The 72,089-nt window shown below is 37.7% G+C and overlaps 3 protein-coding genes and 3 pseudogenes across 3 annotated transcripts; all 6 read left to right on the plus strand.

The window, feature by feature from the left end:
• Positions 1-8,170: 8,170 nt before the first annotated feature.
• Positions 8,171-9,100, plus strand: LOC138430548 (olfactory receptor 5H1-like; annotated as a pseudogene).
• Positions 9,101-20,289: 11,189 nt separating this feature from the next.
• On the plus strand, positions 20,290-28,649 carry LOC138418822 (olfactory receptor 5K1-like). Its single transcript, XM_069550697.1, has 2 exons — positions 20,290-21,206; positions 27,787-28,649. Exons 1-2 carry the CDS (start codon positions 20,290-20,292, stop codon positions 27,812-27,814), a joined length of 945 nt encoding a protein of 314 aa, XP_069406798.1. The 3' UTR covers positions 27,815-28,649.
• Positions 28,650-33,992: 5,343 nt separating this feature from the next.
• On the plus strand, positions 33,993-41,833 carry LOC138440879 (olfactory receptor 5H1-like; annotated as a pseudogene).
• Positions 41,834-54,844: 13,011 nt separating this feature from the next.
• Positions 54,845-55,828, plus strand: LOC138440939 (olfactory receptor 5H8-like). Its single transcript, XM_069591132.1, has one exon. It carries the CDS (start codon positions 54,845-54,847, stop codon positions 55,826-55,828), a length of 984 nt encoding a protein of 327 aa, XP_069447233.1.
• A 4,737-nt stretch (positions 55,829-60,565) lies between these two features.
• On the plus strand, positions 60,566-61,504 carry LOC138430564 (olfactory receptor 5H8-like). Its single transcript, XM_069572670.1, has one exon. It carries the CDS (start codon positions 60,575-60,577, stop codon positions 61,502-61,504), a length of 930 nt encoding a protein of 309 aa, XP_069428771.1. The 5' UTR covers positions 60,566-60,574.
• A 1,920-nt stretch (positions 61,505-63,424) lies between these two features.
• Positions 63,425-68,096, plus strand: LOC138440968 (olfactory receptor 5H8-like; annotated as a pseudogene).
• The last annotated feature ends 3,993 nt before the right edge of the window (positions 68,097-72,089 follow it).

Here is a 72,089-nt window from a genome sequence, read left to right on the forward strand (position 1 = left end):
GTGTTGTGCTTCTCTAATTATCTAGGCTCTCTGATAAACTGATAGTCCTTCCAATAGTGAGGGTCCTGTGGACTGCACCTGTCCATTTCCATATGCTTCACCTGTTATAAATGAAGATGCTCAGGTCCTAGCCCTGGTCTACTGAAACAGAATTTGCATTTTATCTAGACCTCCAGGAGACTCACAGGCATTAAAGTTTGAGAAGTACTGATACAGGTCACCTCTCATTGTGGTCTTTTGTTTTTCCTTTACTCCTTCCCCAGACCTTTGCTTAAAAAGCTTTCTCACCATATTTCAGCTTAAAGTTGGGAGTTAAACATGTATCTGTAACATGAGCTACAGTTTGTTTGAGGAGAATAAATTCACTTGGGGTCATGTCTTGACAGGAATCTTAGATTCTAAGACCATACTGATCAAAGCACTCAGAGCGTCAACATTTATTGACAAACCGGAGTTTGCATACACATGTCAGAAGTGTCATCTGCGGTTGAAAGTGGACATAAAATGTAATTTCTATTGTTAAAACCAGAACAGTCTATTATGACTGGTGTTCATGATTTCAGAGACTGTGATGCCCCGTGGAACAACCTGGATTTCTCATACATGAACAAATCCACAATGTCCAGGAGAACAGTTTAGCTTTGGCCAAAAGTTAATCAATGGGTACTATCAGGGGAATTTTAGTCTTTCATTCCTTCTGCTTCTGGCAGAAGCACACAGTTGTACAATTGGTTAACTCATGTGTTCAAAACAAATTTATATAAAGTTATGTAAATAACATTTTCCTGAGCTTATATAATGAAGCTTCTAAAATGCAACAGTGTTCAAAGAACTGTCACCTGTATTATTGTCATTGCAGTGCTCTTAGAATATTTTCTACTTCAGAAAGCCCAAACCCTGAAAGGATCTCAACAATTTCTAACAGATATAGGTAAGAGAGAGTGATTTTTCTAATATTCATTATTTTTTTATGGAAGGTTAAAATACTGTTAGGTCCATACAATTTCTGTCCTTTATCGAGCCCATCTTTGCATGAAATGTTCCCTTGATATCTCTAATTTTCTTGAAGAGATCTCTAGTCTTTCCCATTCTGTTGTATTCCTCTATTTATTTGCATTGATCGCTGAGGATGGCTTTCTTATCTCTCCTTGCTATTCTTTGGAACTCTGCATTCATACGCTTATATCTTTCCTTTTCTCCTTTGCTTTTTGCTTCTCTTCTTTTCACAGCTATTTGTAAGGCCTCCCCAGACAGCCATTTTGCTTTTTTGCATTTCTTTTCCATGGGGATGGTCTTGATCCATCTCCTGTACAATGTCACGACCTCCGTCCATAGTTCATCAGGCGCTCTATCTATCAGATCTAGTCTATTTCTCCCTTCCACTGTATAATCATAAGGGATTTGATTTAGGTCATTTCTGAATGGTCTAGTGGCTTTCCCTACTTTCTTCAATTTAAGTCTGAATTTGGCAATAAGGAGTTCATGATCTGAGCCACAGTCAGCTCCTGATCTTGTTTTTGCTGACTGCATAGAGTTTCTCCATCTTTGGAAGCAAAGAATATAATCAGTCCAATTTTGGTGTTGGCCATCTGGTGATGTTCATGTGTAGAGTCTTCTCTTGTGCTGTTGGAAGAAGGTGTTTGCTATGACCAGTGCATTCTCTTGGCAAAACTCTATTAACAAAAGCAGAAGATATTAAGAAGAGGTGACAAGAATACACAGAAGAACTGTACAAAAAAGATCTTCATGACCAAGATAATCATGATGGTATTATCACTCAACTAGAGCCAAACATCCTGGAATGTGAAGTCAAGTGGGCCTTAGAAAGCATCACTACGAATAAAGCTAGTGGAGGTGACGGAATTCCAGTTGAGCTATTTCAAATCCTGAGAGATGATTCTGTGAAAGTGCTGCACTCAATATGCCAACATATTGGAAAGCTCAGCAGTGGCCACAGGACTGGAAAAGGTCAGTTTTCATTCCAATCCCAAAGAAAGGCATTGCCAAAGAATGCTCAAACTACCACACAATTGCACTCATCTCACATGCTAGTAAAGTAATGCTCAAAATTCTCCAAGCCAGGCTTCAGCAATACGTGAACCATGAACTTCCAGATGTTCAAGCTGGTTTTAGAAAAGGCAGAAGAATCAGAGATCAAATTGCCAACATTTGCTGGATCATCAAAAAAGTGAGTGAGTTCCAGAAAAGTATCTATTTCTGCTTTATTGACTATGCCAAAGCCTTTAACTGTGTGGATCACAATAAACTGTGGAAAATTCTGAAAGAGATGGGAATACCAGACCACCTGACCTGCCTCTTGAGAAGCTTGTATGCAGGTCAGGAAGCAACAGATAGAACTGGACATGGAATAACGAACTGGTTCCAAATAGGAAAAGGAGTATGTCAAGGCTGTATATTGTCATCCTGCTTATGTAACTTTTATGCAGAGTACATCATGAGAAACTCTGGGCTGGAAGAAGCACAAGCTAGAAACAAGATTGTCGGGAGAAATATCAATAACCTCAGATATGCAGATGACACCACCCTTATGGCAGAAAGTGGAGAGGAACTAAAAAGCCTCTTGATGAAAGTGAAAGAAGAGAGTGAAAAAGTTGGCTTAAAGCTCAACATTCAGAAAATGAAGATCATGGCATCTGGTCCCATCATTTCATGGCAAATAGATGGGGAAAGAGTGGAAACAGTGTCAGACTTTATTTTTTGGGGCTCCAAAATCACTGCAGATGGTGATTGCAGCCATGAAATTAAAAGACACTTACTCCTTGGAAGGAAAGTTATGACCATCCTAGATAGCATATTGAAAAGCAGAGACATTACTTTGCCAACAAAGGTCCATCTAGTCAAGGCTATGGTTTTTCCTGTGGTCATGTATGGATGTGAGAGTTGGACTGTGAAGAGAGCTGAGTGTGGAAGAATTGATGCTTTTGAAGTGTGGTGTTGGAGAAGACTCTTGAGAGTCCCTTGGACTGCAAGGAGATCCAGCCAGTCCATTCTGAAGGAGATCAGCCCTGGGATTACTTTGGAGGGAATGATGCTGAAGCTGAAACTGCAGTACTTTGGCCACCTCATGCGAAGAGTTGACTCATTGGAAAAGACTTTGATGCTGGGAGGGATTGGGGGCAGGAGGAGAAGGGGACAACAGAGGATGAGATGGCTGGATGGCATCACTGACTCGATGGGTGTGAGTTTGAGTGAACTCCGGGAGTTGGTGATGGACAGGGAGGCCTGGCGTGCTGTGATTCATGGGTCGCAGAGTCGGGCACGACTGAGAGACTGAGCTGAACTGAACGTTTGTTTGTCTCAATGAATTACACTGAAAACTTTCTCTGTTAATGCAAAGAAGGAAAATCTGATCATTGTACCACCATTTCAAAATCCCATAATAGTTTTCCTTTAAATTGGGATATAGAACAAGGTCTCTGACCTGCTCTTCAGGGTCCTGTGTTACCCACATAAGCTGGGCTCCCTGATCCCATTTGGCTCCTCGTTGCATCCCTCTTTTCAGCTATAAAAATTTTTACTTGATTTACAAAATGTCAAATTATCAGTTGAAAAATGGAAAAATATAGTGAATAATCTGTATATTTTATTTTTGAGAGTAAAATCTGGATGAGCAAAATAACTCTAAGAACATAATATACTCTTTAATTCTCTGGTTAACATAATTATAGTGACTCTATAGGACAAGTTTTGGTGAACTAGAACTTCAAACAAATGAGCAATAGTTTAAGGATTTAGGTCATAATGTTTTCTGGATAAGAAATCTTTCTGATAACTGTGTTCAAAATATTTATTTACTTTAATTACCCACATTTTCTGATTAAATTTTGTTAAATCACTTAAATAGTAATCTCTATTCTTTCACTCACTTCTGACAATAATTTTGTAATATATACCTGTATACACACAGACAGAAAAATGCAGAAAATATTTCTCCAGTGCTTTTCTCAGATTTATGACTTAATAAGTACCCACATATCAAATAGAGAATTTTTTAACTTTTAGTGATTTGGGATTGAGTGGAAGGATGTTTACTCGAAATAAATGTACACTTAACAACTCAGTTGTTAGCACAGGATATTTATATTGCCTTTATTCAGTTCCAGTCTTTGCTCAATTTTATTTCACTAATAAAACCTGTGGAGAAGCAAATGCTGTGCATGTAAACCAAAAGGATTTCTAGAGAAAGTCAGCTCTAATCACAATAATAACAAAGTAAAAGCATCTTTTAAAAGTGAAGATAACTTTGAGGCAATGCTGATATATTTATAAATTAAAAGTAAAATTACAGTGAAAGTCTCTAATTCATACACAAATTCCGTAGGAAAATAAACTTGGAATTTTGAGTAAAAGAAAAATGAAATGTTTCCCTGTGCTGACAATCTTTGTTGAAACCAGAATTGATAGATATTTACCCCTTCAAACCACTGAGACTTTCCTCTTATCTTCAGCTGTTCTGTGATACTTCCTGTCTTCATTGCTTGTCTTTCCTACAATTACTATGTTCCTTAGTCTCTTCCTGTTTTTTGCTGTTCCTTGTTTTCATCCACTCAAATTCCCCATTCCACTTCTCTATCCACTCTCTTCTCAATTCCCTCCTCTCTCTTTTGAAAACTTGCATAATATTGTTCTATAAGGAAAAAATGCATCTGCCCGTGGGTGGTAAAAAAATGTCAACTGTTGTCCACATCTTAAATACTTTATTTCATTCTCCTCACTGCTCTGCCACTTGCTTCCCATTCCCTTCTCATTATTCTCTGATCTCAACTTTATCCTCAAATGGAGACTGCTCTCACTTAAAAACTCTTGATTCTCACACTCAGTGACTTCTGTTCACTCCTTATCCTCCAAGAGCAGTTATTTTACTTTAGACACCATACTTTCCTTTGTCCTTTTTGAGTATTTTCCTCTCTTTAAGTTCCCAACACTCAGCTTTCCAATTCCCACCTTCTCTGTTCACTCTGTTCAGTATCCTCTTCTTCTCTTTCCTTTCCTCCTTCTGTGTGAGCCAGAGCTCTTGGTTGCAAGATGAAATGAGTTAACTGAATGAAAACTGGCTGAAATGCAGAAATGTTAGGGGAATTGGAGAAATCTACTGGAGAAATTGGCAAGATACAAAGAAAGAAGTCAGACAGTCAACAGCCAAAAACATGTCCCAGCTCTAGCTCAGTAAGATCACTTGTCATTGCTGCTGAACTTGAATTCCACAGCTCACTATTGATGCCACTGCTATGTGCACAGGATTCATGTTCTGGTTCCTCAGCTGATTATACAACCAAAGCAACCAAAATTCTCTTTGTCCCACGTTTAACCTCTGTCTCCCCTCTCCAAATCCCAAATCCAGGGTAAATGAGTTTCCACCCCCCCTAGCTATACCAAGTCCCCTCCCTCTAGGTGCCATGGATGGGAAAGTTAGTTTCCAGAAACTTTGGCTTCTAGAAAGGATGAGAAAGGATGAGAGCTTTAGTCTGCCACCACAACTTATTTGGTAGAAAGGAGAATCAATGTCATCCATCCAATAAATTATGTATATTCATCTTTAATCTCTTTATATAACTTCAAGTTCATTCCTTCAATTTTTTACTTTATGCATGCTGTTCAACATATCAGCCATAGTAACTGCTTTCATTCACCTCAATGACATCCAAGTCATTATTTCTATTAAACACTTGTAGAATCACACTGCTGAGTTTATCTCACTCAGATGTTCAGAAGATGCCCCTTGCAAAAACTAGCTACTTCATCCGAGTCTTCAGTCTCAGGTTTTAATGAACTCCTAATCAGTCACGAAGTGACTCCCTTATTAACCACTCCTTCACATTTAATCTGTCACCAAGTCTCACTGATCCTATATTCTGATTTATTTTTAATAATTTTATTCATTTATTTATGGCTGTCCTGCTTCTTTGTTGATGCGTGGGCTTTTCTCTAGTTGCAGAGAGCAGAGGCTCCTCTGTAGTTGCAGTGTGCAGGCTTCTCATTGAGGGGGCTTCAGTAGCTGTGGCGCCTGGCCTCAGTAGCTGTAGTTCCCAGGCTCTAGAACACAGGCCCAACAGTGGTGGATCATGGGCTTAGTCACTTGGTCACACATGGTATCTTCCTGGCCCAGAGACTGAACCAAGGTCTTCTGCATTGGCAGTGGATTCTTTACCACTGAGCCACCAGGGAAGCCCTGGTTTATTTTGATCTGTGTCTCTGTCAGATGTTCAAGCTGGATTTAGAAAAGGCAGAGGAACCAGAGATCAAATTGACAACACCCATTGGCTCATCGAAAAAGCAAGAGAGTTCCAGAAAAACATCTATTTCTGCTTTATTGACTATGCCAAAGCCTTTGATTGTATGGGTCACAATAAACTGTGGAAAATTCTTCAAGAGATGGGAATACCAGACCACCTTCCTTGCCTCCTCAGAAATCTGTATGCAGGTCAAGAAGCAATGGTTAGAACTGGACATGGAACAACAGACTGGTTCCAAATCGAGAAAGGAGTGTGTTGATGCTGTATATTGTCACCCTGATTATTTAACATATATGCAGAGTACATCATGAGAAATGCTGAACTGGATGAAGCACAAGCTGGAGTGCTTGTTCAAGATTACTGGGAGAAATATCAATAACCTCAGATATGCAGATGACCACATGCTTTTAGCAGAAAGCGAAGAAGAACTAAAGAGCCTCCTGATTAAAGTGAAAGAGGAGAGTGAAAAAGTTGGCTTAAAACTCAACATTCAGAAAATGAAGATAATGGCATCCAGTCCCATCACTCTTGGCAAATAGATGGGGAAACAGTGGAAACAGTGACAGACTATTTTTTAGAGCTCCAAAATCACTGCAGATGGCAATTGCAGCCACGAAATAAAAAGGCACTTGCTCCTTGGAAGAAAAGTTATGACCAATCGAGACTGCATATTAAAAAGCAGAGACATTATTTTGCCAACAAAAGTCTGTCTAGTCAGAGTTATGGTTTTTTCTAGTAGTCATGTATGGATATGAGAGTTGGACTGTAAAGAAGGCTGAACACCAAAGAACTGGTGCTTTTGAACTGTGGTGTTGTACAAGACTCTTGAGAGCCACATGGACAACAAGGAGATCCAACCAGTTCATCCTAAGGGAAATCAGTCCTGAATATTTATGGGAAGGACTGATGCTGAAGCTGAAACTCCAATACTTTGGCCACATGATGTGAAAATTTGACTCCTTTGCAAAGACCCTGATGCTGGGAAAGATTGAGGGTGTGAGGAGAAGGGGACAACAGAGGATGAGATGGTTGGATGGTCTCACCAACTCAATGGACATGAGTTGAGTAAGCTCTGGGAGTTGGTGATGGACAGGGAGGCCTGGCATGCTGCAGTGCATTGGGTTGCAAAGAGTTGAACACGACTGGGCAACTGAACTGAACTGAACTGACATCTCCGTCTTCTCCCTCATCACCCCAATCACATCACACATGAACAAGAACTTCACATACTTTTAACCACTCCTGAAAAGTGCATGTTATTTGACCACACTCATGATCTTTTGGATCAATTTCTAAAATAGTATCTCAGATAATATTCTACATGAAAAACTACCCCAAACAATTTGGACATGTAATCTAGTTTGGTAATAACTGGACAAGAGTCATAGCTTACTAAAGAGCATTTATGACACAAGATTCTTCTTCCTACATTCTGTTTTCTACAATCAAATATTTAGTTTCAAAAATAACCATTAATGACATGCCACATCTTAAAAGTTTTTAGTGCTTGCCTAATGCTTGATGAATAAAATTGAAGATTATTCATATGATATTCAGTTTACTTGATAACCTAGGCCTTTCTAACATTTTTAAAACCTGCATTCATCTCAAACACACAGAATTTCCATATCTCATTCAATAGTTTCACCATAAATTTGTTCATGTTCAGAATTTCCTTTTTTTAAATAGGTTTATTCTTGTGCATATTTTGAACTGAAATAATCACATTTTCCAAATATAACAATTTTCCCCAATACTTTTCTCATATTAAAGTAAGAGTAAATAAAATCATATTCAGGCTAGTTTATGGTTTTATTTATACCAGCCTAACTAAATGTTTTTTTTTAATCTTCTGATATATATTCTTTTCACATTTACTGCATTGTTTTTCGAGGCCATCTATTAAGGATACAGAAATGAAAAAAGCAACATTGCTGACGGAGTTTTTTCTCACAGGACTTAAGTATCAACCACGGTGGCAAATCTCCTTGTTCTCGTTTTTCTTGGTGATATACCTCATCACCATTGTGGGAAACCTTGGTCTGATTGTTCTCTTCTGCAATGACCCTCACCTTCATATTCTCATCTTAATCCTTGGAAGATTGGCATTTGTTGATGCCTGGATATCCTCCATAGTGACTCCAAAGATGCTGGTCAACTTCTGTGGCAAGAGCAAAATTATCTCTCTCACTGAATGCAAGTTACACATTTTTTTCCCTTGCAATCAGTGTAACCACAGAATGCTTTTTGCTGGCAACAATGGCATATGATTGCTATGTGGCCATAGGCAAACCAGTGACACTATCCAGTGATTTTGACAGATAGACTGCGCATCTGGCTACTAGCTTTGTCATTTTTAGGTGGCCTTTCTCATGCCACACTTCATAACACTTTTTTATTCAAATTAACCTTTTGTGATTCCATCATAGTATAGCGCTTTTACTGTGATATTATACCATTGTTTAAGATGTCCTGTACTGACCCTTCCATTAATTTTCTGATAGTATTTGTTTTCTCTGGATCAATACAGGTGTTCACCTTTCTCATGTTCTTGTGTCTTATTCACTTGTTCTCTTCACAATTTTAAAAAGAAGTCTGTTGAAGGCCTGAGGAAGACCTTCTCCACCTGTGGCGCCCACCCGCTGTCTGTCTCTTTACATTATGTGCCTCTTTTCATGCATGTGTGCCGTGGATCTGCACAGGCAGATGATCAGGCTATGATGGGCTCTCTATTTTACCTTGTCATAATTCCTTTGTTAAATCTAATTATCTACAGCTTGAGAAATAAGAAAGCCATAGATTCACTGACAAAAATGTTAAAAAGAAATGAGTAGATATCATACTAATAAACGTTCTTTTTTCATTAAAACAACACAAAATATTACAGGTTAGATGTTGCGACATGCTGATTAGTGTTCAAAGCTTTTACATTTATAATTGTCCTATTATTTTAATGACTTAAGATGTTAGTGCTTAACAATACTTTAAAGCATTTGTTCATCTTATTCTAAAATATATAAGGTATTTAATCAATTGTTTATGTCATAGAAAAGTAAAGTAGAAAACAAACGGAAATATTTCATATGTTTGCATGTTCTTCAATGTGTGACTTTATAAATTCGAGCTATACTAAGCTAGTGGAGTTCCTCTGAATAGTTTATCATGTATTTGATACTCACACAGCTGTAGAGCCTCGTATCACATGCAACTCCACAAGAAGGCAGGTTTGTCTTTGAATGAACAGAAGTATTCCCAGAATTCTGCCTGCCATCAAAAGGTATTACTTTCTAATTTATCTGACTGATCATTAATCTTTAGTAGGGATGAACTCTCATATCACATAAAGAAATAGAAATTAGAAAATAATGAGGAAAAATGGCATTAGAAGATATTAAGTCAGAGCTACAGTGTAAAAGATGCCCTTAGCTAGTGTGCTTTTTTAGAGAAAGGCAAAGAGGCAAGTTGTCTCTCACTGTCTGTGACACTTTCTAAGGACCTTTCTAGCTTTGTTTGTATTTGAAGGTCAATCTGAAAAACTTCACTGATTTAGAAAACTAACAGATTACAATGATTTAAGTTGGGTAGGCATAGAAGAGAAGAAAAAAAAGGAAAGAAAATGGTCAATTTTTCTAGAATTAAAAATCGGCAAAAGATTAAGATTTTAAGAACAGTAATATACTGTTAACAGTTAACAATAACAGTAGTTGTTATTGGAGTGTGTTGTTGACAATGAGGAGCTTTAAATGTATATTTGTTGTTGTCATTGTTCAGGCGCTAAGTTGTGTCTGAATCTTCGTGACCCCATGGACTGAAGCACAACCAGGCTCCCCTGTCCTTCACTATCTTCTAGGCATGTTCACTGAGTTGGTGATGCTACCTAATCATCTCATCCTCTGCTGCCCTCTTCTCCTTTTGCCTTCAATCTTTCCCAGCATCGGGGTCTTTTCCAATGAGTCAGGTCTTTGCATCAAGTGGCTGAAATACTGGAACTTCAGCTTCAGTATTACTCCTTCCAATGAATATTCAGGATTGATTTCCCTTAGGATTGACTGGTTTGATCTCCATGCAGTCCAAGGGACTCTCAAGAGTCTTCTCCAGCACTACAATTCAAAGGCATCAATTCTTTGGTGCTCAGCTTCTTTATGGCCCAACTCTCACATCCAGACAGGACTACTGGAAAAACCATAGCTTTGGTTATACGGACCTCTGTCAGCAAAGTGATGTCTCTGCTTTTAAATATGTTGTCTAGGTTTGTCATAGCTTTCCTTACAAGGAGCAAGCATCTTTTAATTTCATGGCTTCAGTAATCATGTGCAGTGATTTTGGAGCCCAAGAAAATAAAATCTGTCACTGCTTTTACTTCTTCCCTTCTATTTGCCATGAAGTGATTGCAATTATCTTAGTTTTCAGAATTTTGAGTTTTAAGCCAGCTTTTTCACTCTTCTCTTTTAGCCTCATCAAGAGGCTTTTCAGTCCCTTTTTAGTTTCTGCCATTAGAGTGGTATGATCTACATATCTGAGGTTGTTGGTATTTCTCCCAGCAATCTTGATCCCAGCTTGTGAGTCATCCAGTCTGGCATTTCACATGATGTACTCTGGCTTCTCTGATGGCTCAGATGGTAAAGAAACTGCCTGCAATGCAAGACACCCAAGTTCTATCCCTGGGCTGGGAAGATCCCCTGGAGAAGGGGATGGCTACTGGCTCCAGTATTCATGTCTGGAGAATTCCATGGACAGAGGGGCCTGGTGGGCTACAGTCCGCAGGGTCGCAAAGAGCTGGACATGACTGAGCAATTAACACACATTCTGTGTATAGGTTAAATAAACAAGGTGACAATATATGGTCTTGTTGCACTCCTTTCCCAGTTGTGAACCAGTCAGTCGTTCCATGTAAGGTTCTAACCATTGCTTTTTGACATGCATACAGGTTTCTCAGAAGACAGGTAAGGTGGTCTGGTATTCCCATGTCTTTAAGAATTTTCCACAGTTTGTTGTGATTCACACAGTCAAAGCCTTTCATGTAGTCAATGAAGCAGAAGTAGATGTTTTTCTGGAATTCCTTGCTTTCTCTATGATCCAATGAATGTCAAAGATAAAACAACTTTGAGATGATACAAGGTTATATAGCTCAGTGGGCGGATGGGAAGGACATGGAAATAAACAAGAGTTTGGATGTTTGTGCCTTCAAGTCCTTAAATGTCCATTTTATCACACTACATACTCTAAGAATAATAAGTGATTCATCTTCAGCTCCACCCATCTCTTCATCTCACCACTGATTCTATGTATATTCTTTCTGATACCACTGAGACCCTCACCTTCATAACTACATATCTTTTTGATTTACAAAACTCAAGTTACTTTTCCTCCCATTTTGTGGATCCTCTCTTATTTCCCAAACACAGCTGCCAAATTATTCTTTGTATGTAGAACTAGGAGCAAATCATATATTAGACATTATAAATGCTTTCAGAATATGAATTTTTTTAACTTCTGAGAAGATATTAATACCATTTAAATGACACAACAGACTGGTTCCAAATAGGAAAAGGAGTATGTCAGTACGTCAAGGCTGTATATTGTCACCCTGCTTATTTAACTTCTATGCAGAGTACATCATGAGAAATGCTGGACTGGAAGAAACACAAGCTGGAATCAAGATTGCCAGGAGAAATATCAGTAACCTCAGATATGCAGATGACACCACCCTTATGGCAGAAAGTCAAGAGGAACTAAAAAGCCTCTTGATGAAAGTGAAAGTGGAGAGTGAAAAAGTTGGCTTAAAGCTCAACATTCAGAAAATGAAGATCATGGCATCCAGTCCCATCACTTCATGGAAAATAGATGGGGAAAGAGTGGAAACAGTGTCAGACTTTATTTTTGGGGGCTCCAAAATCACTGCAGATGGTGACTGCAGCCATGAAATTAAGAGACACTTACTCCTTGGAAGAAAAGTTATGACCAACCTAGATAGTATATTCAAAAGCAGAGACATTACTTTGCCAACTAAGGTCTGTCTAGTCAAGGCTATGGTTTTTCCTGTGGTCATGTATGGATGTGAGAGTTGGACTGTGAAGAAGGCTGAGTGCCAAAGAATTGATGCTTTTGAACTGTGGTGTTGGAGAAGACTCTTGAGAGTCCCTTGGACAGCAAGGAGATCCAACCAGTCCATTCTGAAGGAGATCAGCCCTGGGATTTCTTTGGAAGGACTGATGCTAAAGCTGAAACTCCAGTACTTTGGCCACCTTATACAAAGAGTTGACTCATTGGAAAAGACTGTGATGCTGGGAGGGATTGGGGGCAGGAGGAGAAGGGGACGACAGAGGATGAGATGGCTGGATGGCATCATGGACTCAATGGACGTGAGTCTGAGTCAACTCCGGGAGATGGTGATGGACAGGGAGGCCTGGTGTGCTGTGATTTATGGGGTCGCAAAGAGTTGGACACGACTGAGTGACTGAACTGAACTGAACTATTTGAATGAAATGACTAACAGTATTGTCATGATATTTCCTTCTACTTTTCGATATAAAGCAAGAAACTTGCTAAACGTACTGTGAGTATTTGTGTTAACATAGGGTTGTGTGGTTAACATAACCAATATGATACAAATATATAATCTATATATATAGATATCTATCTATCTAAATGTATATCATATAAAGAGTTTTATTATAAGATATTGGCACATATAATTATAGAGACTGAGAGTCTGCCCTCTGCAAGCAGGAGACCCAAGGAAATAGATGTTCATAGTTCAAAGGCCTGAGACAGTAGAATCAATAGTATACATTTCCATCTGAGTCTGAAATCTTAAGAACCAAAACCATCAAAGACATGGGAAGATCAATGTCTGAGACAAGCAGAGAGAAAATTCAACGATCCACTGCTTTGTTGTTGTTGTTGTTAAATTAGGGAGAGGCATCTGCTTTACTCAGTCTACTGCTGCTGCTACTAAGTCGCTTCAGTCGTGTCTGACTCTGTGCAGCCCCATAGACGGCAGCCCACAAGGCTCCTCCATCCATGGGATTTTCCAGGCAAGAACTCTGGAGTGGGGTGCCACTGCTTTCTCTACTCAGTCTACTAACTCCAAACTAATCAGGTCTGGAACCACCCTCACAGACACACATCCATAGGTAATATTTTCAAGATATCTGGATATCCCATGGCCCAGAGAAGCTGATACATAAAGTGAGCCATCACAAGTTTTTGTTATCAATTTGACACCTATACATTATTCCTTACTGTATTTAATCTTCAAATAAAGACAACAAGGTCATAATTCTGCCTAACATGATACAACTATGCTGTATACAACTGAAAATGCACTAAGCCTTTCCTCAGATGAGAAGGTCAAATCCTTAAGTGATGTTTACTCTCACTTAATATCTGGGAACTTAATACTATGATGTCTAATTAACAATGCTTAATTACAGTGATATATAGTCAATACATCTTATGTTGTATGACAAGGAATAGGGAATAATAGTGGAAAGAAAACAAATATATTATCTGTATATGTATAAACACACACACACACACACACACACACGTATTCTTACCAAAACAGGAAGAAAATACATACAGCAGCATTACTGTCTTCATATCTGTAACTGATGACATGGCATTTAAAACTTTATACACTTACATATTCTTCCACTACCAGTCATATTCCCATTGACTTCAGGAAGTACTGAAGCTAATTATTGCTATTTACCTGGTGGGGTGACACAAATCTAATGACCCAAGGTAGCCTGAGTCATTAGAACTCCTGCCCAAATGGTTTGTTAAAGTTTGCCACTGAGCTTAATCATAGGGAAGAGCCTCTAAGAGAGGTGCTATAAAGTTTTTTATAAGAGCAACAATAATTTAAAAAGAAATTTCAATATCTAATATGATCTAAAATCTTAAATTAAAATTTAGTATCATTTCTATCATTTAGTCTTATTGTTTTAATTTCCATTTTTATGTTTTATAATATGCATAATATTTTAGCAGTGTGGTACATCTATCTAATTTATAAATAAAATGTGTATATTTAGAAACATACCAAATGACTTTACTGACATGAATGTACACCAAAAATGGTTTGGAATCTCTCATATTGTATAGCAACCAGCAGTTGGAAGATAGGTGAAATACATAAGGAGATGAGACAATCTGGGGGAAATTCTAGAATGAAAGAATGAGATCAAGTATAGAACTCAGGGGAACATTAGTATAATTAAGGAAAAAGAAAGAAACACAACTCAGCATAAAAGACTCAGATGGAACAATCAGGAAGATTGAAGCAGTGAGTGTTATCACAGAAGCTAAAAGTGAAGATTTTCAGTAGAGTCAAAGTCTACAGTTTGGTTAGAAAGATAATTAGATGTTCTTTGGAGCAGGCATTCAGAGTTAGTTGTGACTTTAAGAAGAAATAGGATTTGATAAATTGGAAAGGACAGAAAAAAATCAATGGAAAGGAACCAAAACAGAACAACTTCCAATCTAATTCTCCATTCACTTTATATTACCTGTTCTCTTTATATTATGTATAAGTAAACTTCTACCACTCTAGTTTGCTATTACTCTTTTATTTAGGTCTTGCTCTTTCAAGTTTCTAGGCTTTTATCATTTGATTCCGTCATGCTAATTCTTTCCTCATGTGCTTTGCTTATAAAATCCTAATTTATCTTCAAGGTTCATCAGGAATGACAATTCCACTTAGAAACCTTTTTTTTAAATTCATCCAGGTCACAATTAACTTTGTTCACTATATTTTAATATAACTTATTTATACTTTTTTATATCACAGCCTAAATTGCTTGGTAGTTAGCAATGTAAGTGTCTCTGTCATCACTAGGAGATTCTAATCAGAAGCATTTGTAAAACTTGAGAATGTCTTATCCCCCTACGCTCACATTTTGTGCTCACTTTACCCACCATCTTTTCCAACACCATGTCTATTGCAGCACTTGATTAAGGTTAAACTGAACTGAAATTTTAAAATAAAAAAGCACATACTGAGGATCTAGCTCAGTTTGTGAATGCAGGTTCCAAATACATATGACACGGTCAGTGACTTGCTGACTTAAGCATATATAGTCAAGACTTAAAATCAAGACACATACAAGTCATACTTGATCAAGTAGCAAATGCAATATAAAAACAAGTATCATGTATACTTTGGTCACTTGATGTGAAGAGCCAACTCATTAGAAAAGACTCTGATGCTGGGAAAGACTGAAGGCAGGAAGAGAAGCAGATGACAGAGGATGAGATGGTTGGTTGGCATCACCAACTCAATGGACATGAGTTGAGCAAGCTCTGGGAGATGGTAAAGGACAAGGAAGCCTGGCATGCTGCACTTCATGGGGGTGGCAAAGAGCGGAAATGACTGAGAGACTGAACAGCAATAATCTTGTATATTAGGAAATGAAAAAATAAATTTAAGGACCTAGGAAAGTCCTTAAGGGGAGATTTGATTTGAGATGAGGATGGTGTAGTTCTTGGAGGAGAGAGGAAGACAATGTTTTAGATGAGGGAAACATAAGCAAATTAATTAAACAGGTGCACAGAAAGTGAAGAGAGTCACATGGCCAAGTGCTCTGAGGTGAGAGGAATAAAGAAAGGTGACAGGCAAAATACAGACAGACTGTGTAGCATCTGAAAAGACCAAAAAAAAAAAAAAAAAAAAAAGGTCTTGTGTGAAAAACCCATGAAAGACCTTGCAAATTCTTGAGTAGGAGAGTATAATTTTTTCATTCACTGGACAAATATTTGTTGAGCACTACAAAATGTCACATATTGTTTAAAGTGTTAGAAATATACAGGGGTGAACATAACAGAGAAATCCCTTTCCTCTTAAGTCTATATGCTAATGGTGATTGGGTGGAAGGAGTGACTGACTGACTCCTTGTGATACAATAACAAATAAATATGTAGCATATCGAAGGTGATTAATGGAATGAAGGTTCTTGAGAGTCCCTTGGACTGCAAGGAGATCAAACGAGTCAATCCTAAAGGAAATCAACCCTGAATACTCATTGGTAGGACTGATGCTGGAGCTGAAGCTCCAATACTTTGGCCACCTGATGTGAAGAACTGACTCATTGAAAAAGACCCTGATGTTGGGAAAAATTGAAGGCAGGAGAAGGGGATGAGAGAGGATGAGATGGCTGGATGGCATCACGGACTCAATGGACATGAGTTTGAGCAAACTCTGGGAAATAGTTAAGGACCGGGAAGGCTGGTATGCTGCAGTCCATGGGGCTCACAAAGAGTCGGACACAATTTAGTGACTGAACAACAAAGTGGAAGGAAGGGGAAAAATAAGGTAAGAAAGATAATAGCAGCTGAGGGAAACTGAAAAGGTAGGAGAAACATCTCAGTAATTCATATGTAGGGATAAATAATGATATTACAGTTTTCAAAGAGGTTTTTAAAAGATACTGGGACAAATGTAAGTAACAGAGTAAAGTTAATGACCCTGGCTGAACCTATCACATCTTTTAGTCTCCTTTCAAAATTCTAATAATCTTTCATAAGGCATATTAATTGTTTCAGTAAAAGGTAAAATTAATGAGACTATTTTCAGTTCATTTAAAATTTATGCAGATAATAAACAGCATCTAATAAGAATATATATAATAATTAGCAAGGTGACCATCAAACAACTTTAGTCTTACAAGGCATGTTTTTATGTGCTTCAACCTCATAGTCTTACAAGGCATCATTTTATGTGTAGGGGATTGAATCTCCCCACAGAAATACTCTCATGTCTGTGCAAGGAAATCCCTTAGGATTTGATGGAAAATTTTAACTTCGCATTGTAAGGAACATAATTATTGACTCTGACCTATTTGCAGTTTCCTGATTTTCATTCTTTTAATCCCAAATGTTTTAGAGGCCAAAGTTTATATTCTGAAATTCTGTAAGACCTAAGACCAAGAAGGAAACATGAGGTCCTACAAAACATTCTTAGTGAAATTTAGGTAAGGGAGATATTCTAATTTATTTTTACTTTTAGTATTAACATCCATTTATATATTTATCTGCAATTATTAAGCATTTTTAGTTGTTATTAGGTTTCAACTATGCCATTATCTTTCTAGCTCTTTTCAGAACTGAATTGTGGAAAATTCAGGATGAGATTCAAACTGTTATTCACAATGACCTTTTCAGATTAAGGTAGAACTTCAAAATATACAGGTAAAGACAAAAAAGAACTCTATTAAATAATTCAGGCACTTACATTGAACATTTCTAACTCTGCTGAATAATTAAGTGGAGTATTTTTAGTACTTTAAAACAAACAACCAAAATTTTCAGTTGGTGTTTTTACTTTGATGTTTTGATTATGGAAAAATAAAACTATTTTGGCCAAAGAATTTATATTAGTAAACTTAACAGTTAACAGTCTTAGTGGATCACTAAATGATAGCTTTTTAAGAAGAAAACAAAATTTGTCCTCAAAAATTACATTAAGTTTTAAAGGGTTTTTGCTTCCAAGTTTATGAAAAACTGAAGTATAAAAGCAAGATTACTCTCATTTATTAGCTTTTATTCCACTGTGATATACTTTGGAAAATCTTACACAATTTTTTCAGAGTCCAAAATATAGTAGGTGAGCAGATTCAAATGAAAGGATACCTTCTTTTAAATTAAATATACATATGGCATTTATCATAAAACCATTATTTAACATATATAAGATGCTAATTTGATACATTTGTATATGGTAATACGATTGTCACTGTAACATTTAGGACTCTATCATGTCACATAATTGTCATTTCTGTGGTGGGAAAAATTAAGATCTAGTCTCAGTACTTTCAATGATTATGGTAAATATTTTTGTCTACATTCACTATACTGTGCATTAGATTCCAGGACTTATTTATCTATTAGTCACAAATTTGTACCCTTAAACAACATTACTCCTATTCTCTTATTCCTTATCCCCTAGTAATACCATTTTACTCTGTTTTCATAAGTATTGCTTTTTTAGATCCACATGTGAATTATACCATGCAGTATTTGTCTTTCTCTCTCTCTCTCTCTTTTTTTTTTTAACTTTATTTTACTTTACAATACTATATTGGTTTTGCCATACATTGACATGAATCCACCACGGGTGTATACAAGCTCCCGATCCTGAATCCCCCTCCCACCTCCCACCCCATATCATCTCTCTGAATCATCCCCGTGCACCAGCCCCAAGCATCCTGTATCCAGTATTTGTCTTTCTCAATTACTTAGCAAGCATAACGTCCTCCAGGTCCATTCATGTTTTCACAAATGGCAGAGTATCATTCTTCCTCATGGCTGAATAATATTCAATTGTGTGTGTGTGTTTGTGTATATGTATATATATATGTATGTATGTATGTATGCATGTATACATACATACACACCACACTATCCACCTTGTCTTCTTTATCCACCCATCCTATGATGGACACTAGGTGTCTTGTCTATTGTGGATAATGTTGCAATAAATATTACAGTGCAGATATCCCTTTTATAACTTGTTTTCATTTCCTTTTGATTATACACCCAGATGTGGCACTTAGGGATCATATGACAGTTTTATTTTTAATTTTTTGAGGAAAATCAATCTTATTTGTAATAGCTGAACCAATTTACATTCCCACCAATAGTGCATAAGAGTTCTCTTTTCTTTATATCTTTGCCAATACTTGTTATTTTTTGCCTTCTTGATGACAGGCATTCTGAGAGGTATAGGGTAATATCTTGTGTTTTTGACTTGCATTTTCCTAATGATTAGTGATACTAAATACCCTTTCATGTGCTGTTGATTATTTGAATGTCTTCTGGAAGAATACCCTTTTAGTTCCTCTGCCCACTTTTAAATCAGATTTACTTTTACCATTGAGTTGTATGAGTTCCTTATATATTTTGGATATTAATCCCCAATTTTTGAATGATGAGGTTTGAAAATTTTTCTTTGTAGACTCTTCTTCAAAATTAATAGACTCAACTTGCAGGAGAGGTCACTAAGGATCACTGATAGGATTCTGAAAACAACTTGACCCCTTCCAGGTCACTGGGATGGAGGCAGGGCTGAAATCAATACTGTTTTCTCTTTGTAGCACAGTACAGCTGTCATAAGAAGTACAAGTCACAGTTAACTTCAAAATATCTATAATTTAATAAGCTAATTGTGCCTTCAAATAAAAAAGGTAGATTATACATAAGGTATTCTAGATTGTGTTGCATATATAAGACATGCTTGAGAGCAGACAAAATGGAGATCAGTGTGATCTGGGACATTTAGCTTAAACTTTCTTAAATAGCCTTACATGTAAATTATGCTTCATGTAAAAAGAGTAAATGATTTAGATATATGGGCAAAAGCACCAGAAATAATCATGGACAGAGTCAGTATTTATGGAAATAGGTATGACACTAGGAAAAGGAATAAAAGACATGCTAATCAATGGATATTTAATTCCTTAGCTACCAAAGATTACTGTTTTTAAAACTGAGTAGGGAATAGTCCTCCCCTTAATCTTAGTAATCTTTGTGCAACTCCTAAGGCAAACCTTTAAGCTGTCTACTGTATTTTGTTTTCAAACAGGCATTCCACTGGGAGATTATATGAAAACTTTTGCTCAATGAAAAAAATATATATAAAGAAAAATTGATTTTAAAATTATTCTAAAAAATTTTAAATACTGACACTGAACTTATTTGAGGACACTGAACCAAATATGGATATCTTAAATTTGTACACTGTACTTGTGCAATTTCATAAAGACAAACTTTTCCCACTGTAAGCATCCTCCCTGGAATTATCAAAACAGTCTCATGAACCTGAGTTTTAGATTTGAGGTCATAGAAGCTGACATGTTAAGGGAACATATGTCCCTTAGAAGTCTGTGTGCCTGTATCACAGAGACAGTAGGAGAATCTGAAGAAGAAGCTCCTCTCCTTGTTGTAAAAATAAAAAATTTGAAGATAAAATAATACATGCTCTAAATTAGAATCTTATATTTCCATAATTCTTATCTCAACAAACAAGGTAGAGATGGCTGAGGATAACTGCTCCTTGGCAACTGAATTTATCCTCATAGGATTTACAGAACACCCAGATCTGAGGATTCTTCTGTTTCTGGTGTTCTTTATCATCTATCTGATCACCATGGTGGGGAATCTTGGCCTGGTGGCATTGATAGTAACAGAGCAACGTCTTCACACACCAATGTACATCTTCCTGGGTAATCTTGCTCTAATGGATTCCTGTTGTTCCTGTGCCATTACCCCCAAAATGTTGGAGAACTTCTTTTCTAAGGACAAAATGATTTCTCTCTATGAATGCATGGCACAATTTTATTTTCTCTGTCTTGCTGAAAGTGCAGACTCCTTTCTCCTGGCAGCAATGGCTTATGATCGCTTTGTGGCCATCTGCAAACCATTGCAGTACCACATCATGATGTCACAGAAACTCTGCATTAAGATGACCACAGGGGCGTACGTACCTGGAAACCTGCATTCTATGATTCACGTAGGGTTTCTGTTTAGGTTAACTTTCCGTGGGTCTCATCAAATCAATCACTTTTTTTGTGATGTTCTTCCATTATACAGACTCTCCTGTGTGGACCCTTATATCAATGAATTAATGATATTTATCTTTGGAGGATCAGTTCAAATATTCACTATTACCATAGTAATAATTTCTTACCTTTATATCATTTTCACAATTTTCAAGATGAAATCTAAAGAAGGAAGAAAGAAAGCTTTATCTACTTGTGCATCCCACTTTCTGTCTGTCTCAATATTCTATGGTTCTCTTCTCTTTACATACATTCGACCGAATTCAGTTAATGAAGAAGATAAAGATTTACCTGTTGCTATTTTTTATACTCTAGTTATTCCTTTATTAAACCCTTTTATTTATAGTTTAAGAAATAAGGAAGTAATAAATGTTATGAAAAAAATTATGAACATATCATAACATTCTGAAACAATTACCATGCCATGTGGACAGCCGATTGCAATTTGAGAAAACTTTTTTCAAAATCAAAGAATATTGAGAAAAATGGGAAATGACAACTTTCAATATAAAATATCAAACTATTAACACATGACTAGTTTCTGAGCTGAATAAACAAGTTCAGAAAAGAGACTTTCTGCTAAAATGTACTCCAAAATATGTTACTAGTTTTCATCAGGGATAAACTAAATAATTAATCTTGAGTAACATAAGAGTACTCTTGAGTAACACAAAACTGTGTTCCACTATGGTTAGTTCCAACAGTTACTATTAGTTTCAGAGTATAATAGTTACAATTTTCAACAAATCCTAGAACTAGAAGTTATATACAACAGTTGCCTTCATATTGCCTTAATATTGCTGGTAAATTTCTGCAATTGGAAGCCATAATCTAACAAACTCCTCATACCTCAAGTTCTCAAAAAATAATTCCTTCTTAGGCAATACCGTGTGACAGAAGTAAGCTATATATTTCCATTTGAATATAAATTTTGAGTTTGAGATATTCTATTTGAATATGAATTCACATAAAATATTTATTTCCTAATCAACACTTTCCTCTTTATTGTTAGTCAATTTTCTATCAACTTTCCTGAAATAGAGTATTTTCATTTATTGTTGATTTATCAATCTGTAGTTGAATATGTTGCTACTTATATTGATGCCCTTATGTATTTGATATTTTCATGCTGTTTACTTTTGACTGGCAGCCCATCATATATGACAGTCTAATTACTAAATATATTAATTAAATAAATGTTTTTTCCTCTCATATTACTATTTGACTTGCTTATTATGAATATCTCTATCCTGGGCTGATTCCAATTAAGAGTATTAATGCATGGATAGCATTAACAAAAACCTGGAGATGCTGATCACGCATAATTGAGACAGAAAATATTAATAATTCTACATTTATAAACAAAAGCATGTATTGATCCTTACATGTACTATTATGAAAGAAATAATTTACTGAGAACCTACCAACTGCTAGGCACTAAACCAAAACTTTCATATATGTTACCTACCAAATAGTTAGACAAGATTTTTCATGTCTTTCCACAGTAAAAATTCCACACATTGACAAGTCAAGAAAAGGGTTTATTACCAAAATGCCAAACCTAGAAATAATAAGCAGATTAACTGATGCATGTCATTCTTTGATCATTCTTTCATTTCCCTTTTTGCCCTCAATCCATTTTCCCACTTCCTTTCCTGTATTTATTTTATAATTAAGGACCACTGTCAAATTCAGACTCCTTCCCTTTCAAATGTCTTCTATCTACATTTGGACAATGAGGAGCAGTGTAACTAAAGACGGGGGAAAACCCATAATGTTTCTCCCCTCTTCCACTGCTAAAGAGAGTGTCTCTAAGCACAAGTTGCATCTAATCACTGAGTCTACCTACTGTAAGAAAGTTGCTCATGTGTGTGAAATCATAGATTATGTTAACTAACCACTCACCCTTGTAGAAACTCCTCACTAATAGTAATATCTGAGCTGCCTTACTATTCTGTTTGACTTTTTGATTTAACAATACTTTTGAACTGTTTACTAAATTAAATTTCTCTCCTTAACTAGTGGGCAAAGTCTTTGTTTTCCTGCATTGTTCCTCTTACAATGACTATATAAATTTTAAAACCTTTACATAATAATAAAACAGCAGAGTTAATAGCCAGATAAAATACAAAAAAATTGAAGATATTTATGAAAGAAAGAAAATGGTTAACACATATATAAGAAACTACTATAATTCATAAAAGACATGCAAACATCTGAGTGAAAGGAAGGGGCAATGGACATTCAACAGAAAAAATTGCAAATCTAATAATCTTAAGAAATATATTTCACTTATTTCAATTTAAATATGTGAAATTAATTATTTTTGGCTTTATTTATTTTACTTCTATTGTATGAGGGGAAGATCTATCAGTTTGGGAAACATTTAAAAGGATATGACACAAAATAGAAAGCCCAGAGATAAATCCACACACCTATGGACACCTTATCGTTGACAAAGGAGGAAAGAATATACAATGGAGTAAAGACAATCTCTTTAACAAGTGGTGCTGGGAAAACTGGTCAACCACTTGTAAAAGAATGAAACTAGAACACTTTCTAACACCATACACAAAAATAAACTCAAAATGGATTAAAGATCTAAACATAAGACCAGAAACTATAAAACTCCTAGAGGAGAACATAGGCAAAACACTCTCCGACATACATCACAGCAGGATCCTCTATGACCCACCCCCCACAATACAGGAAATAAAAGCAAAAATAAACAAATGGGATCTAATTAAACTTAAAAGCTTCTGCACAACTAAAGGAACTATAAGCAAGGTGAAAAGACAGCCTTTGGAATGGGAGAAAATAATAACAAATGAAGCAACTGACAAACAACTAATCTCAAAAATATACAAGCAACTCATGCAGCTCAATTCCAGAAAAATAAATGACCCAATAGAAAAATGGGCCAAAGAACTAAATAGACATTTCTCCAAAGAAGACATACAGATGGCTAACAAACACATGAAAAGATGCTCAACATCACTCATTATCAGAGAAATGCAAATCAAAACCACAGTGAGGTACCATTTCATGTCAGTCAGAATGGTTGCGATCCTGGAGGGAGGGAAACATGGCGGAGGAATAGGACGGGAAGATCACGTTCTCCCTCACAAATTCCTCAAAAGAACATTTCAACGCCGAGCAAACTCCACAAAACAACTTCTGTAGGCTGGCAGAGGACATCAGGCAACCAGAAAAGCAGACCATTCTCTTCAAAACAGGTAGGAAAAAATATAAACGACGAAAAAGGAGACAAAGGAGGTGGGGAGGGAGCTCCGTCCCGGGAAGGGAAGCCCGTCCCGGGAAGGGAATTTTAAGAAGAGAGGTTTCCAAACACCAGGAAACACTCTCCCTGCCGAGTCTGTGGCGAGCCTTGGAAACACAGAGGGCAACATAACGGGAAGGAAAAATAGATAAATAATTAAAACCAACAGATTACAAGCCCAACAGTAACTCCCCCAGCGGAAAAGCAGCACAGACGCCTGCATCCGCCATTGGGAAGTGGGGGCAGGGCAGGGACGCGCGGGAGGCGCGGGCTGCAGAGCTTTGTAAGAATCGGGCAGGAATGCCCCACGCGCAACCAGAACGATCTAACCTGGGCTAGCAAACCAGACTGTGGGATAGCTACCATGCGAAAAGCTCGAACATAAGACGCCGCCAGGACTGAGCACAGAACAAAGGACGGAGCGGAAAAAGCCGGCTGCAGACCATTCCCCGCCGGGGACAGGCAGCCAGAGCCGTAAGGACTGGAAAGGGGCAATTGCAGACCCGGAGAGACTTTACTTACCTAACTGCAAGCAGGCTCCTTTGCTAAGACTTCTGGGGGTGCTGGACAGTCACAGTCTGCTTCACGGGGTGCGCCAGCGGTCCACCCAGAAAGCTGAGCAGCAGCAGCAGAAAAGGTGACAAGCCGCGGCGATTGCGCTCGCCAAACTCCTGAGCTACTCGGACCTGGGAAGGGCACAAAGCGCAGTCCCAGCCGCATTTGTGCCTCTGAGGGCTGCCTGAGGGCCGAACCTGAGCGGCTTGGACCGGGGAAGTGCACGCAGCCTAGGGCCGGCCCCAGACGGTTCCCGGCTGAGCATCGTAGAGCCGGAGCGGTTTGTGCGCCGCGAGAAAGGACAGGTCAAGCGGGGCAGAGATACTGTGTACACACGACAGTGCTATTTGTATGCAGCATCCCCCCTCCCCACAGCGCGACTGAACTAGTGAGCCTAAAAACCAGCAAACAGAAGAAATTAAACAGAGGAAACCACCTTGGAAGTGAGCCCACACGGCCCATAACATCAGAGAAGAGCCAGATATATTTTTAATTTTTTAATATTTTTAAAATCATTCTTTTTTTTTTTTGCCTTTTGCTTTTTTTTTATTTTTTTCCGAGCTTTTTTTTAATTGTTAAGTCTTCTATTTCTCCTCTAATTTTTATTTCTATAACCTAGTATTACTATTTTTAAAAAAAAAAAAAGACTTTTTTTTTTTTTTTTTTTTTAAGGCAAACACCATATATACTCTTTGGATGGTTGTTGGTGTTTTGGTCTTTTTTGTTTGTTTGTTTGTTTGTTTTTTAATAATTCTTTTTTTTTCTTTCTTCCTTTTTCCTTCTGCTTTTCTTTAATATTGTATCTTTGAAAATCCAACCTCTACTCCAGATTTTTAATCTTTGTTGTCAATTTTGTACATTTAAAAACCCAAACTTCACTACCCAAGTTTACCTGAGAGTGAGATTACTGGCTTGTCCACTCTCTCCTCCTCTGGCCTCTCCTTTTTCTCCACCAGGTGGCCTCTGTCTCTTTTCTCCCCCATCTCTTCTCTATCCAACTCTGTGAATCTCTGTGTGTTCCAGACGGTAGAGAACACCTAAGGAACTGGTTACTGGCAGGATTTGTCTCTCTCCTACTCATTCCTCTCTCTTATCCTCCTGGTCACCTCTGTCTACTTCCTCCCTCTCCTCTTCCCCGTATAACTCTGTAAATACCTCTGAGCAGTCCAGACTATAGAGCGCACATAAGGAAGAGACTACTGGCTAGCTTGCTCTCTCCTCTCTTGATCTCACCGCATCTCATTCCAGTTACCTCTAACTACCCCCTCCATCTTCTCTTCTCCTTGTAACTCAGTGAACCTCTCTGAGTGTCCCTCAAGGTGGAGAAACTTTTCATCTTTAACCTAGATGTTTTATCATCGGTGCTGTATAGATGGAGAAGTCTAGAGGCTACTGTAAAAATAAAACTGAAAACCAGAAGCAGGAAGCTTAAACCCAAAGCCTGAAAACATTAGAGAACTCTTGAATTCAGGGAACATTAAGCAATAGGAGCTCATCAAATGCCTTCATACCTACACTGAAACCAAGCTCCACCCAAGGGCCAACAAGTTCCAAAACAAGACATACCACGCAAATTCTCCAGCAACACAGGAACACTCCCCTGAGCCTCAATATACAGGCAGCTCAAAATTATCCCAAAACCTTTGATGTCTCATAACCCATTAAGGGTCACTCCACTGCACTCCAGAGAGAAGAAACCCAGCTCCACCCACCAAAACTCCAACACAAGCCTCCCTAACCAGGAAACCTTGACAAGCCACTGATAGAACCCCACCCAAAGTGAGGAAGCTCCATAATAAAGAGAACTCCACAAATTATCAGAATATAAAAAGGCCACCCCAAACGCAGCAATATAACCAAGATGAAGAGACAGAGGAATACTCAGCAGGTAAAGGAACAGGAGAGTTGCCCACCAAACCAAACAAAAGAGGAAGAAGTAGGGAATCTACCGGAGAAGGAATTCCGAATACTGATAGTGAAAATGATCCAAAATCTTGAAATCAAAATGGAAACACAGATAAATAGCCTAGAGACAAGGATTGAGAAGATGCAAGAAAGGTTTAACAAGGACCTAGAAGAAATAAAAAAGAGTCAAAATATAATGAATAACACAATAAATGAGATCAGAAACACTCTGGAGGCAACAAATAGTAGAATAACGGAGGCAGAAGATAGGATTAGTGAAATAGAAGATAGAATGGTAGAAATAAATGAATCAGAGAGGAAACAAGAAAAACGAATTAAAAGAAACGAGGACAATCTCAGAGACCTCCAGGACAATATGAAACGCTCCAACATTCGAATTATAGGAGTCCCAGAAGAAGAAGACAGAAAGAAAGATCATGAGAAAATCCTTGAGGAGATAATAGTTGAAAACTTCCCTAAAATGGGGAAGGAAATAATCACCCAAGTCCAAGAAACACAGAGAGTCCCAAATAGGATAAACCCAAGGCGAAACACCCCAAGACACATATTAATCAAATTAACAAAGATCAAACACAAAGAACAAATATTAAAAGCAGCAAGGGAAAAACAACAAATAACACACAAGGGGATTCCCATAAGGATAACAGCTGATCTGTCAATAGAAACTCTTCAGGCCAGGAGGGAATGGCAAGACATACTTAAAGTGATGAAAGACAATAACCTACAGCCCAGATTACTGTACCCAGCAAGGATCTCATTCAAATACGAAGGAGAAATCAAAAGCTTTACAGACAAGCAAAAGCTGAGAGAATTCAGCACCACCAAACCAGCTCTCCAACAAATTCTAAAGGATATCCTCTAGACAGGAAACACGAAAAGGGTGTATAAACCCGAACCCAAAACAATAAAGTAAATGGCAACGGGATCATACTTATCAATAATTACCTTAAACGTAAATGGGTTGAACGCCCCAACCAAAAGACAAAGACTGGCCGAATGGATACAAAAACAAGACCCCTCTATATGCTGCTTACAAGAGACCCACCTCAAAACAAGGGACACATACAGACTGAAAGTGAAGGGCTGGAAAAAGATATACCACGCAAATAGAGACCAAAAGAAAGCAGGAGTGGCAATACTCATATCCGATAAAATAGACTTTAAAACAAAGGCTGTGAAAAGAGACAAAGAAGGCCACTACATAATGATCAAAGGAACAATCCAAGAAGAAGATATAACAATTATAAATATATATGCACCCAATATAGGAGCACCACAATATGTAAGACAAATGCTAACAAGTATGAAAGGGGAAATCAACAATAACACAATAATAGTGGGAGACTTTAATACCCCACTCACACCTATGGACAGATCAACTAAACAGAAAATTAACAAAGAAACGCAAACTTTAAATGATACATTAGATCAGTTAGACCTAATTGATATCTATAGGACATTTCACCCCAAAACAACGAATTTCACCTTTTTTTCAAGTGCTCATGGAACCTTCTCCAGGATAGACCACATCCTGGGCCATAAATCTAAACTTGATAAATTCAAAAAAATCGAAATCATTCCAAGCATCTTTTCTGACCATAATGCATTAAGATTAGATCTCAATTACAGGAGAAAAACTATTAAAAATTCCAACATATGGAGGTTGAACAACACACTTCTGAATAACCAACAAATCACAGAAGAAATCAAAAAAGAAATCAAAATATGCATAGAAACTAATGAAAATGAAAACACAACAACCCAAAACCTGTGGGACACTATAAAAGCAGTGCTAAGAGGAAAGTTCATAGCAATACAGGCATACCTCAAGAAGCAAGAAAAAAGTCAAATAAACAACCTAACTCTACAACTAAAGCAACTAGAAAAGGAAGAGTTGGAGAACCCCAGAGTTAGTAGAAGGAAAGAAATCTTAAAAATTAGGGCAGAAATAAATGCAAAAGAAACAAAAGAGACCATAGCAAAAATCAACAAAGCCAAAAGCTGGTTCTTTGAAAGGATAAATAAAATTGACAAACCATTAGCCAGACTCATCAAGAAGCAAAGAGAGAAAAATCAAATCAATAAAATTAGAAATGAAAATGGAGAGATCACAACAGACAACACAGAAATACAAAGGATCATAAGAGACTACTATCAGCAGTTGTATGCCAATAAAATGGACAACATGGAAGAAATGGACAAATTCTTAGAAAAGTACAATTTTCCAAAACTGAACCAGGAAGAAATAGAAAATCTTAACAGACCCATCACAAGCACGGAAATTGATACTGTAATCAGAAATCTTCCAGCAAACAAAAGCCCAGGTCCAGATGGCTTCACAGCTGAATTCTACCAAAAATTTCGAGAAGAGCTAACACCTATCCTCCTCAAACTCTTCCAGAAAATTGCAGAGGAAGGTAAACTTCCAAACTCATTCTATGAGGCCACCATCACCCTAATACCAAAACCTGACAAAAATGTCACAAAAAAAGAAAACTACAGGCCAATATCTCTGATGAACATAGATGCAAAAATCCTGAACAAAATTCTAGCAATCAGAATCCAACAACACATTAAAAAGATCATACACCATGACCAAGTGGGCTTTATCCCAGGGATGCAAGGATTCTTCAATATCCGCAAATCAATCAATGTAATTCACCACATTAACAAATTGAAAAATAAAAACCATATGATTATCTCAATAGATGCAGAGAAGGCCTTTGACAAAATTCAACATCCATTTATGATAAAAACTCTCCAGAAAGCAGGAATAGAAGGAACATACCTCAACATAATAAAAGCTATCTATGACAAACCCACAGCAAACATTATCCTCAATGGTGAAAAATTGAAAGCATTTCCCCTAAAGTCAGGAACAAGACAAGGGTGTCCACTTTCACCGCTACTATTCAACATAGTTCTGGAAGTTTTGGCCACAGCAATCAGAGCAGAAAAAGAAATAAAAGGAATCCAAATTGGAAAAGAAGAAGTAAAACTCTCACTGTTTGCAGATGACATGATCCTCTACATGGAAAACCCTAAAGACTCCACCAGAAAATTACTAGAGCTCATCGATGAATATAGTAAAGTTGCAGGATATAAAATCAACACACAGAAATCCCTTGCATTCCTATACACGAATAATGAGAAAGTAGAAAAAGAAATTAAGGAAACAATTCCATTCACCATTGCAACAAAAAGAATAAAATACTTAGGAATATATCTACCTAAAGAAACTAAAGACCTATATATAGAAAACTATAAAACACTGATGAAAGAAATCAAAGAGGACACTAATAGATGGAGAAATATACCATGTTCATGGATTGGAAGAATCAATATAGTGAAAATGAGTATACTACCCAAAGCAATTTACAAATTCAATGCAATCCCTATCAAGCTACCAGCCACATTTTTCACAGAACTAGAACAAATCATTTCAAGATTTGTATGGAAATACAAAAAACCTCGAATAGCCAAAGCAATCTTGAGAAAGAAGAATGGAACTGGAGGAATCAACTTGCCTGACTTCAGGCTCTACTACAAAGCCACAGTCATCAAGACAGTATGGTACTGGCACAAAGACAGACATATAGATCAATGGAACAAAATAGAAAGCCCAGAGATAAATCCACACACATATGGACACCTTATCTTTGACAAAGGAGGCAAGAATATACAATGGAGTAAAGACAATCTCTTTAACAAGTGGTGCTGGGAAAACTGGTCAACCACTTGTAAAAGAATGAAACTAGATCACTTTCTAACACCGCACACAAAAATAAACTCAAGATGGATTAAAGATCTAAATGTAAGATCAGAAACTATAAAACTCCTAGAGGAGAACATAGGCAAAACACTCTCAGACATAAATCACAGCAGGATCCTCTATGATCCACCTCCCAGAATCCTGGAAATAAAAGCAAAAATAAACAAATGGGATCTAATTAAAATTAAAAGCTTCTGCACAACAAAGGAAAATATAAGCAAGGTGAAAAGACAGCCTTCTGAATGGGAGAAAATAATAGCTAATGAAGCAACTGACAAACAACTAATCTCAAAAATATACAAGCACCTTCTGCAGCTCAACTCCAGAAAAATAAACGACCCTATCAAAAAATGGGCCAAAGAACTAAATAGACATTTCTCCAAAGAAGACACACGGATGGCTAACAAACACATGAAAAGATGCTCAACATCACTCATTATTAGAGAAATGCAAATCAAAACCACAATGAGGTACCACTTCACACCAGTCAGAATGGCTGCGATCCAAAAATCTGCAAGCAATAAATGCTGGAGAGGGTGTGGAGAAAAGGGAACCCTCCTACACTGTTGGTGGGAATGCAAACTAGTACAGCCACTATGGAGAACAGTGTGGAGATTCCTTAAAAAATTGCAAATAGAACTACCTTATGACCCAGCAATCCCACTTCTGGGCATACACACCGAGGAAACCAGAATTGAAAGAGACACATGTACCCCAATGTTCATCGCAGCACTGTTTATAATAGCCAGGACATGGAAACAACCTAGATGTCCATCAGCAGATGAATGGATAAGAAAGCTGTGGTACATATACACAATGGAGTATTACTCAGCGGTTAAAAAGAATGCATTTGAATCAGTTCTGATGAGATGGATGAAACTGGAGCCGATTATACAGAGTGAAGTAAGCCAGAAAGAAAAACACCAATACAGTATACTAACACATATATATGGAATTTAGGAAGATGGCAATGACGACCCTGTATGCAAGACAGGGAAAGAGACACAGATGTGTATAACGGACTTTTGGACTCAGAGGGAGAGGGAGAGGGTGGGATGATTTGGGAGAATGACATTCTAACATGTATACTATCATGTGAATTGAATCGCCAGTCTATGTCTGACGCAGGATGCAGCATGCTTGGGGCTGGTGCATGGGGATGACCCAGAAAGATGTTATGGGGAGGGAGGTGGGAGGGGGGTTCATGTTTGGGAATGCATGTAAGAATTAAAGATTTTAAAATGTAAAAAATAAAAAACTAAAAAAAAAAAAAAAAAAAAAAAAAAAGAATGGTTGCGATCCAAAAGTCTGCAAGCAATAAATGCTGGAGTGGGCGTGGAGAAAAGGGAACCCTCTTACACTGTTGGTGGGAATGCAAACTAGTACAGCCACTATGGAGAACAGTGTGGAGATTCCTTAAAAAACTGGAAATAGAACTGCCTTATGACCTAGCAATCCCACTGCTGGGCATGCACACTGAGGAAAGCAGAATTGAAAAAGACACGTGTACCCCAATGTTCATCGCAGCACTGTTTATAATAGCCAGGACATGGAAACAACCTAGATGTCCATCAGCAGATGAATGGATAAGAAAGCTGTGGTACATATACACAATGGAGTATTACTCAGCCATTAAAAAGAATACATTTGAATCAGTTCTAATGAGGTGGATGAAACTGGAGCAGAGTGAAGTAAGCCAGAAGGAAAAACACAAATACAGTATACTAACACATATATATAGAATTTAGAAAGATGATAATGATAACCCTGTATGCGAGATAGCAAAAGAGACACAGATGAATAGAACAGTCTTTTGGACTCTGTGGGAGAGGGAGAGGGTGGGATGATTTGGGAGAATGGCATTGAAACATGTCCAGTCCAGTTCAGTCGCTCAGTCTTGTCTGACTCTTTGCGACCCCATGAATCGCAGCACGCCAGGCCTCCCTGTCCATCACCATCTCCCGGAGTTCACTCAGACTCACGTCCATTGAGTCCGGGATGCCATCCAGCCATCTCATCCTTGGTCGTCCCCTTCTTCTCCTGCCCCCAATCCCTCCCAGCATCAGAGTCTTTTCCAATGAGTCAACTCTTTGCATGAGGTGGCCAAAGTACTAGAGTTTCAGCTTTAGCATCATTCCTTCCAAAGAAGTCCCCGGGTTGATCTCCTTCAGAATGGACTGGTTGGATCTCCTTGCAGTCCAAGGGACTCTCAAGATAATATCATATAAGAAACGAATCGCCAGTCTAGGTCCAGTGCAGGATACAGGATGCTTGGGGCTGGTGCACTGAGATGACCCAGAGGGATGGTATAGGGAGGGAGGTGGGAGAGGGGTTCAGGATTAGGAACATGTGTACACCCATGGTGGATTCATGTTGATGTATGGCAAAACCAATACAGTATTGTAAAGTAAAATAAAATAAAAAGGTAAATAAATGAATTTCAATAATGCCAAAATACACATACTTAAAAGTATACAACAGTAAAAATTTAAAAAAATAAAAGGATATGACAGCCAATTTGGGGGGAATATAATACAGCAGTTATACCTCTAAAATTGATACAATCTTTCTGCAGGATAGTTAAGCAAAATAGATTAGATTTGGGGTGGCCACAACTGGGGAAAATGTTTGATCATGGGTTTAGAGATCAGCAGGTCCCAAGGTAGACCCTGGGTGGGACAGTGGTGGCCATTGATGGCATTTACTGAAGTGACACCTGTGAGGCCTCCCAGATCTCTTAGCAGAGCCGTAGATACCTAAATAGGCAGCACATTGAAACTTTGTGCATCTGACCCATGTATTTTAACATCCCCTCTGCTGAGTGTGTAGGGAGAGGGGAAAAGACACATTTAAAGGAAAAGGGTCACAGCAATCCCACTACTAGGCATATACCCTGAGGAAATCAAACTGAAAAAACACATGTACCCCAATGTTCATTGCAGTACTCTTTACAATAGCTAGAACATGTATGCAACCTAGATGTTCATCAACAGTTGAATAGATAAAGAAACTGTGGTATGTATATACAATGGAACAATACTCAGTCATAAAAAGGAACTCATTTGAGTCAGTTCTAATGAGGTGGATGAACCTAGAGCTTATTATACAGAGTGAAGTAAGTCAGAAATAAAGATAAATATTGTATACTAACACATATTGATGCTTTTGAACTGTGGTGTTGGAGAAGACTCTTGAGAGTCCCTTGGACTGCAAGGAGATCCAACCAGTCCATCCTAAAGGAGATCAGTCCTGGGTGTTCATTGGAAGGACTGATGATAAAGCTGAAACTCCAATACTTCGGCCACCTGATGCGAACAGCTGACTCATTGGAAAAGACCCTGATGCTGGGAGGGATTGGAGGCAGGAGGAAAAGGGGATGACAGGGGATGAGATGGCTGGATGGCATCACTGACTTGATGGACATGAGTTTGAGTGAACTCCAGGAGTTGGTGATGGACAGGGAGGCCTGGCGTGCTGCGATTCATGGGGTCACAAAGAGTCAGACACGACTGAGCGACTGAACTGAACTGAACTGAACTGAACACATGAAATCTAGAAAGATGTTACTAATGAAATTATTTGCAGGACAGCAGTGGAGACACAGACTTATGGACATGGAGGTGGTGGAGAAAGGAGAGGGCAAGATGTATGGAGAGAGTAACATGGAAACCTACATTACCATATGTAAAATAGATAGACATATAGTAAACAGGAATTTGCTGTATGAATCAGGAAACTCAATCAGGGGCTCTATAAAAGCCTATATGGGATGGGATGGGAGGGAGGTTCAAGAGGGAGGGGACATAAGTGTATCTATAGTTGATTACCAACAAAATTCTGTAAAGCAATTATTATTCAATTAAAAAAATAAATTGAAAAAAAGAGGGACAGGGTCAGCTCAAAGCCCAATCCTCCTGGTTCTGATTCAGCAACTTGGGATTAGATACGTCTCCTTACCCCCAGAAATTGGGCAAAGAGCAAGATCAATCTCACAACCAGTGTAGGCTCTAGAAACTACATCTTTAGCCCCACCTTGTACAAAATTACTACTTTGCTTATTTAATTATATGCAGAGTTCATCATGTGAAATGCTGGGCTGGATGAATCACAAGCTGGAATCAAGATGGCTAGGAGAAATATCAACAGCCTCAGATATGTAGATAATATCATTCTAATGGCAGAAAGTGAAGAGGAACTAAAAAGCCTCCTGATGAGACTCAGAGAGGAGAGTGAAAAAGCTGGCTTAAAACTCAACATTCAAAAAACAAAAATCATGGCATGTGATCCCACCACTTCATGGTAAATAGAAAAAAAGTGGAAACAGTAACAGATTTTATTTTTTTCCAAGCTATGATAAACCTACACAGTGTATGAAAAACCAGAAATATCACTTTGCCAACAAAGGTGCATATATATAGTCAGAGCTACGTTTTTTCCAATAGTCACATATGGATGTGACCATAGGACCATAAAGAAGACTGAATGCTTAGGAATTGATGCTTTCAAGTTGTGGTCCTGGAGAAGGCTCTTGAAAGTCCCTAGGACTGCAAGAAGATCAAACCAGTCAATCCTAAAGGAAATCGATCCTGATTATTCACTGGAAGGATTGTCGCTGAAACTGAAGCTCCAATACTACGGCTAGCTGATGTGAGAAGTCGACTCATTAGAAAAGACCCTGATGTTGGGAAAGACTGAGGAGAGGTGGAGAAGGGGGCGACAGAGAATGAGATGCCTGGATAGCATCACCAATTCAATGGACATGAATTTGAGCAAACGTCAGGAGATAGTTGGAGGACAGAGGAACCTGGCATGCTACAGTCCCTGGAGTCTCAAAGGGTTAGACAGGACTTAGTGACTGAACAACAACAGCAAAATTTATTTCCACCCTCCAAAACAGACCCCTTTTATTATATTAAGGAGGAAATAAAATTAAGAGAATTCTGAAGTGCAAGGTTTCATTTCAACTCTCTTCCCCCATAATTTCACTAATTTCTGACTCCATGGATTTCAGACACCACCCAGTGAGGATATGGAAAAAGAAAATGCAATATTACTGACAGTTTATTTTCACAGGACTTACATATCAACCAAATGGCAAATCCCCTTGTCATTGGTGTTCTTGCTGATATATCTCATCACTATTGTGAGGAACCTTGGTCTGACTGCTCTGTTATGGAATGACCCCCACCTTCATGCGCCCAAGTACTTATTCCTTGAGAATCTGGCCTTTGTAGATTGCTAGATATCATCCACAGTGACCATCCTGCCCTCATCCAGTTGCTAGAGAATCTCTGCCAAGAGCAAAATGATCTGTCTAACTTAATGCAAGATATAATTTTTTTCCTTTGCAATCAGAGTAACCACAGAATGGTTTTTGCTAGCAACTATGGCGTATGATCACTACGTGGCCATATGAAAACCATTACTTTTTGCAGTAAATATGACCAATAGACTATGCAACCAGCTGTTACTTTTGTCATTTTTAGGTAGCCTTGTTCATGCCATACTTCATCATGTTTTTCAATTCAGATTGTATGTGTTAGTTGCTCAGTCGTGTCTTGACTCTTTGCAACCCCATGGGACTGTAGCCCACCAGGCTCTTCTGTCCATGGGACTCTCCAGGCAAGAAGACTGGAGTGGGTTGCCATTTCCTCCACCAGGGAATCTTCATGACCCAGGGATCAGTGTCTCCTGCATTGACAGGCAGATCTTTTACCATTAACACCAAAGTCAGATTAACCTTCTGTAATTTTATAATGTAGTACATATACTGTGACATTGTTTAAGATTTCATGTACTGACCACTTCATTAATTTAAAAAAATTTATTATTATTATTATTATTACTTTACAATATTGTATTGGTTTTGCCATACATCAACATGAATCCGCCATGGGTGTACACGTGTTCCCCATCCTGACCCCCCTCCCACCTCCCTCCCTATACCATCCCTCTGGGTCATCCCAGTGCACCAACCCCAAGCATCCTGTATCCTGCATCGAACCTAGACTGGCGATTCATTTCTTATATGATATTATACATGTTTCAATGCCATTCTCCCAAATCTTTCCACCCTCTCCCTCTCCCACAGAGTCCAAAAGACTGTTCTATACATCTGTGGCTCTTTTGCTGTCTCACATACTGGTTTATCATTACCATCTTTCTAAATTCCATATATATGTGTTAGTATACTCTATTGGTGTTTTTCTTTCTGGCTTACTTCACTCTGTATAATAGGTTCCAGCTTCACCCACCTCATTAGAACTGATTCAAATGTATTCTTTTTAATAGCTGAGTAATACTCCATTGTGTATACGTACCACAGCTTTCTTATCCATTCATCTGCTGATGGACATCTAGGTTGCTTCCATGTCCTGGCTATTATAAACAGTGTTGTGATGAACACTGGGGTACACGTGTCTCTTTCAATTCTGGTTTCCTTAGTGTGTATGCCCAGCAGTGGGATTGCTGAGTCATACTGATACTGTTAAGTTGCTTCAGTCATGTCCGACTCTGTGTGACCCCGTGGACTGCAGCTTACCAGGCTCCTCTGTCCATGGGATTTTCCAGGCAAGAGTACTGGAGTGGGTTGCCATTGCCTTCTCCTGTAACTGCATAGTGATACACCAATTCAACTTACTGCTATGGGGGAAAAACACCATTTAATGGGACATGAAGACAAAGCACAAACCCGACTAAGGGGACACAGGCTGTGGACCACAGACCAGAGCAAGTGGGGGGACAGCGGAGGGGAGATGGATGAGTAAGCTACAGCCTCGAGGGGTGGGGGTGGGGGGGTCTGAATTGACGACAACTAAGCAGACAACAGAATGAGACAGGAAATCAAAACCAATGATGAAAGCAGACACACTGCCAGAGCACTCCAACAGCAAGGAAAACATACAGAACTGTTCTTTTACAAATATTTGGAAAGAAATTAAGCATGAAACTACAGAGAAATCGTCAAAGAATTTTAAATATCAACTAATTAGGCAATGACACAAATTATAAAAACAGTGTGGCAAAAGACCACAAAATGGACTAGTTACTTCAAAGGCCGCTTCACAGGTCACTAAAGTGATTCACGGTTAATTTCAGCTGACTAACCATGCAGCTGATATGAACTGGTCTATTTCCAAGTTTTTAAGGAACCTCCACACTGTTTTCAATAGTGGCTGTATTAGTTTGCATTCCCACCAACAGTGTAAGAGGGTTCCCTTTTCTTCACACCCTCTCCAGCATTTGTTGCTGGTAGACTTTTGGATCGCTGCCATTCTGACTGGCATGAAACGGTATCTCATTGTGGTTTTGATTTGCATTTCTCTGATGAGTGATGTTGAGCATCTTGTCATGTGTTTGTTAGCCATCTGTATGTCTTCTTTGGAGAAATGTCTATCTAGTTCTTTGGCCCATTTTTTGATTGGGTCGTTTATTTTTCTGGAATTGAGCTGCATGAGTTGCTTGTATATTTTTGAGATTAGTTGTTTGTCAGTTGCTTCATTTGTTATTATTTTCTCCCATTCCGAAGGCTGTCTTTTCACCTTGCTTATAGTTCCTTTAGTTGTGCAGAAGCTTTTAAGTTTAATTAGACCCCATTTGTTTATTTTTGCTTTTATTTCCAATATTGTGGAAGGTGGGTCATAGAGGATCCTGCTGTGATTTATGTCTGAGAGTGTTTTGCCTATGTTCTCCTCTAGGAGTTTTATAGTTTCTGGTCTTATGTTTAGATCTTTAATCCATTTTGAGTTTATTTTTGTGTATGGTGTTAAAAAGTGTTCTAGTTTCATTCTTTTACAAGTGGTTGACCAGTTTTCCCAGCACCACTTGTTAAAGAGATTGTCTTTACTCCATTGTATATTCTTTCCTCCTTTGTCAACGATAAGGTGTCCATAGGTGTGTGGATTTATCTCTGGGCTTTCTATTTTGTTCCATTGATCTATATGTCTGTCTTTGTGCCAGTACCATACTGTCTTGATGACTGTGGCTTTGTAGTAGAGCCTGAATTCAGGCAAGTTGATTCCTCCAGTTCCATTCTTCTTTCTCAAGATTGCTTTGGCTATTCGAGGTTTTTTCTATTTCCATACAAATTGTGAAATTATTTGTTCTAGCTCTGCGAAAAATACTGTTGGTAGCTTGATAGGGATTGCACTGAATTTATAGATTGCTTTGGGTAGTATACTCATTTTCACTATATTGATTCTTCTGATCCATGAACATGGTATATTTCTCCATCTATTTGTGCCCTCTTTGATTTCTTTCACCAGTGTTTTATAGTTTTCTATATATAGGTCTTTAGTTTATTTAGGTAGATATATTCAGCATTTTATTCTTTTCGTTGCAATGGTGAACGGAATTGTTTCCTTAATTTCTTTTTCTATTTTCTCATTATTAGTGTATAGGAATGCAAGGGATTTCTGTGTGTTGATTTTATATCCTGCAACTTTACTATATTCATTGATTAGCTGTAGTAATTTTCTGGTGGAGTCCTTAGGGTTTTCTATGTAGAGGATCATGTCATCTGCAAACAGTGAGAGTTTTACTTCTTCTTTTCCAATTTGGATTCCTTTTGTTTCTTTTTCTGCTCTGATTGCTGTGGCCAAAACTTCTAGAACTTGTCGAATAGTAGTGTTGAAAGTGGGCACCCTTGTCTTGTTCCTGACTTTAGGGGAAATGCTTTCAATTTTTCACCATTGAGGATAATGATTGCTGTGTGTTTGTCATATATAGCTTTTATTATGTTGAGGTATGTTCCTTCTATTCCTGCTTTCTGGAGAGTTTTTTTTTTATCATAAATGGATGTTGAATTTTGTCAAATGCTTTCTCTGCATCTATTGAGATAATCATATGGCTTTTATTTTTCAATTTGTTAATGTGGTTATTACATTGATTGATTTGTGTATATTGAAGAATCCTTGCATCCCTGGGATAAAGCCCACTTGGTCATGGTGTATGATCTTTCTAATGTGTTGTTGGATTCTGATTGCTAGAATTTTGTTAAGGATTTTTGCATCTATGTTCATCAGTGATATGGGCCTGTAGTTTTCTTTTTCTGTGGCATCTTTGTCAGGTTTTGGTATTAGGGTGATGTTGGCCTCATAGAATGAGTTTGGAAGTTCACCTTCCTCTGCAATTTTCTGGAAGAGTTTGAGTAGGATAGGTGTTAGCTCTTCTCTAAATTTTTGGTAGAATTCAGCTGTGAAGCTGTCTGGTCCTGGGCTTTTGTTGGCTGGAAGATTTCTGATTACAGCTTCAATTTCTGTGCTTGTGATGGGTCTGTTAAGGTTTTCTATTTCTTCCTGGTTCAGTTTTGGAAAGCTGTACTTTTCTAAGAATTTGTCCATTTCTTCCACATTGTCCATTTTATTGGCATATAATTGCTGATAGTAGTCTCTTATGATCCCTTGTATTTCTGTATTGTCTGTTGTGATCTCTCCATTTTCATTTCTAATTTTATTGATTTGAGTTTTCTCCCTTTATTTCTTGATGAGTTTGGCTAATGGTTTGTCAATTTTATTTATCCTTTACCAGTGCAGGGTCTTTTCCAATGAGTCAGCTCTTCGCATGAGATGGTCAAAGTATTGGAGTTTCAGCTTCAACATCAGTCCTTCCTATGAACACCTAGGACCAATCTCCTTAAAATGGACTGTTTGGATCTCTTTGCAGTCCAAGGGACTCTCAAGAGTCTTCTCCAACACGACAGTTCAAAAGCATCAACTCTCATATCCATACATGACCACTGGAAAAACCGTAGCCTTGCCTAGATGTACCTTTGTTGACAAAATAATGTCTCTGCTTTTTAATATACTGTCTAGGTTGGTCATAACTTTCCTTCCAAGGAGTAGTGGTGGTTTAGTCACTAAGTCGTGTCCGACTCTTGTGACCCCATGGAGTGTAGCCTGCCAGGCTCTTCTGTCCATGGGATTCTCCAGGCAAGAATACTGGAGTGGGTTGCTATTTCCTTCTCCAGAGGATCTTCCCTACCCAGGTATTGAACTCAGGTCTCCTGCACTGCAGGCAGATTCTTTACCAAAAGAGCTATGAGGGAAGCTCTTCTAAGGAGTAAGCATCTTTTAATTTATAAGCGTCTTTTAATTTCATGGCTGCAATCACCATATGCAGTTATTTTGGAGCCCAGAAAAAATAAAGTCAGCCACTGTTTCCCCATCTATTTGCCATAAAATGATGGGACCAGATGCCATGATCTCAGTTTTCTGAATGTTGAGCTTTAAGCCAACTTTTTCACTCTCCTCTTTCACTTTCATCAAGAAGCTATTTAGTTCTTCTTCACTTTCTGCCATAAGAGTGGTGTCATCTGCATATCTGAGGTTATTGATATTTCTCCCAGCAATCTTGATTCTAGCTTGTGCTTCTTCTAGCCCAGCGTTTCTCATGATGTACTCTGCATATAAGTTAAATAAGCAGGGTGACAATACACAGCCTTGACGCACTCCTTTTCCTATTTGGAACCAGTCTGTTTTTCCATGTCCAGTCTTAACTGTTGCTTCCTGACCTGCATACAGGTTTCTCAAGAGGCAGGTCAGGTGGTCTGGTATTCCTATCTCTTTCAGAATTTTCCAGTTTACTGTGATCCACACAATCAAAGGCTTTGGCATAGTCAATAAAGCAGAAATATATGTTTTTTTTTTGGAACTCTCTTGCATTTTCCATGATCCAGCAGATGTTGGCAATTTGATCTCTGATTCCTCTGCTTTTTCTAAAACCAGCTTGAACATCGGAAAGTTCACAGTTCACATATTGCTGAAGCCTGGCTTGGAGAATTTTGAGCATTACTTTAGTAGCATGTGAGATGAGTGCAATTGTGCAGTAGTTTGAGCATTCTTCAGCATTGCCTTTCTTTAGGATTGGAATGAAAACTGTCTTTTTCCAGTCCTGTGGCCACTGCTGAGTTTTCCAAATTTGCTGGCATATTGAGTGCAGCACTTTCACAGCATCGTCTTTAAAATACTTCAGATGAAGTTAGAGTCTTTTACTTGATATCAATTTTGTAATGAGTTCAGGGGGATCACTTGCCCTGGGATAACTACTGCATGTCAGTGTACTTTAAAGACACTCTAAATGTCTTTAAAGAAAATCACAAGTATAATACACCTAAAGTGAATTACATCTTTTTCTTTTTATCATGAGGATTATTTCCTGGGATATATCAGGAGAAGCTCTTAAGTTAGATGTTTGGATTAAAATATTTACAATAATCTTATTTTTACATATTTCTGGAGGTACTCACAAAGTTAAACTAGGTCAGCTTCCAGGAGAGATAAATTGGTTATCACTGAAAAGAATTAGTTGTCAGGATTATATGATTTTTGGACCATAATTCTCAAAGAAATTTCACATACAAGCTATTCCTTATGTGGTAATAATATGATGAGAAGGGATGTAAGTCAGCCTCATTTGAGGGTTACAGTTAATGACTGCATCATGATATTTCCATTTATTTTTCAGTATAAAGAAAAAGGTTCGCTAAATATATAGTCTTTATATCAATCAGAATTATCCAGGGTAGTACCAACAGTAGGTATACATATATGAAGACAAATATAGAAATCAACCTATATCACTCTCTTTGTAAACCTATGTATACACATATATCTATATCTAAAGATAAATATTATTAGATTTGGGTCACCTTATTATGCAGGCTGAGAAGATCTGTGGTCTGTTATCTGCATGGGGGAGTTCCAGGAAAGCTGAGGCAGTTATCAGGTTTGAAATAGAAGAACTGATGGTATACATTCCAGCCCTTGTATGAAAACCTGAGAACCAATAGCATGAAGGGCAAAATAAGACTCATGTTCTGATCAATCAGCCTTCCTCTGCCTTTCTGTTCCATACAGGCCCAGAATGGATGAGATTTCACTCACATACAAAGGGTGCTGTAATCCACTTTACTAAGTCTACTAAGGCAATACTAACCTCTTTTAGAAACACACAGACACACACAAAAATAATGATAACTGGATATCTGGGCAATCTAGACCAAGTCAACATGAGACAAAATATGAACCACCACAAGTCCACCTTTTGTCAGCTTAGTTACCACACATAGCTGGTGGGAAAGAAACCGACTGCCAATGCAGGAGATGCAAGAGAAACAGGTATGATCTACAGGTTGAGAAGACTTTTTGGAGAAAAAATGGCAAACCAAAACAATCTGTGGAAAATTCTGAAAGAGATGGGAATACCAGACCACCTGACCTGCCTCCTGAGAAATCTGTATGCAGGTTAAGAAGCAACAGTTAGAACTGGACATGGAACAACAGACTGGTTCCAAATTGGGAAAGGAGTATATCAAGGCTGTATATTGTCACCCTGCTTATTTAATTTATATGCAGAATGCATCATGTGAAATGTCAGGCTAAATGAAGCACAAGCTGGAATCAAGATTACAAGGAGAAATACCAATAATCTCAGGTATGCAGATGACATCACCCTATGACAGAAAGCAGAGAGGAACTAAAGAGCCTCTTGATGAAAGTGAAAGAGAAGAGTGAAAAAACTGGCTTAAAACTCAACATTAAAAATAAAATGATCATGGCATTGGTCCTATCATTTCATGGCAGAGAGCTGGGAAAACAATGGAAATAGTGACAGACTTTATTTTTGGGGGCTCCCAAATCACTGCAGAAGGTGATTGCAGCCATGAAATTAAAAGACATTTGCTCCTTGGAAGAAAAGCTATGACAAAACTAGACAGCATATTAAAAAGAGAAGACATTACTCTGCCAAGAAAGGTCTGTATAGTCAAAGCTATGGGTTTCCCAGGAGTCATGTAGATTTGTAAGAGCTGGACCATAAAGAAAGCTGAGCACCAAAAAATGGATGCTTCTGAACTGTGGTGTCGGAGAACACTCTTGAGAGTTCCTTGGACTGCAAGATCAAACCAATTATCCTAAAGAAAATCAATTCTGAATATTCATTGGAAGCTCTGATACTTTGGTCACCTGATGAGAAGAACTGACTCATTAGAAAAGACCCTGATTCTGGGAAAGACTGAAGGCAGGAGGAGAATTGGACAACAGAGGATGAGATGGTTTGATGGCATCACCCACTTGATGGACATGAGTTTGAGCAACCTCTGGGAGTAGGTGATGGATGGGGAAGCCCAGCGTGCTGCAGTCCATGGGGTAGCAGAGTCGGACACGACTGAGCAACTGAACTGATATCCCAATATAGACTGCTATGTATAAACCTAATAGCAACCACAAACCAAATATCATAATAGATACAGCACATAAAATGTAGGAAGAAATACAAGCCATAAGGTTATCAAGTCAGAAGGGAAGAAATCAAAGAAGAAGAAAGCATAAAAAAGAAGTACAAAACAACCTCAAAACAACTAATAAAATGGCAATATGTACATACTATCAATAATTATTTTAATGTAAAAAGACTAAATGCTTTAATCAAAACATACAGAAAGGCTGAAGGGATACAAAAACAATACCCATATTTATCCCACAGATACTCACTTCAGATCTAAAGACCCACAGAGACTGAAAATGGAGGGATGAAAGTTATTCCATATAAATGGAAATCAAAATAAACCTAGGGTGAAGTGAAAGTGAAAGTTGCTCAATTATGTCTGCTTCTTTGCAACCCCATGGACTGTACAGTCCATGGAATTCTCTAGGCCAGATTACTGGAGTGGGTAGCCTTTCCCTTCTCCAGGGGATCTTTCCAACCCAGGGATCAAACCCATTTCTCTTCCACTGCAAGCAGATTCTTTACCAGCTGAGCCACAAGGTAGCAATACTTATATCAAATAAAATAGACTTTAGAACAAAGACAGGAACAGGAGACATAGAAATACACTACATAATGATCAAGGGATCATCCAAGAAGATATAACCGTTGTAAATATGTATGTACTCCACATAGAAGCACAAGACAGAAAGCAAATATTGATGAACATAAAGGAAGATGTTGACAATAAAACAGTCTTAGTAGGGGACATTAACATTCCTCTTACATTAGTGGATGGATCATCCACACAGAAAATCAGTAAGGAAACTGATCTTCAATGATTCTTTAGATCAAATGGGCTTAACAGATATGTATACAGGACATTCCACCCCATAACAGCAAAAGCACATTGTTTCAAATGCATATGGAACACTCTCCAGGATAAAGCACGAATGGCAGCAAAAACAAGCCTTAGGAAATTTAAGAAAATTAAAATCAGATCAAGCATTCTGACCACAATATTTTGAGACTAGAAATCAATAATGAGAAAAACAAATCCCTCCAGAAAACACAAAAATGTGGAAGCTAAATAACACACTACTAACAATTCAACAGGTCAATGAAGAAATCAAAGAAGAAATTTTTTTAAAGAGGGTGAAATAATGAAAACACAATGATCCTGCAAAGGCAGTTATTAGACGAAAGTTTACAGCAAAACAAGTCAACCTCAGAAATAAGAAAAATCTCATTCCCATGTAAAAGAAAATAAAACATACAGGTCAAAGCAGAAATAAATGAAAGAGATTAAAAGAAAAAATATAAAAGATTAATGAAACTAAGAACTGGTTCTTTGAAAGATAAACAAAACTGTTAAAACTTTAGCCAGACTCATCAAAAGAAAGAGGATCCAAATCAAAAAATAAGAAATGGAAAAGAATAAATGACAACCAGCGCCATAGAATTACAAAGGATCATAAGAGATTACTATGAACAAACTATATGTCAATAAAATGGATAACCTAGAAGAAAAGGATAAATACCAAGATATGTACAGTCTCTCAAGACAGAACCAGAAAGAAATAGAAAATATGAACAGACCAATTACAAGCAGAGAAACTGAATCAGTAAAGTAACAACAACAACAAACACAACAAAAACTCCCAACAAACAAAAGTCCAATACAAGATAGCTTCACAGGTGAATTCTATCAAACATTTAGAGAAAAGTTAACATTCATCCTTCTCAAAGTATTCGAAAAATTACAGAGGAAAGAAAGCTTCCAAACTCATTGTACATTGCCAGGATTACCCTGATAGAAAAGCTAGAAATACATATATCACAAAAAGTTATAGGCCCATATCTATGATGAACACCAAGGCAAAAATCTTCAAATGAATATTAGCAAACCAATTTCAACAATATATTAAAAAGATCGCACATGATTAAGTGGGTTTTACACCAAGTATGCAAAGATGGTTCTGCAAGTCAATCACTGTGATACACTACAGCAAAAAAATTGAAGAATATAAATCATATGATCATTTCAATACATGCAGAAAAACCTTTTGAAAAAATTCAACATCAATAAAGTTGCAAGATGCAAAATTAAAATACAGAAATCTGATGCATTTCTATGAATTAACAATGAACCATCAGAAACAGATATTAAGGAGACATCTCATTTATAGTTAGATTAAAAAATAAAATACCTAGCAATAAACCTACCTAAGGACATAGAATAACTAGGAAAACTATAAGACACTGATAATAGACATGAAAGCATACACAAATAGATGAAAAGATACACTGTGTTCTTAAACTGGAAGAATCAACCTTGTTATAATGACATACTACACAGGGTAATACACAGATTGAGTTCAATCCCTGTCAAAGTATCATGGCATTTTTCATGATAGAACAAATAGTACTAAAATTTGTATTGAAAAACAAAATAATTCAAATAGCCAAAACAATCCTGAGAAGAAATAACAGAGCTGGAGGTATATATACTCCCTGATTTGAGAATATACTACAAATTAAAGTCATCAAGACAATATGGCACTGGGACAAAAACAGATGTATAGATTAATGGAACACAAAGGAGAGCCCAGACATAAACCCATAAACTTATCATTAATTAATCTACAATAAAAGAATGACATACAATGAGAAAATTCAGTCTCTTCAGTAAGTGCTGCTGGCCATAAACAGGAATGAATTTGAGTCAGCTGAACTGAGATGGATGAACCTGTTATATAGGGTGAAGCAAGTTAAAAAGAGAAAAACAAATATGTATTAACACATATTTATGAAATCTAGAAAAACGGTACTGATGAACCTATTTGTATGGCAAGAATAGAGACGTAGATATAGAGAGTGGACTTGTGGGCACAGCAGGGAAAAGAGAAGGTGGGACAAACTGAGAGAGCAGCATTGAAACATACACATTATCATGTGTAAAATAGATAGCTGGTGGGAAGTTGCTGTATAACACAGGGAGCTCAATCTGGTGCTCTGTGATGACCTAGAGAGGTGGGAGGTTCAAGAGGGAGGAGACAAGTGTACACCTATGATTGATTCATGTTATTGTATGGCAGAAACCAATACAACATTGCAATTATCCAGCAATTAAAAATAAATTAAAAAAATAAGTGCTCCTGGGAAAACTGGATGTTACATATAAAAGAATGAAGTTAGAACACTTTCTCACACCATATACAAAAATAAACTCAAAATGGCTTAAAGACAAAAATGTAAGACATAAATCCTTAAAGTGGCTTTCCAGGTAGCACTGCTGCTGCTGCTGCTGCTGCTGCTAAGTTGCTTCAGTTGTGTCCGACTCTGTGCAACCCCATAGACAGCAGCCTACTAGGCTCCGCCATCCCTGGGATTCTCCAGGCAAGAACACTGGAGTGGGTTGCCATTTCCTTCTCCAATGCATGAAAGTGAAAAGTGAAAGTGAAGTTGCTCAGTCGTGTCCAACTCTTCGCGACCCCATGTACTGCAGCCTACCAGGCTCCTCTGTCCACGGGATTTTCCATGCAAGAGTACTGGAGTGGGGTGCCATTGCCTAATTCTCAGGTAGCACTAGTGGTGAAGAAGTCACCTGCTAATGCAGCAGACATAAGAGATGTAGGTTTGATCCCTGGGTTGAGAAGATCCCCTGGAGTAGGAAATGGGAACCCACACCAAAATTCTCGCCTGGAGAATCCCATGGACAGAAGAGCCTTGTGGGCCCCAGTCTATAGGGTTGCAAAGAGTCAGACACGACTGAAGTGACTTAGCATGCATGAATCCTTACAAGAAAACATACTAGAACATTATTTGACATAAATTATAGTAATATCTTTTTGGATTTATTTTGTAAGACAGAATAAACATTCTCAATATAATTTGTCATTGGGAGAAATGCAAATTAAGACCATAGTGAGATATCATGACCCACCTACTGAAATGATAAAATTGGAAAGACTGCTTATACTGGAAGCAACAATGCAGACACCTGTTAAATTAAAACAACAACAACAACAACAAACAAAAACCTGATAGATTAAAAAAAAGAGTGAAAAGATAGTTACACAATATTGAAGTGGGCAATATGTTTAAGGCAAGGGTGGGTTATTTTAAAGCTACATATTATATGTGTTGATGCACATTATACCGCTTACTTCATCTGTCTGCTGAGTTTCCACAGTGACTTCTCTTTATCTATATTTTCTTTTTCACCTCCTTTTTAGCTTTCACTAGCAGAATTCTAATTCATAGAAGAATTGAAAAATGACCCAAAAAATGTCCTTTGCTTTGCCTCTAACTTCCAATCAAATCCCAAGCAGCGGTTAAACATTCGTTGTACACTTCAGATATAAAACACAGCATCACAATTGTCATATTATAATATTTTGATGTAAATAATGCCATTATTTTCTTCAGTGATGCTCAATGGCAACTTTGTTTATACTTAAAGGCAAATCCGAACACGTGACCACCATGTTCAAAATCCCTCAACAGTTTTCATTTAAGTTGGGGTATAGAACAAAATCTCACCTACCATGAGATCTGATGGGACCCCACCAATGCTGGCCTCCCTTGACCACTCTGACTCCTCTTTGCTTCTCTTTTTATATTTCTGCTACATTTGCGAAATTTTTTGGTTTATTTATCTAATTATCTGGTTTTTTGATAAGATAGGCCTGCAGATGATGAAACTGAAGGAGGCAAATGTCTGGAGACAACACCATATTAGAAATGTAGAAACACAGTCATCACTGCTTAAACAGAATTTGCATTTTAAAAAAACCTCTGGAATAATGTTTGAGAAGCACTAACCTAGGCCACTTCCCACAGTGGTCCTCAGTTTTCTTTTTCCTTTTCTCCTCCCGCGGATTTTGCCTAGTAAGATTTCTCACTAGTTTTCAGCTTAAAGTAGGAAGTCAGGTGTAGTTGTGGAATGTGAGCAATGGTTTGCACAAGAAGGAAAAATTTAGGAGTTGACGGCTAAAGAGAATCTGTAACTTTGGCCTCACTCAAATCATGTGTGATGAGCTCAGGTAATACTGCACTCATCAAAGAACTTAGACTATTGAATTTATAGATAAACTGGAGTCTGCATAAACATTTCAAAAGTGCCTGTGGTGGAAAGAAGTGGTGTGAAGTGCAATTTCAATTGATAAACTTGGGAACTGTCTACAAGGACTTGATGTTTATGATTTCAGTCTGTAATGTCCAATGAGACAGCCTGGATTTCTCATACATGTCCAAGTCCAAAATGCCCAGTAGACCAGCTTAGCTTTGTCCTAAACGCGATCTTTGGGCATTATCAGGGGAATTTGAGTTCTAAGCTCTTTCCTCTTCTGACAAAAGCACACAACTGTACAACTTATTGACTCTGTGTTAAAGACAAATTCATATAAACAACAGTTTCCTGAACTTGGAAAATGAAGCCTTCAAAATGAAACAGTGTACAAAGAACTGTTGCCTGTGTTATTGTCATTGCAGTGCTCTTGTATTATTTTCTACTTCAGAAAGCTGATCTTGAAAACATCTTAGTAGATACAGGTAAGAGAGAATGATTTTTATAATATCATTATGTTTTTACTAAAAACAAAGAGTCGGACACGACTGAGCAACTGAATTGAACCGAAAGTTAAAAATATTATAAAACTTATAATAATTTTGAATTGGTTTACAAGATATCAAAATAGCCAAGTGAAAATGAAAAATAGTGAATAATTTGTATATTTTATTATTGTGAATAAATATGGTTAAGCAAGATAGCTCTAAGGCCACATTGTAATCCTTAATGATATTTAATTATTTGGTTACTATAATTATTATATAATTATTCCATAAGATAAGCTTTGGTAAACTGGAATATTAAATAAATTAATAGTGGGTTGAAATATTTAGGCCACAATGTTTTCCATGGAAGATCTTCCTGACAATTGTGTTCAAAATATTTATTTTACTTAGTTAACCTACATTCACTACTTTCCTGTGTATTTCTTAGGTTATTTCACTGAATATGTAAATATATCATCTATCTATCTATTTACGTATCTTCTGAAATGGTAAAAATACCCTTCTAGTCTCTTTTGACCTTTAGTAAAAGGTAGGCCTTAAGTACCCACACACTGAATTAAGAATTTCTGATTATTTATTAATTTGGGACTGCATGGAAGAACTGCAATTACAGGTACATTGCCTTTATTCAGCTTTAGTTTTTAGCTCAATTTGATTCTGCTACTAAAAGTTGTGGAGAAGCAAATGCTATAAAGGAAAGCTGAATATCTAGATAAATTCAGCTTTCACTACACTAATAACAATGATAAAGCATCTTTTAAATATGAGAAGAACTGAGGCAATGCTAGTATATTTATGAACAATTTTAAAATAAATTGAAAATGCAATACTATTTCATATATAAATTCCATACGAAAATAAACTTGGAATTTTGAATAAAAGTAAAAGAAAGATTTCCCAGTGCTGCCAACTTTTGATGAAACCAGAGTTAAGACAAATATTTGCCACCACTAAGCCCCCAAACTCTGAGACTTTTATTCATCTTCAGCCTTTCTAATATTTCTCTCTCTCTCCATTTCCTGATCTTTTCTATGCTTATCCATGGTCCTTAATCTCTTTCTGCTTTTTGTTCCTTTCTGTTTCCTTTTCACTCAATCAAATTTTCCACTTCACTTCTCTACCCATTCTTATCTCAATACTTTCCTCTTTCTCTTTTGAAAAACTACATGATATTGTTCTACAGGAAAAAAAAAATCACATTTGTCTTCCGGTGGTTCGGTTCAGTTCAGTTCCATCGCTCAGTCGTGTCCAACTCTTTCCGACCCCATGAATCGCAGAATGCCAGACCTCCCTGTCCATCACCAACTCCTGGAGTTTACCCAAACTCATGTCCATCGAGTCGGTGATGCCATCCAGCCATCTCATCCTCTGTCATCCCCTTCTCCTCTTGCCCCCAGTCCCTCCCAACATCAGGGTCTTTTCCAATGAGTCAACTCATCGCAGGAGGTGGCCAAAGTATTGGAGTTTGAGCTTCAGCATCAGTCCTTCCAATGAACACCCAGGACTGATTTCCTTTAGGATGGGCTGGTTGGATCTCCTTGCAGTCCAAGGGACTCTCAGGAGTCTTCTCCAACATCACAGTGCCAAAGCATCAATTCTTCAGCACTCAGCTTTCTCTACAGTCAACTCTCACATCCATACATGACCAGTGGAAAAACCATAGCCTTGACTTTGTTGGCAAAGTAATGTCTCTGCTTTTTAATATGTTATCTAGTTTGGTCAAGAAATGCAAACTGTTCTTGCCGTATTAGATACTTTCTTTCATTCTCCTCACTGCTGTGCCACTTCTCAGTGTTCTCTAACTCAGCTCCGTCACAAGATGAAAACTGCTCTCACTAAAGCCACTAAAAGTCACGTAATTCCCACATGCAAAGATTTCTTTTCACTCCATTCTATCAGAATATTCATTTTGCTTTAAGGACTGTATTTGACTTTGTTCTTCTCGAGTATTTTCCTCTGTTTGAGTTCCCAACACAGTTTTCCAGTTCCCTCCTGCTTCTTCTATTCACTCTGCTCAGTAGCATTTTTTTGTCTTTCTTTTTCTCCTTTTGGGTGACCCAGAGCCCTTGGTTGCAAGAAGAATTAAGTTAATTGAATGGAAATTGGCTCCAATGAAGCAATGCTAGGGTAAGTTGAAGAAATCCACTGGATAAATGGGAAGGTACACACGGGGATGATCCAGAGAGATGATATGGGGTGGGAGGTGGGAGGGGGGTTCATGTTTGGGAACTCATGTACACCCGTGGTGAATTCATGTCAATGTATGGCAAAACCAACACAGTATTGTAAAGTAAAATAAAGTAAAAATAAAAATTTTTAAAAAAATTAAATTAAAAAAAAGAAAAATCAGACAGCTGACACCCAAATCATGTTTCAGTTCTAGTTCGGTAAGACCTGTTATCATTGTAGTTGAACTTAAATGCCACCCTGCACACTGACAATGCCATTGTGGTAGACATAGGATTCATTTTCTGGGGTCATGACACTTTTTCCTTGGTTGAGTTGGCAAACAAAATTCTTTTTGTGCACATATGATTTTTGTCTTTATATATATTCTAAATGCAGTGTGGTGAGTTTGGGTGCTTTGCTTAGTCACTCAGTCATGTCCCACTCTTTACAACTCCATGAACTGTAGCCCACCAACCTCTTCTGTTCATGGGGATTTCTCTAGGCAAGAATACTAGAGTGGGTTGCCAAGCCCCGCTCCAGGGGATCTTCCCAACTCAGGGACTGAACCCAGGTCTCCTGCATTGCAGGCAGATTCCTTACCAGCTGAGCTACCAGGGAAGCCCTGAGTTTGAGTGAAAGTGAAAGTTGCTCAGTCATGTCTGACTCTTTGCAACCCTGTGGATTATATAGTCCATGAAATTCTCTAGGCCAGAATACTGGGGAAGTATAGCCTTTCCTTTTTCCAGGGGATCTTCCCAAACCAGGGATCAAACCCAGGTGGGCTGCATTGCAGGCAGATTCTTTACCAGCTGAGCCACAAGGGAAGAGTTTGAGTGTCTAACCCTAAATAAAATGCCTCACCAACCGTCGCCCCCCGCCCCTCGGCCCCTGCCCCATTCTAGGTTCAAGAGGGAGAGCAAAGTCACTTTCTAGAATTTTGGCTTCTAGAGTGGATGACAGTTTTTGTTTGCCACCAAGACTCATATGGTAAAAAAAGAGGATCAGATTTTTCCATCTAATAAATGATATACATCCATTTCTCTCTAATATAACTTCCTCAAATTTATTTTCATGCCTTCTCTCTTTTTACCTTACTCACACTGGCCAATGGAAAGGTCATACATACTATGTATTTCAGCCTCCTCAATGACTCCCAAGTCATTATTTCTATCAATTTTTTGTAGAATCATACTGTGAAGTTTATCTAACTTGAATATCCAGAAGATGTTCTTGCAAAAACTAGCTACTGCCTCTGAATCTTCTATGTCAATTTTTGATGTCCATCTGCCCAGTCACTTAGTTAGTCTCTCTCCTTTACTAATCACTCCTTCACATCTTACATGTCACCAAGTTCCAATGACACTGAGCAGGACCCTGTGGGACCCTCATAAGTACAAAAGACTTTCATTATTTCCCATTTCTTTGTAGGAAAAAAGCTTTAGCTCCTAGACCTTCTCTGAGTTCCTAAGGTCAGATTCAAACAGGTTTTAATTAGGAAAAGGGAGGGAATACAGAAGCAAAGATGAATGGTCAGCAAACAATATTGCAGAGATGAAGCAGGGTCCTTGTTCTCCCTCAAGGAATATACATAACAACATAGCTTTAATTTTTCTTTAAGGCCTCTATCCAGGTAGAAGATGGTAACTTCAGGCTGAGCACAAGATTCCTGGAACAGACCCTGTTACCTGCCTCACCACAAACCAATCAGAAGAGAGTCATACATTCCGCAGCCCTCATCCCAAGTTTTGCCTTTAAACACTCTTCCTCAAAAACCAAGGATGAGTTAGGATTTTAGAACATAAGCCACATATTCCCCTTGCCTAGCCCTGTACTAAACTTCTCTGTTTCAAACTTCCAAACTTTTGGTTTGTCTGGTCTCTCTATGCATTGGGAACACAAACTTGAGTTCAGCAGTACAAGTGATCTTCATTCTCATTTTATGTTGATCTCTTTGTCTTCCTCATCATTCCTAATGTTATATCACATGAACTAAGAATTTCACGTACATTTAGATCACCTGGTGAATATTTAGAAAATGCCTTTTATCAGAGCCCATTCATGATCTACTGAATCAATTTCTTCAGTTATACTTCAGAATCAATATTTTGCACAAAACTCCCCCAGACAATTCTGATGTGTAATCTGGTTTAGGAATCATTGGACAATAGCTACAGCTTCCTAATTATTATTTATGATGCAAGTTTCTTCTCCCTGAACCCTATTTTCTATAGCCAAATATTTAACTTAAAAAATAAGTGATGTTCTCTCTCCTTGTCTAATAAGTTTTAAATTATTGCCAAATGCTTGCAGAATGAAGTTCAAGCTCTTCCTATGGCATTTCATTCATTTTATAAACTGGTCCCTTCTGACATTGTTACTTTGTTCTTACATCCATGTTCTACACAAAGAATTTCTTGACCTTACTCTATCAGTCATTTTAGTCACTCGGTTGTATCTGACTCTTTGCAACCCCATGGACTGCAGCACGCCAGGCTTCCCTGTCCATCACCAACTCCCAGAGCTGGCTCAAACTTATGCCCATTGAGTCGGTGGTGCCATCTGACTAGCTCATCCTGTGTCATCCCCTTCTCCTTCTGCCTTCAATCTTTCCCAGCATCAGGGTCTTTTCCAGCAAGTCAGTTCTTTGCATCAGGTGGCCAAAGTATTGAAGCTTCAGCTTCAATGTCAGTCCTTCCAATGAATATTAAGGACTGATTTCATTTAGGATGGACTGGTTTGATCTCCTTGCAGTCCAAGGGACTTTCAAGAGTCTCCTTCAACACCACAGTTCAAAAATATCAATTCTCCAGTGCTCAGTTTTCTTTATAATCCAACTTTCACATCCATAGTTGACTACTGGACTAGTTTTGACTAGATGGACCTTTGTTGACAAAGCAATGTCTCTGCTTTTTAATATGCTGTCTAGGTTGGTCATAGCTTTTCTTCTAAGGAGCAAGTGTCTTTTAACTTCATGGTTGCAGTCACCATCTGCAGTGATTTTGGAGCCCCCCAAAATAAAGTCTGTCACTGTTTTCATTGTTTCCCCATCTATTTGCCATGAAGTGATGGGACCAGATGCCATGATCTTTGTTTTCTGAATGTTGAGTTTTAAGCCAACTTTTTCACTCTTGTCTTTCACTTTCATCAAGAGGCTCTTTAGTTTCTCTTCGCTTTCTGCCATAAGGGTGGTGTCATCTGCATATCTGAGGTTATTTAGTATCCCCTAAGTTTGCTCATCTTCAGAATGTTTTTCTTCTCTTCTAAATCTTCTTGTTTCTGTGCAAAGTTTTAAATGACATAATGATTTTCTGTGTTCTAAATCTGCTCACTTCTGAACAAAATTTTAAATGATGCAATTGCATTATTTTAATATAACTTTTCCACTACTATTTTTCATGTATCATAGTAAGAGTAAATAAAATAAACAATATTCAGGTTAGCATATGCTTTTATTTCAATTACTCTCAGCAGATTCATTTTTAAAAATAAATAATGTCCTTTTTCCATTTACTACATTGCATTTCAGGGGCCATCTATTAAGGATATGGAAACAAAAAATGCAACAGAGCTGAGAGAGTTCATTCTCACAGGACTTGTACATCAACCAGAGTGGCAAATTCTTCTGTTTCTGCTGTTCTTTATGATATATCTCATCATCATTATGGGAAACACTGGTTTGACTGCACTCATCTACAATGACCCTCAACTTCATATTCCGATGTACTCTTTTCTTGGGAATTTGGCCTTTGTAGGTACTTGGTTATCATCCACAGTGACCCCCAAGATGCTAGTCAACTTCCTGGGCAAGAGTAAGATGATCTCTCTCTCTGAATGCAAGGTACAATTCTTTTCCTTTGCAATCAGTGTAACCACAGAATGTTTTTTGCTGGCAACAATGGCATATGATCGCCATGTGGCCATTTGCAAACCATTACTTTATTCAGTGATTATGACCAATAGACTATGCATGCAGCTGCTAGTCTTGTCATTTGTAGGTGGCCTTCTTCATGCCGTAATTCATACAGGTCTTTTATTCAGATTAACCTTTTGTAACTCTAACGTAATACTTCATTTTTACTGTGATGTCATGCCACTGATTAAAATTTCTTGTACTGATCCTTCTGTTAATGTTCTGATGATATTTATTTTCTCTGGCTCAATACAGGTGTTCACCATTCTGATAGTTCTTATCTCATATACACTTGTTCTCTTTACAATATTAAAAAGGAAATCTTTGCAAGGCATAAGGAAGGCCTTCTCCACCTGTGGGGCCCACCTCCTGTCTGTCTCGTTATACTATGGGCCTCTTCTTTTCATGTATGTGCGCCCTGGATCCACACAAGCAGATGACCAAGATATGATGGACTCTTTGTTTTACACTGTCATAATTCCTTTCTTAAATCCAATTATTTACAGCCTGAGAAATAAGAAAGTTATAGATTCCCTGAAAAAAGAGGGAAAGAGAGATGTTAAAGAGAGATGGTTGTATCTTATAGTATTATCGGTACTCTTTTCATTTAAATATTAACAAAATTATATGGTTTAGATGTTGCTATGTGATAGTGTTCAGGTTTTTTTGGATGTATAATTGTTCTATTATTTTAGTGACTTAAGACATTAGTAACTAATAAATCCCATAAAATAGATTTATGTTCTTATTCAAAAACACATAAAAATTTAATCCTCTTTATAGAACACTAAAATAAAACAAAAACCCCAAATATTTTCTATGCCTGTATATTCTTCAATGTGGTTTTAAAATGCATTAAATATTAACACAGAGCAGTTCCTCTGAAGGAGACTTGTTTATGATGTCTTTGACACTTATAAGTCAATCACATTTAACTCCAAAGTGGAGGCAGATTGGTATTTGAATGAAGAGAGGCAACCCCTAGGAATTCTGCTGGCCATCAAAACGTCTTACATGCCACTTTATTTGGTGCATGGTAAATTTCACTTCTCATGGGAATCAACTCTCATATCACAGAAAGAAATGGGAAAGCAATGAGAAAAAAAATGACAGAGGATCTAAGATAATGAAGACAAAGAGCTACACTATGAGAGATGCTTTTACCTTAGTGTGCTCCAAGAGAGACAAAAGGCAAGTTCTCTCTTACTATCTATGATTTCTAAAGTCCTTTCTAGCTGTGTATATTTGCAGGTCAACCTGGGAAACTTCTAAGAAAGTTAATAGATAAACTGAAGGTTTAGGATGGATAAGAATGAAGAGGCAGAATAGGAAAATAATGGTCAATATTCCTAGAAATTTTTTAAGTGAAATTAATTAGAAAAAGAAACAGTCACATGTAAAGTTATTGGAATGTGTGGATGACAATGAGAAGTTTTGCATACTAAGATGCATACTAACAAAATTCAAATAATGTTAACATATGATACCATACTGCCCAGTGAGTGGCTAGGAAAGACATGAACAAGAGTTTGGATGTGTGTGCTCCAGATGTTCATTTTCATTCCATACTCTAAGACTAATGAGTGATTCACCGTTAGGTCCACCCCTTGTCTTCCTCTCACTATTGATTCTAGGTACATTCTTGCTGATATCACTGCAACCCTCACCTTCAGAACCACCTACCTCTAAAACTCTAATTACTTGTTGCCTCCATTCTGCTGATTCTCTCTTATGTCCTAAACATATCTGCCAGATTTTTCTTTGTAAAAGGAACTGAGATTAAATCACATAACTCTTCAAGGATTTTTAACGGACTCTCATTATTACTGAGTTTTCCAAATTTGCTGACATACTGAGTGCAACACTTTAACATCACATTAGGTTGTCATTAAGGGAATCAATGGTGCTATCAAGGGAATTTTATTTTATTATTCCTTCTTCTTCTGGCAAATGCACATAGTTAAAATGTATATAAGCAGCATTTTCCTGAGCCTGGAAAATTAAGCCTCCAAAGTGAATCTGTGGAAAGAACTATCACGTTACTATCATTCTGGTGCTCTTGTATTATTTTTTGCTTCTGAAAGCCAAACTCTCAAAGAATCTCAACAATTTATTAACAGATATAGGTAAGAGAGGATGACTCTTATAATATTCCTTTTTAATAGAAATTTAAAAGAATTTTAAATTTATAATAATTTTGATTTGGTTTACAAGATTCCTGAACAGTCAGTTGAAATATTACTGTGAGTAAATGTGAATAAGAAGAATAGCTCTAAGGCTACATTTTACCATTTAATCATGCTTAATTATCTGCTTAGCATAATCACAAGACTCCACAGGATAAGAGTTGGTAAACTAGAACATTAAATTAAAAGTTGATTTAAATACTTAGGTCACAATGTTTCCTGTGTAAGTAATCTTTCTGATAATTGTGCTCAAAATATTTATTCTATTTAATTAACTACACTGGTGGATTAAATTTTAAGTTATATCACCTAAATAGTAACCCCTCTATCATTTCATCTACTGTTTAATTATTTCATTGAGTATATCTGTGTACATATATATGCAAAAGTGCTGGAAATGGCCCTCAATCATTTTGACCTTTATAACTTCATAAGTACCCATATACTGAATTGAGAATTTTTCATTATTTACCGATTTGGGACTGACTGGAAGGAAAGAGTATTTCAAATAAATACACAGTTAACAGCTGCAGTTATTGGCATTGGTTATTTATATGACCTTTATTCAGCTCTAGTCTTTGGCTCAATTTTATTCTGTTAATAAAACCTGTGGATAAGCAAATGCTGTGATGGAAAACCAGAAGGATTTCTAGAGAAAGTCAGCTCTAATCTCAGTAATAGCAAAGGTAAAGTATCTTTCAAACATGAAAAGAAGTTTGATGCAGTGTTAGTATGCTTATAGACAATATAAATTTCTGAAGTAAATTTACTTAAATTAAACACTGTCATACACAAATTCCTTAGGAATAAAGACTTGGATATTTGAAGGAAAGAAAAAGGAAAGTTTCCCAGTGATGAGCAATTTCAAGGAAAACCAGGGTTAATAGAAACATAAAGCCCCCAAACTGTTGAGACTTTCCCCTTATTTCATCTTCAGCCTTTCTCTGATACTGCCTCTCCCTCCTCATGTCCTTCTCTTTTCTACACTTATCCATCTATGTTCCTTCCTCTTTTCCTGCTTTTTGTTGTTTCATGTTTTCTTTCCACCCACCTACACTTCTCATTCCACTTCTCTACCCACTCTCATCTCAATGCCCTCCTCTATCTCTTTTGAAAATGTTCATGACATTTTTCTACAAGAAAAAAAAAAAATCTCCTCTGTTCTTCACATCTCAGATGCTCTGTTTCATTCTGTTCACTGCTGTGCCGTTTGCTTCCATCCGCTTTCCAGTGTTCTTTGATTCAGTTCTATAACAAAATGGAAACTGCTCTCACTAAAGCCACTAAAAATCTCTTCATTCCCACACTCAATTATCTCTGTTCACTCCTTATCTTACAAGAGCAGTTATTTCACTTTTGGCACTCTACTTTCCTGTGTGCTTTTAAAGTATTGTCCTCTCTTTAAGTTTCCTACATTCAGATTTCCAACCCCTTCCCTCTTCTCTGATCACTCTGCTCAGTAGCCTTTTCTGGTCTTTCCTTTTCTCTTTTTTTGGGTGAGCCAGTACTCTTGTTTCCAAGAGGAAAACAGTTAATTGAATAAAAACTGAATCCAACAAAGACATGCTAGGAAAGTTGGAGAAACCCACTGGAGAAATGGGTAGTCAACACTCCAAATCATGTTCTAGCTCTAGCTCAATAGCCCTGTTGTCATTGTTGCTGAACTTAAATACCACAAATCACACTGAAAATGCCATTGTGATGGGCACGGGATTCATTTTCTGAGGACATGATACTGTTCCCTTGGTTGAGTTGGCAACCAAAATTCTCTTCTGCACACATCAAGTCTTTGTCATTCTCTCTATATATTCCAAATTCAGTGTATGTGCAGCAGCATTACTAGCAGTAGATCAAGTCCCCTTACATTAGGTTCAAGGAAAAGTCAGTTTCTAGAAGTTTGGTTTCTAGACTTATTAGGTAGAAAATAGGATCAGGTGTTATGTATCTAAAATTATGTATATACCTATATATATATATACACATATATACATATATACACACACACATATATATCCATTTTTAAATCTTTTAAAATTTCCTCAAATTTATTTTCATGTTTCATTTCCCTTTACCTTATACACATTTTCCAATGGATAGATCATACTATATTTTAGCCACTTCTATGACTCCTAAGTCATTATATTTTATTTTTATTAAGGTTTTGTAGAATTATATACCTGGGTGTTCAGAGGATGCTCCTTGCAAAAACTGGCCATTTCATCTGAGCTTTCAACATCAATTTTTGAAAATCGTTGGTGAGTTAGGATTTTTTGAGCTGAAGCCACCCATTCTCCTTGTTAGTCCCTGCATTACACCTCTCTCTACTCCAAACTCCGACATTTTAGTTTGTTTGACCTCACAGTGCGTCGAGGACACAAACCTGCATTCTGCAACATAAATGAGTCTTCATTCTGATTTATTTTGATCTCTCACTTTGTCTTTGTCACTCCTAATGCCATATCACACACGAACTAAGAATTTCCCATACATTTAAATCACCTGGGGAATATTTATACAATGTATATTATTAGACTTCATTCATGATCTACTGATCCAATGTCTACAGCAATACTTCAGAATCTATAATTTGAATGAAATTTTCTCAGACAATTCTGATGTGTAATCTAGTTTGGGAGTCATTGGACAATAACCACAACTTCCTGATTAGCATTTATGACCCAAGTTTCTCTCCCTGCAGTCTATTTTCTTCAGTCAAATATTTAATTTCAAAAATAACAGATGTTGCCACTTCCTGTTTTATATGTTTTCATTTCTTGCTTATTTCTTGAAGAATATAGCTCAAGATCATTCATATGGCATTCAATTCATTTTATAAACTGGGTCCTTCTAACTTCTGTACTTAGATGCTGCATCCATGTCTTACACATAGAATTTCTTGACCTCATTCTAGAGCATCCCCTAATTTTGCTCATCTCCAGAAAGTCTTTCTTCTCTTCTAAATCTCTTCATTTCTGTACAAATTTTTAAATGTTGTAATTGCACTGTTTTAACATAATTTATACAAGTAATTTTTATGTACTATGTAGTAAGATCAATAGAAAGCATTTAGATAGTATATGGTTTTATTTCAATTACCTTCAATAAATATTAGTTTTAAAATTCTTGATAACTTTTTTTCCATTTACTGAACTTGTTTCAGGGGCTATCTATCAAGGATATGGAAACAAAAAATGCAACAGAGCTGACAGAGTTCATTCTCACAGGTCTCACACATCAACCAGAGTGGCAAATCCCCCTGTTCCTTCTGTTCTTGATGATATATCTCATCACTATCATGGGGAACCTTGGTCTGATTGCTCTCATCTACAATGACCCTCACCTTCACATCCCCATGTACTTATTCCTTGGGAGTTTAGCTTTTGTGGATGCCTGGGTATCATCTACAGTTACCCCCAAAATGCTGGTCAACTTCCTGGGCAAGAGTAGGATGATCTCTCTCTCTGAATGCATGGTACAATTCTTTTCCTTTGTCATCAGTGTAACCACGGAATGTTTTTTGCTATCAACAATGGCATATGATCGCTATGTAGCTATTTGCAAACCATTGCTTTATTCAGTGATTATGACCAATAGACTATGCAAGCAACTATTAGTCTTATCATTTTTAGGTGGCCTTATACATTCCATAATTCATACAGGTTTGTTACTCAGAGTCACGTTTTGTGACTCTAATATAATACATCACTTTTATTGTGACATTATGCCACTGATTAAAATTTCTTGTACTGATCCCTCTATTAATGTTCTGATGGTATTTATTTTCTCTGGTTCAATTCAGGTGTTTACCATTCTCATTGTTCTTATCTCTTATACACTTATTCTCTTTACAATATTAAAAACGAAATCTATACAAGGAATAAGGAAGGCCTTCTCCACCTGTGGAGCCCACCTTCTGTCTGTCTCTTTATACTATGGGCCTCTTCTCTTCATGTATGTGCACCCTGGATCTGAACAAGCAGATGATCAAGATATGATAGACTCTCTATTTTACACTGTCATAATTCCTTTCTTAAATCCAATTATCTACAGCCTGAGAAATAAAAAAGTCATAGATTCATTGACAAAAGTGTTAAAGAGATATTCTTAGATCTCATAGTAATATCTGTTTTTATTAAAGCATTAGCTAAATTGTATAGTTTTAATCTTGCTATGTAATGATTAGTATTCAAAATTTTTTGTACTTATAATGTCCTATAATTTTAGGACTTATGTTAGTACCTAATAAATTCCCTAAATAATTCTTACTTCTTGTTACAAAAATTTAAACTAATTGTTTATAGAATACCAAAATAAAGCAAAAAACAAAGGCAAGCAATCATTTTATATGTGTTTATGTTCTAGAACATGACTAAAAATGCATAAAGTACTAAAATAGTGAAGTTCCTCTAAGGGGGAATTATTTATGGTATCTTTGATACTTATAAACCATAGACCTAGAGACAGAGACTCATTACTTTTAATTCCACAGTGAAGGCAGGTTGGTATTTGATTGAACAGAGGCAAATCCCAGGAATTTCGTCTGCTGTGAAAGGTCCCATATTCCACTTTATTTAGGCTATGGTAACTTTCATCATGAGAAACGCTGGGCTGGAGGAAACACAAGCTGGAATCAAGATTGCCAGGAGAAATGTCAATAATCTCAGATATGCAGATAACACCACCCTTATGGCAGAAAGTGAAGAACTAAAGAGCCTCTTGATGAAAGTGAAAGAGGAGAGTGAAAAAGTTGGCTTAAAGCTCAACATTCAGAAAATGAAGATCATGGCATCCAGTCCCAACACTTCATGGGAAATAGATGAGGAAACAGTGGAAAGAGGGGCTGACTTTATTTTTCTGGGCTCCAAAATCACTGCAGACGTTGATTGCAGCCACAAAATGAAAAGACGCTTACTCCTTGGAAGAAAAGTTATGACCAACCTAGACAGCATATTCAAAAGCAGAGCCATTACTTTGCCAACAAAGGTCCGTCTAGTCAAGGCTATGATTTTTCCAGTGGTCATGTATGGGTGTGAGAGTTGGACTATAAAGAAAGCTGAGCACCGAAGAATTGATGCTTTTGAACTGTGGTGTTGGAGAAGACTCTTGAGAGTCCCTTGGACTGCAAGGAGATCCAACCAGTCCATTCTAAAGGAGATCAGTCCTGGGTGTTCATTGGAAGGACTGATGCTTAAGCTGAAACTCCAATACTTTGGCCACCTCATGCAAACAGTTGACTCTTTAGAAAAGACCTTGATGCTGGTAAAGATTGAGGGCAGGAGGAGAAGGGGACGACAGAGGATGAGAGGCTGGATGGCATCACCGACTCACTGGACATGGGTCTGGGTGGACTCTGGGAGTTGGTGATGGACAGGGAGTCCTGGCGTACTGTGGTTCATGGGGTTGCAAGGAGTCAGACACCACTTGAGTGACTGAACTGAACTGAACTGAACTGAACTTTCACTTATTGTGGTAATCACCTGTCTTATCACACAAAGAAAAGGAAAAACAAGGAGGAAAAAAGTGGCATGGGAGTAAGACAGTGAAAACAGAGCTACACTGCAAGAGATGCTCTTAGCTTAGAGTGATGCTTAGGAAAAGGCAAAGAGGCATGTTTCCTTTCATTGTGTATGACTTCTACAGTCCTTTTTGTGTCTGTATTCTATTGATCAACTTGAAAAGCTTCATAAACTAAGAAAGCTAGGAGATTAGATTGACGATATATGCTGTATAGCCTAAAAGAAGAAGAATGAAGGGGTAGGATAGAAAAAATGGATGAATATTCTTTGAATTTTTAAAAAGTAAACCTAGTAAGAAACTAGAAACATGTAAAGATTATCAGATTATCAGGATGTGTGGTGGACAATGAGAAAATCTAAATGCATCTCATCAAAGTTCAAATAATGTTAAGATATGATATCTTGATGCCCGTGGTGTGACTGGGAAAGAAATGAAAATGAACAAGACTTTGCATATTTTGCCCCAAAGTCCTTAAATGTTCATTTTCATCACACTCCATACTCCAAGAAGAATGAGTGGTTCACGTTCAGGTCCACCCCTTCTCTGCCTCTCGTCACTCATCCTAGGTACATTCTTACTGATACCACTGTGACCCTCACTTTCATAACCACCTACCTCTGTGATTTACAAAATCCCAGTTACTTATCTACTTCATTCTGCTCATTCTCTCTGATTTTCCAAACATATCTGCCAGATATTTCTTTGTAAAAAAAAGTCAGATTAAGTCATATTACTCTTCAAAGATCTATAATGGGTTGCCATTACCAGGTTTTTTGTGTGGTGTGTGTGTATGTATACACACAACATACATACTTTAGCATATATTTATTTATACATGTGCATGTTCACACTATATGATGTCTATATATGCATATATATATACATCTATATATATATGTTTATATAACTTTCTATCTCTATCTTCCTTACCCTTCATTTGTTCACTGTGGTATAAGTTGAGGTCCTTTCAATTATACTATGGTTGAACTCCAAGTCCTTTCCTTCACAATTCCCCTATGGACTCTTTTATATCAACAATAAGTTACTGAAAGACTCTGGATACACTTCCCTCATCAGTTATGTCCTTTTGCTCTTGCTGGTCTCCCCACAGAGATTCCACCTCCCCAGCCCCCAACTGCTCCTTCATAATTTCCATGGTGTCTTTCTTCAAGGTCTATCTTGTACCTTAGAGTGTAGAAGATCCACTTTCAGATTGCCCTAAAGAGGATGGCAATGCCCACTCATTTGAAACACTGTTGGTTTATTTATTCTTCTTAGACCACCCTTGGGCTTCGATATTACTTATTTTGGGCCTAAAAACTCTTTTAGATAGCAACTTAGAAATCTTAACACTTTTTTTTTTTTGCAGTGAATGGCAGAGTAGCTTGCACATATGAATTTCTAAACAAGTATTTGTGAAATATTTATGAAACTAAAAAAAAAATCAGTACAAATATATAGAATGCAGTAAGAATGCATCACTCTTTTTGAATCTTGTAACAAAGCACAAGAAGATTCCTTGGTTTGAGATGGTTACTGCACGCAGCTTGGCTTCTGTTATTATATTTCCTATTAGTTTTCAAAATAAAGCAAAAACTCATTAAAGGAACAGTGCACATTTGTTAGTATAGGGTTTTCCAGAATAACAGAACCAAAAATATATATTTAGTTGACCATATATCTAGTACTGTGGGCAAGAATCCCTTAGAAGAATGGAGTATCTCTCATGGTCAACAAAAGAGTTTGAAATGCAGAAGTTGGGTGGAATCTCAAAAACGGCAGGATGATCTCAGTTCATTGCCAAGGCAGACATTCAACATTGCAGTCATCCAAGTCTATGTCCCAGCAACTAATGCTGAAGAAGCTGAAGTCAAATGGTTCTTTGAAGACCTACAAGACCTTCTAGAACTAACAGCAAAAAAAGATGTCCTTTTCAGCATAAGGAATTGAAATGCAAAGGTAGAAAGTCAAGAGATCCCCAGAATAGCAGGCAAGCTTGGCCTTGGAGTGCAAAATTGTTGTTGTTGTCGCTCAGTCATGTCTGATTCTTTGCAACTCCATGGACTGCAGCACACCAGGATTCCCTGTCCTTTACTATCTCCTGCAATGGCACCCCACTCTAGTACTCTTGCCTGGAAAATCCCATGGACAGAAGAGCCTGGAAGGCTGCAGTCCATGGGGTCGCTGAGGGTCAGACACAACTGAGCAACTTCACTTTCACTTTTCACTTTCATGCATTGGAGAAGGAAATGGCAACCCACTCCAGTGTTCTTGCCTGGAGAATCCCAGGGATGGGGGAGCCTGGTGAGCTGCTGTCTATCAGGGACACAGAGTTGAACATGACTGAAGTGACTTAGCAGCCATTTGCTCAAACTCATGTCCACTGAGCTGATGATGTCATCCAACCATCTCATCCTCTGTTGTCCCCTTCTCCTCAGGCCCTTAATCATCCCCAGCATCAGGATCTTTTCCAATGAGCTGGCTCTTCACATCAGGTGACCAAAGTATCGGAGCTTTAGCTTCAGCATCAGTCCTTCCAATGAATATTCAGACTTGATTTCCTTTAGGATTGACTGGCTTGATCTCCTTGCAGTCTAAGGGACTCTGAAAAGTCTTCTCCAGCACCACAACTCGAAAACATCAATTCTTCAGTGCTCAACTTTCTTTATGGTCCAACTCTCACATTTGTACATGACTACTGGAAAAACCATAGCTTTGACTATATAGACCTTTGTCAGCAAAGTGATGACTCTGTTTTTTAATATATTGTCTAGTTTTGTGATAACTTTTTTTCCAAGGAGCAAGTGCCTTTAAATTTCATGGCTGTAGTCATGGTTCACAGTGATTTTGGAGCCCTAGAAAAGAAAATCTGCCACTGTTTCCATTTTTCCCCCATCTATTTGCCATGAAGTGATGGGACTATGATCTTAGTTTTTTGAATGCTGAGTTTTTTTTTTGTTTTGTTTTTTGTTTTGTTTTGTTTTACTTTACAATACTGTATTGGTTTTGCCATACATTGACATGAATCCACCACGGGTGTACATGAGTTCCCAATCCTGAACTCCCCTCCCACCTCCCACCCCATATCATCTCTCTGGATCATCCCCGTGCACCAGCCCCAAGCATCCTATATCCTGTATCAAACATAGACTGGCGATTCGTTTCTTACACAATAGTATACATGTTTCAGTACCATTTTCCCAAATCATCCCACCCTCTCCCTCTCCCTCAGAGTCCAAAAGTCCATCCTATATATCTGTGTCTCTTTTGCTGTCTCACATACATGGTTATCATTACCATCTTTCTAAATTCCATATATATGTGTTAGTATACTGTATTGGTGTTTTTTTTTTCTGGCTTACTTCATTCCGTATAATCGGCTCCAGTTTCATCCATCTCATTAGAACTGATTCAAATGTATTTTTTTAATGGCTGAGTAATACTCCATTGTGTATATGTACCACAGCTTTCTTATCCATTCATCTGCTGATGGACATCTAGGTTGCTTCCATGTCCTGGCTATTATAAACAGTGCTGCAATGAACATTGGGGTACATGTGTCTCTTTCAATTCTGGTTTCCTCGGTGTGTATGCCCAACAGTGGGATTGAATGCTGAGTTTTAAGCCAAGAGTTTTAATATCTTGAGTTGCTTTAATTACTTGAAGGACAATTTAAAAATACAGATTATTAGACTTTATTATTAACCCACTAAATCAATATGTACATTAAACCTCATAACCCATATTTTACACAAAAAGTTCCTTAGCCAATTCTAATGTGTCATCTGGTTTGGAAACCACTGGACAATGTAACAGCTTCCTGGCTAGTATTTCTGACTATAATTTCCACTCCCTATAGTTTATTTTCTATACTACCTCATATACATTTTTAAAAATATCTTACAGTGCCCCTTGTATCCCTTATTTTCAGTATATACTTACTAGCTGATGAGTAATGTTCAAGATACTTTGCAAGCCATTCAATTTATTTCATTATTTAAGTCTTTCAAACTTCTTTTCCCTAGACCCTATATCCATGCCCTAGATATAATTCCCTATGACACTCCACCTTACTTCCACAAATTTCCCATGTGTTTAGAATGTCTTTCATTTTTCTAAATCTGTTCATTGCTTCACATTTTTGAATTTAAATAAGAATTTATTTCCATTCACCCCCAAAATCCATGTTAAATAGGTAATAAATATTTATCCCATTGATTTCAGGCAATATCCAGTGAGGACATGGAAGAGCAACAGCATTACTGACAGAGTTTGTTCTCACAGGACTTAAGTATCAACCACAGTGGCAAATCCCCTTCTTCTTGGTGATATACCTCTTCACCATGGTGGGAAACCTTGGTCTGATTGCTCTCATCTGCAATGAGCATCACCTTCACATTCTCATGTACTTATTCCTTGGAAAATTGGCCTTTGTGGATGCCTGGATATCCTCCACAGTGATTCTCAAGATGCTGGTCAACTTCTGTCCCAAGAGCAAAATGATCTCTCTCACTGAATGCAAAATATATATTTTTCCCCCTTTGCAATCAGTGTAACCACAGAACATTTTCTGCTGGCAACAATGGCATATGATCACTATATGGCCATTTGCAAACCATTAATTTATCCAGTGATCATGACCAGTAGACTATGGATCTAGCCATTAGTTTTGTCATTTTTAGGTGGCCTTTTCCATGCTATAATTCATAATGCTTTTTAAACTCAAATTAACTTTCTGCAATTCCAACAAGTACATCAATTTTACTGTGATATAATACTATTGTTTAAGATTTCCTGCACTGATCCTTCCATTAAATTTCTGGTGATATTTATTTTCTCTGGGTCTATACAGGTGTTCACTATTCTCATTGTTCTTGCCTCTTATACACTTGTTCTCTTTACAATTTTGAAAAAGAAGTCTTTGCATAAGGAGGGCCTTCTCCATCTGTGCAGCCCACCTGCTATCTGTCTCTTTATACTAGGGGGCCCTTCTCTTCATGTGTGTGTGCCCTGGATCTGCACAAGCAGATGATGAGGATATGATGGACTCTCTGTTTTACATTGTCATAATCCCTTTGTTAAATCCAGTTATCTACAGCCTAAGAAATAAGAGAGTTGTAGACTCACTGACAAAAATAGTAAAATGCTTAGACTTCATACTAGTATCAGTCCTCCTTCACTAATACAGTCATATAATAACACAGATTAGATGGTGCTAATAAAAACACAGATTAGATGGTGCTATATGACAGTTCAGTCGCTCAGTCACGTCTGACTCTTTGCAACCCCATGAATCACAGCACACCAGGCCTCCCTGTCCATCACCAGCTCCTGGAGTCCACCCAAACCCATGTCCAGTGAGTTGGTGATGCCATCCAACCATCTCATCCTCTCTTGTCCCCTTTTCCTCCCGCCCTCAATCTTTCCCAGCATCAGGGTCTTTTCCAATGACTCAGCTCTTTGCATCAGGTGGCCAAATTATTGGAGTTTCAGCTTCAACTCAGTCCTTCCAATGAATACCCAGGACTTATCTCCTTTAGAATGGACTGGTTGGATCATCTTACAGTCCAAGGGACTCTCAAGAGTCTTCTCCAACACCACAGTTCAAAAACATCAATTCTTCAGTGCTCAGCTTTGTTTATAATTCAACTCTCACATCCATACATGACCACTGAGAAAACCATAGCCTTGACTAGACGGACTTTTGTTGGCAAAGTAATGGCTCTGCTTTTTAATATGTTATCTAGGTTGGTCGTAAATTTCCTTCCAAGGAGTAAGCGTCTTTTCATTTTGTGGCTGCAGTCACCATCTGCAGTGATTTTGGAGCCCAGAAAAATTAAGTCAGCCACTGTTTCCCCATCTATTTGCCATGAAGTGATGGGACTGGATGCCATGCCTTGAGGACACCATGAACAGTATGAAAAGGCAAAAAGATAGGATGTGAAAGAGGAACTCCCCAGGTAGGTAGATGCCTAATATGCGGCTGGAGACCAGTGGAGAAATAACTCCAGAAAGAATGAAGGGATGGGGCCAAAGCAAAATCAACACCCAGTTGTGGATGGGACTGGTGATAGAAGCAAGGTTCAATGCTGTAAAGAGCAATATTGCATAGGAAACTGGAATGTTAGGTCCATGAATCAAGGCAAACTGGAAGTGGTCAAACAGGAGATGGCAAGAATGAGCATCGATATTCTAGCCATTCTAGGAATCAGCTATATGACAGTAAGTGTTCAAAGTTCTTTGCATTTATGATCACCCTAGAGTTTTAATGACTTAAGGTAGGCATGCTAGTAAACCTCTTAAAATATGTGCATATGTAATTAAAAATTTTAGAAAACAGAATAATATTTAATCAAGTATTCATGTCATATTAGAATAATTAAGGAAAACAATAAAATGTTTTATACATATGTTCTCAATATGGCTTCATAAATGCATTAAGCACTACAATACTGTAATCAATCTGAGAAAAATATGAATATGATCATTTGCTAGTAGTAGAGCTGTGCAGCCTGGAGATACATAGTACATTTAACTCTACAATGGAGACAGAGTTGTGTTTGAGTGAACAGAGGCCAATCCTGAAAGAGTAAGAGGGTACTTACTTGCCATGTTGCCATGTCACTAATTCAGAAAGCTAAGAGATGAGATGCAGATTTAACTGAGATGGGAATAGGAAGGAAAAGAGAACTAGCATAACAGGAAGGTAATGGTTTGAACCATACAACAATTTAAAAATAATAAAACTAACAGAAAAAAAATGTTGAGTTTACAGGATTGTGTTGTTGAAAGCAAGAGTTTTCCATTGCGTATTGCCAAAATTCAAATAACATTAAGATGATAGGATATCAGACGATGACACGATATAATAACATAAGATGATAGGATATCAGATGATGATAGGATATCAGTTCAGTGACTAGCTGGGAAAAGACATGAACATGAGCAAGAGTTTGCATGTTTTGTGCCCCCACACTTTTCAAATGTTATGGTAGCTTTTGTCGTTTTCTAGACGGTATGAAGAAGAAGTGATTCATGTTCAGGTTCATTCCTGACCTTCCATTCTCCCCATTGTTCTACATACATTTAGAGTGTGGTCCTCACCCTAGCACTACTCACATCTCTCTTTTCAAAATTGGCCTTGGAATGCGGGATGAAGCAGGGAAAAGACTAACAGAGTTTTGCCAAAAAAATGCACTGGTCATAGCAAACACCCTCTTCCAACAACACAAGACAAGACTCTACACATGGATATCACCATAGATGGTCAACACCAAAATCAGATTGATTATAATCTTTGCAGCCAAAGATGGAGAAGCTCTATACAGTCAACAAAAACAAGACCAGGAGATGACTGTGGCTCAGATCATGAACTCCTTATTACCAAATTCGGACTTAAATTGAAGAAAGTAGGGAAAACTGCAAGACCATTCAGCTATGACCTAAATCAAATCCTTTATGATTATACAGTGGAAGTGAGAAATAGATGTAAGGGCCTAGATCTGATAGATAGAGTGCCTGATGAACTATGGAGTGAGGTTCATGACATTGTATAGAAGACAGGGATCAAGACCATCCCCATGGAAAAGAAATGCAAAAAAGCAAAATGGTTGTCTGGGGAGGCCTTACAAATAGCTGTGACAAGAAGAGAAGTGAAAAGCAAAGGAGAAAAGGAAAGATATAAGCATCTGAATGCAGAGTTCCAAAGAATAGCAAGAAGAGATAAGAAAGCCTTCTTCAGTGATCAGTGCAAAGAAATAGAGGGAAAGAACAGAATGGGAAAGAGTAGAGATCTCTTCAAGAAAATTAGAGATACCAAGGGAACATTTCATGCAAAGATGGGCTGATAAAGGACAGAAATGTTATGGACCTAAGAGAAGCAGAACATATTAAGAAGAGGTGGCAAGAGTACACAGAAGAACTGCACAAAAAAGATCTTCACAACCAAGATAATCACGATGGTGTGATCATTCATCTAGAGCCAGACATCCTGGAATGTGAAGTCAAGTGGGCCTTAGAAAGCATCACTATGAACAAAGCTAGTGGAGGTGATGGAATTCCAGTTGAGCTATTTCAAATCCTGAAAGATGATGCTGTGAAAGTGTTGCACTCAATATGTCAGCAAATTTGGAAAACTCAGCAGTGGCCACAGGGCTGGAAAAGGTCAGTTTTCATGCCAATCCCAAAGAAAGGCAATGCCAAAGAATGCTCAAACTACCACACAACTGCACGCATCTCACATGCTAGTAAAGGAATGCTCAAAATTCTCCAAGCCAGGCTTCAGCAATATGTGAACCATGAACTTCCTGATGTTCAAGCTGGTTTTAGAAAAGGCAGACCAACCAGAGATCAAATTGCCAACATCCACTGGATCATGGAAAAAGCAAGAGAGATCCAGAAAAACATCTATTTCTGCTTTATTGACCATGCCAAAGCCTTTGACTGTGTGGATCACAATAAACTGTGGAAAATTCTGAAAGAGATGGGAATACCAGACCACCTGACCTGCCTCTTGAGAAATCTGTATGCAGGTCAGGAAACAACAGTTAGAACTGGACATGGAACAACAGACTGGTTGCAAATAGGAAAAGGAGTATGTCAAGGCTGTCTACTGTCACCCTGCTTATTTAACTTATATGCAGAGCACATCATGAGAAACACTGGGCTGGAAGAAGCACAAGGTGGAATCAAGACTGCTGGGAGAAATATCAGTCACCTCAGATATGCAGATGACACCACCCTTATGGCAGAAAGTGAAGAGGAGCTAAAAAGCCTCTTGATGAAAGTGAAAGAGGAGAGTGAAAAAGTTGGCTTAAAGCTCAACATTCAGAAAACAAAGATCATGGCATCTGGTCCCATCACTTCATGGGAAATAGATGGGGAAACAGTGGAAACAGTGTCAGACTTTATTTTTTGGGGCTCCAAAATCACTGCATATGGTGACTGCAGCCATGAAATTAAAAGACTCTTACTCCTTGGAAGAAAAGTTGTGACCAACCTAGACAGCATATTCAAAAGCAGAGACATTACTTTGCCAACTAAGGTCCATCTAGTCAAGGCTGCGGTTTTTCCAGTGGTCATGTATGGATGTGAGAGTTGGACTGTAAAGAAGGCTGAGTGCCAAAGAACTGATGCTTTTGAACTGTGGTGTTGGTGAAGACTCTTGAGGGTCCCTT

The sequence above is a fragment of the Ovis canadensis genome, chromosome 1, assembly GCF_042477335.2.
Source record: "Ovis canadensis isolate MfBH-ARS-UI-01 breed Bighorn chromosome 1, ARS-UI_OviCan_v2, whole genome shotgun sequence".
NCBI classification, from domain to species: domain Eukaryota; kingdom Metazoa; phylum Chordata; class Mammalia; order Artiodactyla; family Bovidae; genus Ovis; species Ovis canadensis.

Bases quoted from the DNA above. Each gene is read 5' to 3' on its own strand.
- LOC138440939 (XM_069591132.1), top strand. From the start codon at position 54,845: ATGGAAACAAAAAATGCAACAGAGCTGAGAGAGTTCATTCTCACAGGA.
- LOC138418822 (XM_069550697.1), top strand. From the start codon at position 20,290: ATGGCTGAGGATAACTGCTCCTTGGCAACTGAATTTATCCTCATAGGA. The intron at 21,207-27,786 runs CATATCATAACA...TACATAATGATC, and splicing joins GTTATGAAAAAAATTATGAA to AAAGGAACAATCCAAGAAGA.
- LOC138430564 (XM_069572670.1), top strand. From the start codon at position 60,575: ATGGAAACAAAAAATGCAACAGAGCTGACAGAGTTCATTCTCACAGGT.